The sequence below is a fragment of the Magnolia sinica genome, chromosome 5 (genome assembly GCF_029962835.1).
Source record: "Magnolia sinica isolate HGM2019 chromosome 5, MsV1, whole genome shotgun sequence".
NCBI lineage: Eukaryota > Viridiplantae > Streptophyta > Magnoliopsida > Magnoliales > Magnoliaceae > Magnolia > Magnolia sinica.
In genome coordinates this window covers 32,775,191-32,837,243 of record NC_080577.1, presented here as the reverse complement: position 1 = coordinate 32,837,243, position 62,053 = coordinate 32,775,191, and the positions used below count along the sequence as shown (strand labels likewise).

Genomic DNA, 62,053 nt, shown 5'->3' with positions numbered 1-62,053 from the left:
GAGTTTGCTCTGCTCTCAATCCGCTTCCTTGTTTAAGAGGGCCAGAGAGAGAGAGAGCTGTTGAGGAGAGATGCTCCATTTATAATTTGATTAAAAAAGAAAAAAGAAAAAGAAGAAGCTAGCATTAGGATGTAAACAGATTACATGTAACTTGAAAATTGCAATTTTTCTATATTTCTCTTTACACTTGTAACCTATCATGCCTTTATAAGTTGTAGAAAGTTTACCGACATTGAAACAATTCTTGTAATGTCTTTATCTATAAACCCTTTACAATTAATTTTTTTTATAACCATCCAAATTATCCCTGACATGAAACTAAAAGAAATACATATCATACAATGTTTCGTATGCATAATGTATTATAGAAACATCCATAAAAATCATAAATTGCCCAAGACTGGCGAGGCAAGGCCTAACCAGATTAATAAACGAGCTTGTGTTTTTCGGTCTAGACTTGGACTCCAATCCTTACATGCCATCTCAAGCCCAACCCAAAGTGGGCCAGTCTAGCCCACTAAAGACCATGTTTAGGAAATTATTGCAGGGCCTCTATCCACAAGAAAAACCAAACGTTATCCAAATCAGTTTTTAGACCATTCTTCAATCTCTTTTGAATGTTTGATTTTATTTATTTATTTTATTTTTTGCTTTCATGGTCTAGTAATAAAAGGTTCATTTTGATTTTTAAGCCTAAAAGGATTTCAAGTGCAAATTATTTGCATGATATTATGTAACGTCTCGAAAAAACCTGTACAAGGACCCGAGTACCACCTTAGACAGAAATCACCTAGGACCAAAACCTTTAGAAATTAAGTTAATATTAGCAAGTGCTAAACTAGAGTACTTATGAAATTATCACTAATCACTTTAAATATGATCTGCAAGACCTAAACCATGCAGAATCATTAACGCTACATTACTCTGAAATTTAGAATCCATCCCTAAACTCGGTTGCTCTCGGGAGCACACTGAAACTCCGTATCGGACTTGGACCGCACGTCGAAAGTCCGATAACCGCAAAACTATATATCTATGACCGCATTACTGGACTTGACAACCACCTCAGAAATCAAGTCTTAATTATGTCTATAAATGCACAACTTGAGCCCGGAACAAAGTGTGTGAGAAACGTGAATGTCTTTAGAAATAAAATATGAATTTAAGTAAACTGAGTCGTATCGCTTGTGCGCCAAATATAAGGATTCAGACCGTGAGAATATGACCCAAATACACCCTCGGATCAGGAAAAATTTCCCATATATGGCAATGTACTTGTGGTCGTGATCGAGTGACGGTGACCGTTGAACTGAAACTGGTCCGCCACAGTTGATCTGTAAACCCGATCGGAGCGAAAACTCAGCCTGACCTAGATCCATGGTCAGGGAGCTTAAGTCCGACCGCACGTAGAAAAGGGGCCACCAAAAGTGCTCCGTTGAGTTGAAACAGACGTCTTTGGATATAACCTAAGTATACCTTGGCCCTAGGGCCATTTCCATCAGACCTGGGCCTATATAAGGGCCTTAAACCCTCTCTCTTATATTCCATACAAATTTTAAACCCTAAGAAAGAGAGGAGAGGAAAAGGAAAGGAAAAAGAGAGAAAGAGAGAGAGAGAGAGTTGGAGATTCATCCTGGGATTTGATCCCGTTGCTCCACGCACTTAGCCACCCTATCTGTATCACTATACGGGCGATTCCGATTCCGTACTTGGGTAAGGAATCCTAACCCTAACCTGTTTTAGGGTTTCTAACTATTGTAATAGATGAAATAGCTAACCTATTCCCTAATATAGGTTGTTGTGGCACCGTAGACACAGACTCGGTATATATACTGAGTTCGATATGCGTTTACCGGCATAAGGTGCGGACTATAAACATTTAGGTTATGGTTTTCAAGGCTTTCAATGTCAGTAACGATTTATGACTGACTTGATTGCTATCTCATATGCTTAGACACGATGTTTCCCGTATATTACACATAGATGTAAACTATGTTGATTTTAATGCATTCTAAGTGTTTGTTGAAATGACTGAATGAATATGGATTCATGATTTATGCTTGTCATGATTTATGTGTGAGGATATATAATGGTTGTACTTGTGGCAACTTCTATGTGGAAGGATTTACTACGAGGTACGTTTTAACTAATTTATTACATGTACGTAATATGTGTAGTCTAAGTGTTTGATAAAATGCCTGAGTGAGAAAATGTTTAATGTAATGTGCTTAATGAGGGTGATGAGATAGGATTCTCAATCCCCTTATTTAGGGTTACAGTTTCCTTCATGTAGTCTATTTTACTACTGTGTGATTTGTGAATTAGATGCTTATGTATGTTAACATGTATTCTATGTGTTCGTTGAGATGCTGATATGGGATCTATATTTAATTGTGTTGTTACATGCTGTCTTGGCTATTACATTTGAATGCTATGATCTGGAGTGTGTTTGGGGCTACGTAGTAGTCCAGGCAATTGGTAATGATTTACGACCGGTGGCTGAACTGTTTTAGCCACGACAGATGTGTTTGACGAATTCGAGTCGTACATCACTTGACGACAGTGGCTAGGCCACACGGAATGCTAATGCACTCCATGTCAATTAAGTGTATGTGTGCTCGTACTAGTCGAGCTCGTCAAGTAACCCGATTGACCCGATGTATGTTCACCATGTATGGATGCTACTGCTTGAATCTAAGGTACCAAACTCACCAGTGAAAACCCCTTTAACCTTGGTACCTCGATCCGCTAAGACTCATGAGCCGGGCATGATGGTATGGGATACCGTGGTCGAGCTGTCGGCCTACGCTGGGGTGACGAGCCTCCTCGTAGTGACCAGTGAGCAACCCAGACTTGTGAACCGAATACGGTGGTATGGGACACTGTATTCGAGCTGTCGGCTTACGTCTAGGTGATGAGCCATTCGTAATGACCTCGAGCATACTCTAAGACTGCGCAGAGGTGACGAGTCTTTCCGTAGCAATTAGAGTATAAACTAGTCCTGCACTGATAAGGTGATGAGCCATTTGCAGTGACCTAGAACTGCAACATCGTATGAGAATTGCTAGGACTGACAACCCTAGAATGGATCATTGTTTGGAAATTGATATAAGGGAGGTACCTTAGCTTCCCAATCCTGCTATATGAAAAGGACTAATAAGAACTTGGTAATCACGCTCATGCATCGCATTACGTATGCGTTTGGCATAGCAGGTCAAGCACTGAGGAAGTGTTTCATGTGCGATCGTGAAATGAAGTCGCTGAGGGAGTAGGCGAGGGCATGCATCATTATTTCATATCATTCTAGCATTAATCGGAGTATTTAGGGATGTCTGATTGTGCTGCTTTATCACTACTGCTTGATTGGTTTGATAACATGTTAACCTTTGCTTTATTGTTCCACTGAGTTGATCACTCACTCCCACGTTACGGGACAGTGTTGTACACACCAACCAGACCCTGTTGTAGGTTCAGATGATGGCGTAGCCTGCGAGGCGGAGCCGGACTTTGAGGATGATAAAGAGGCATTCTCATATATGCAGTATTCAGGCGGGTTCTCGTATACCGTTCTGAATCGGCGAGGCTGGTGCAAGAAAATGTAGAAACAGGCATAGGATTCTTAGTTTCGCCAATTGGCGAAATTCATAAAAACGATCGCTGAGATCAGGTCTGTACACATCTGTGATCGCTTGAGACGACCCCTGATCACCCCTAGGCTGTCAATCGACGGGTTTAGACCACGATTTACCCCATCCTAGCCTTCAACAATTGATAAATACGAATGTACATCAGAAAGTACTCGAAATGACCCGAAACGACTCAAGAGGGAGTCCGGGGCCAAAGGGGATACTTCCAGGGGGACCCAGGATGGGACCCACACATTTTTAGGGTCCAGGGGGTAGGAGGACCTCGCCCCACCAGCGAGCCATCACCGGTTTGTCCAAAGGTCGGCGAGGGCCTCGCCGGTTCCACGAGGCCTCTAGGGCGTTATGTGGCCCACTAATGTATGTTGGGCTGGTTTAAACCCCTCCCAATGCTTCCCCTCTTCATAACCTACCCCACCAAGCTCTCCTTTTTCTTCAAAAATTCTTGTTCTCTCTCAAAACTCCCCTTCATTAACCCATTTTCCCATTTTCCTTCAATACAAACACCCCTCCATCATTTTCCATCAAAACCCTCTCCTACCTCTCTCTTTTCCTTCGATTTGAGTGCACAAATCTCTCATTTGTGTCTCACATACCTCCAAGTTCAACAACCCATCCTATTCCCCATATATCATTCCACTCCAATGACTTTATTCGATCTTGTGACGGCCTTTTTCTCGATTTCCACCATTGTCTATCATGGGAAAGAAAAGGGCTCCTATGGATGAAGCCGGGCCTAGTCGCCCTACTCGTGCAAGGAGACCGAGAGGCGCCACTACAAGTACAAGCATCGATCATGAGATAAGGACGAAGCGGGATCTCGATCCCCAGGCTCCCCTCGAAAGGGCCCTACTGGCAGATCTGTCTCATGAGAGATTTCATGGTCGCAGGGTCCTTTTTGAAGCTCATATGGATGAGAGGCTCTTTGGCCAATATCTGGTGATAGACAGCCTGGTCGAAGTCCGGTGGGGTCCTGTATTCGAGGGTGAGTACCACGCAAATGTAGGCACAGTCCGAGCCTTCTACACCCACATTCGAGAGCCTATGCTGGAGCCCTTGCAGTTCAAGATCCCAGTGGGTAGAAATCGGGAGGCCACAATTGATGCTGGCTTGATAGCCCGACTCATGAGAATGTCGCTTGGCAAGGCCCATGCAAGCGAGAAGAATTTGAGGAGTGCATGTGAAAGGGATCTCCGCACACAATTCCTTTATGGACAACTAGTCCACCGGAATCCAAACAACAGCCTCCCAGCAACCAATATGACTGACGACTTCTGCCTGCTCCACCACATCTTCACGTACAACGTGTATCCCAAGTGGAGCAACCGCAGCGAGTGCACCCGTCTGATGGTAGATTTCCTGTACCAAGTGGGGCAGGAAGAGAAGTTGTGCGTGCCTACGCATGTTCTGCGACAGATAGTTCTTACCGCACGCTCCTCTAGAGCGTCTGATTCACTCCCATTCGGCTGACTTATATACAAGATTGCACGTGAGTTTGGTTATAGACTCGGGGCGAAAATGCCGGTGCAGACCCATTACATCAACGAAACTACTCTCAATCAGATAGAAATTGGGCCACGGCAGCAGCAAGCTCGACTTGATGAGAGTGAGGACGAGACGGCTAGTGAGGGGTATGGAAGCGAGGAGGAAAGCAGAGAAGAGATAGAGGAAGAATAGGAAGAAGAAGTGGAGGCTCAGGACACGGATGAGAGCTCTCCTCCTACGGCAACGGAGCATGACACTGATCGGGCTGGTAGGGAAGCCCGTTTAGTTCAACTTGAGGAGGGCCAAGCTGCCCTGCGACATGAGATCATTGATACCCGGGCCCTCGTGAAGCACAAGTTTAAGAAGGTGACTCGCACTTTGAAAGCTATCCTGTGCTGCCTACAGGATAAGGGCGTCACTCCTCTGTCGCCAAACTCGGATGTCTAGTCATCCATGTCGTTGCCCTGTTGTTTGTTTTGTTGCTGTTTAGGGATGTCTGTGTTTCAATGTTTATGGGCCTAGTAGTATTATAGGTAGAAAGTGTGTTTGTGGTTGTTAGTTTATTTTAATGTTTGCAGCTTTGCTTGTAATAACTCATATGCATTTCCTGTCATGATTCATGTAATGTCGTATCTCATGTAATTGTGACAATTTTAGTACGTGAAATACATGAAGTTTCTTTACACTGTGTGAATGCTGTGGGGTTGAGTTAATGGGCATAATGAATCTGACCTGGGTTGCACCCTATGTTGTATATAGGGAATGTCACCTAAGGCCGCATGGAGTACGGCACGTCTCACTATTGGCGAGTCATTTGATGAGGCACCTCCCCTAAGCGATAGCCATACGGACCCTAGTTCGGGCCCGTCTCCGTCTGACACCATGCCGGATCCTCAGCCGGCCACTGGCCCCACCAATGGGCCTACACCTGTTATATCACCTGTTCCAGAGCAGAACCGTGCGTCCTCTTCGATGCCATCTGGACCTCAGTAAATTCTCCCTATTGATAGGTTGGGGCAGATGATATTGTTGATACAGCAGCAGCAGGCACAACAGCAGCAACAACAATTTTTGACCACCATGGCAGGGATTTTTGCCCACGGCATGGGTGTAGCTCCACCTGCATCACCTGTGCCCCCTAGTGGGAATGTGGGTGCAAGCGGCCTTTTTGAGCAATTTCAGCGCTTGCGGCCCTCTACCTTTGTGGGTACTCATAGACCCGAGGAGGCCGAGTATTAGCTTGACCATGTCTCTAAGATGCTAAAGCCGCTGCACTGCACAAAGCCTGAGCAGGTGGAGTTGGTCACCTTCATGTTTGAGAAGGAGGTCAGCTTATGGTGGGACAGCGTCCTCCGTACTGTTGCAGTCGGACACATATGGACGTGGGCAGCCTTTGAGACTCGCTTCCATGAGAAATACTATCCCATCATCTATGGCCACGAGAAGGAGAGTGAGTTCCTTCGCCTCCGACAGGGAGGGATGTCAGTGGCAGAGTATGAGAACAGATTTATGGAGTTAGGAAGGTATGCCCTATTGATTCTGGCGGATGAGTTGATGCGGATGCGGTGATTTTTTGAGGGTCTGCGACCCGAGATTCTCTCGAAGATGCGCTGCGCTAGCGTACCTAGCTATACTGAGCTAGTGAGCATGTATATGCAGGCTTAGCAGGACGGGGACAGGCAGTCCCATATGCGAGGACCTATGGCTCCTAGGCCGTGACCAGATCTTTCGAGTAGACCGTTCCTCGGTAAGAGGCCACGCGCATACTCACCGCCGAGGCTGATGGCTTCACCTGCCCCAGTGAGGCGACCTGATGTGTGGTGTGCTTACTGCAAGAGGCCTGGCTACACGAAGGTGAACTGCTTCACCAGGATGAGAGATAACGACTTCTCACCACCCCAGATGATCAACCACCAGCTTCCCTAGGTTATATCAGCACCACCTCTACGGTTGGCACCAGCTCATCCATCATTTCGGCCACCCGTACCTCGATCTAGGCCGCCTCAACGACCTATAGTACCTCAGCCCAACCGTTTTCAACAGACGTGCACTCACTTACAGCTGAGGCATCAGAGGCAACACCTACACCACCTATGGCTTTTGATGTTACGGCACATATTCAAGGTACTCCAGTCTTTTTATTAGTGGACACTGGGTCCACTGTCTCTATCATATCGTACGCAGCAGTTAAGTGGTTGGGGTTAGAAACTAGTCATATGGTTGGGGTGAGAATCCTTACCGCCACGGGGACTTTCTCGGACGCTACCAAGACCTATAAGGGGTGTTCGATAGATGTAGGGAGCGGGACAGTGCTCCTCGACTTGATTGTCACCCCATTACATCATTATGATGTTATTTTTGGTATGGATTGGCTCACAGAGATGAAGGCAGAGATCGACTGCGATACTAGGGTGGTGACAGCCTGTGGACCAGAGGGCACGACCTTTACATTCCCAGTGCAGGTCAGTTGGCCATATCGCATTGATTGTTATGCTTCTATGCTGGAGGATGCTCATGGTCTAGCGCTTGAGGATACTCCTATGGTCTAAGAGTTCTCAGATGTGTTCCAGAAGATACCTGGACTACCTGCTCAGCGCAAAATCGATTTTACGATTGATTTAATGCCTAGTATGACAAATGTATCTCTTCCGACCTATCGCATGGCTCCGTGTGAGATGAAGGAGCTGAGGAAATAGATCGATGATCTGTTGGATGCAGGCTTTATACGACACAGCGTGTCTCCACGGGGAGCACCCGTGTTGTTCGTAAAGAAGAAGGATGGCTCTCTGCGATTATGTATTGATTATCACAGATTGAACTAAGTGACGGTAAAGAACAAGTATCCCTTGCGCAGGATAGATAACCTGTTTGATCAGTTGAAGGGGGCAAAGTATTTCTCGAAGATTGACTTGCAGTCGGGGTATCACCAGTTGCGTGTCAGGGATGAGGACGTGCAGAAGACGGCCTTCAGGACCAGTTTTGGACACTATGAGTTTCTCATAATATCGTTCGGCCTTACGAACGCACCGGCCGTGTTCATGGACCTGAGGAACAGGGTATTTTGGCCATTTCTATTTCAACTTGTCATCGTGTTTTTTGATGATATCCTGATATACTCTAAAAGTCGGGAAGAGCAAGAGGAACACCTGCGAGCAGTCTTGGATACTCTGAGGAAGAACCAGTTGTTCGCCCAGTACAAGAAGTGCGACTTCTGGAGAGAGGAAGTCAAGTTCTTGGGACATGTGGTGTCCAGGGAAGGGATAACCGTGGACCTTGTCAAGGTAGCCGCAGTTCAGGACTGGGAGCAACCCGGCTCGGTTACTGAGGTGAGGAGTTTTCTTGGGCTGGCAGGTTATTATCGATGATTCATTCGGGACTTCTCCAAGATAGCCAGACCTTTGTCTCAGTTGACTCGGAAGGATCTTGAGTTCGCATGGAATGAAAAGGCAGAGGCAGCTTTTCAGGAGTTGAAGGACAAGTTGACGTCCGCCCCTGTGCTAGTATTGCCAGAGCAAGGGGTCAAGTATACGATATACACGGACACGTCTCACGTCGGTTTGGATGATGTTTTGATGCAGAAGGACAGGGTTATTACCTACTTGTCGCGACAGTTGAGGAAACATGAGGAAAATTACCCTACGCATGACCTGGAGTTAGCTGTCGTCATCTTTGCTTTGAAGATCTGGAGACATTACCTCTATGGAGAAGAGTTCGAGATCTTTTGCGACCACAAGAGCCTCAGATACATATTCACTCAGTGGGACCTGAATACGAGACAGCGGCGATGGATGGAAACCTTGAAGGACTTCAAGTTCGAGGTTTCTTACCATCCTGGTAAGGCCAACCTTGTGGCTGACGCGTTGAGCCGCAAGAAGACCATAGAGTTTGCGGCTCCGCTAATGGTGGCAGAATGGGGTATGGTAGAGTTCGTGCGAGACTTCGAGCAGAAGCTCACCGTGGATGAGCTGTTCGAGAGTGTCGCATACGTTCATGTGCGGCCACTTATTGATGATAGGATCATCGAGGCCCAGAAGGGCGATGGACGATTGTCTGAGCTTCGAGAGTAGGCTAGTGGCAATGAGGACGCCGAGTGGAGAGTTGGTACGGATGGAGGCTTACGTTACCGTGGCCACCTATGCGTCCCAAATCTTCACGACCTGAGGAAGGAAGTTCTCGAGGCTGCGCATAATTCGAAGATAGCGATGCACCCTGGAAGTACGAAGATGTATCATAATATGAAGAGAACGTACTGGTGGGACAATATGAAGGCCCACATAGCAGATTACGTGTCCAGTTGTCTCACATGCCAGCAGGTTAAGGCAGAGCATCGCCGACCTCCTGGACTTCTTCAGCCCATCCCCATAGCTAAATAGAAGTGAGATTTCATCTCTATGGACTTTATCTCGAAATTACCGAAGACGAGGAAGGGTTATGATTTCATATGGGTGACTGTGGACTGGTTGACGAAATTGGCTCATTTCCTCCCTATCAGAGTTTCGAACTCTGCAGACGAGTTGGCCAGGTTATACATCAAGGAGATTGTGCGTTTGCATGGAGTTCTATTGGAGATCATGTCGGACCGAGACACGCAATTCACATCTATCTTTTGGACTCGTATACAGGAAGCAATGGGTGTGAAGTTGAAGTTCGGTACCGCGTTCCACCCACAGACTGACGGGCAGATGGAACGGGTAAACCAGGTGTTGGAGGATATGCTGCGAGCCTGTGTGCTGGATTTCAAGGACAGTTGGGATGACTGTTTTCCTTATGCAGAGTTCGCCTATAACAACAGTTTCTAGGTGAGTATTGGCATGGCTCCTTACGAGGTATTGTATGGGCGTCCGTGTAGGGCACCACATTGCTGGGTAGAGGTTGGTGAGAAGAGCCTGATTGGCCCAGAGTTAGTTCAGGCGACTTTAGAGAAAGTCGACATTATCAGGCGTCGACTTTTGGCAGCCAGAGTAGACAGAAGAGCTACGGTGATACAACATGGCGACCGTCAGAGTTTGAGGTTAGGGACCATGTATTTTTGAAGGTTTTCCCAATGAAGGGAGTCCTCCGGTTTGGAAAGAAGGGGAAGCTCACGCCTAGATTCATTGGCCCATTCCAAATACTTGATAGAGTGGGGGCGGTAGCATACTGTCTTGCTTTGCCCACACCACTCGTAGGCATGCACGACGTATTTCATGTATCCATGCTTAAGAAATACGTTCCGGATCCTTCCCACATTATCAGATGGGAGTAGGTACAGTTGACCGAGGACGCTATATATATACTGCGACCGATGCGTATCCTAGACAGAAAGGAACAGGTGCTGCATAGCAAGGTTATCCCACTTGTGAAAGTGCTGTGGACGCACCATACCGTAGAAGAGGTTACTTCGGAAATAGAAGCCGAGGTTCGAAAGAACTACCCTCAGATTCTCGAGGAGTATGAAAAGGTACTAATTTTGAGGATGAAATTTTTCTTTAAGGGGAGTAAATTGTAACGTCTCGAAAAAAATTCGTACAAGGACCCAAGTACCACCTCAGACAAAAATCACCCAGGACCGAAACCTTTAGAAATTAGGTTAATATTAGCAAGTATTAAACTAGAGTACTTATGAAATTAACACTAATCACTTTAAATATGATCTGTAAGACCCAAACTGTGCAGAATCATTGACGCTACATTACGCTGAAATCTAGAATCCATCTTTAAACCCAGTTGCTCTCGGGAGCACACCGAAACTCCATATCGGACCTGGACCACACGTCGAAAGTCCGATAACCGCAAAACTATACAGCTATGACCATATTACTGGACTTGACAACCCCCTCAGAAATCAAGTCTTAATTGTGTCTAGAAATGCATAACTTGAGCCCGGAACAAAGTGTGTAAGAAATATAAATGTCTTTAGAAATAAAATTCGAATTTAAGTAAACTGAGTCGTGTCACTTGCGGGCCAAAAATATAAGGATTCAGACCGTCAGAATCTGACCCAAATACACCATCAGATCAAGGAAAATTTTCCATACATGGTAATGTACTTGTGGCGGTGATCGAGTGACGGTAACCGTTGAACTGAAACTGGTCCACCACGGTCGATCTGTAAACTCGATCAGAGCAAAAACTCAGCCTGACTTAGATCCATGGTCAAGGAGCTTAAGTCCGACCGCACGTGGAAAAAGGGCCACCAGAACTACTCTGTTGGGCTGAAACTGACACCCTTTGGATATAACCTAAGTATACCTTAGCCCTGGGGCCATTTCCATTAGACTTGGGCCTATATAAGGGCCTTAAACCCTCTCTCTTATATTCCATATGAATTTTAAATCCTAAGAAAGAGAGGAGAGGAAAAGGAAAGGAAAGAGAGAGAAAGAGAGAGAGTTGGAGATTCATCCTGGGATTTAATCTCGTTGCTCCACGCACTTAGCCACCCTATCTGTATCACTATACGGGTGATTTCGATTCCGTACTTGGATAAGGAATCCTAACCCTAACCTGTTTTAGAGTTTTTAACTATTATAATAGATGAAATAGCTAACTTATTCCCTGATATAGGTTGTTGTGGCGCGATAGACACAGACTCAGTATACAAACTGAGTTCGATACGCGTTTACCGGCGTAAGGTGCGGACTATAAACGTTTAGGTTATGGTTTTCAAGGCTTTCAATGTCAGTAACGATTTATTACTGACTTGATTGCTATCTCATATGCTTAGACACGATGTTTCCCGTATATTACACATAGATGTAAACTATGTTGATTTTAATGCATTCTAAGTGTTTATTTAAATGACTAAATGAATATAGATTCATGATTTATGCTTGCCATGATTTTATGTGTAAGGATATATAATGGTTGTACGTGTGACAACTCCTATGTGGAAGGATTTGCTACGAGGTGCGTTTTAACTAATTTATTACATATATGTAATATGTGTAGTCTAAGTGTTTGATAAAATGCCTGAGTGAGAAAATGTTTAATGTAATGTGCTTAATGAGGGTGTTGAGATAGGATTCTCAATCCCCTTATTTAGGGTTACAGTTTCCTTCATGTAGTCTATTTTACTACCGTGTGATTTGTGAATTAGATGCTCATTATGTTAACATGTATTCTATGTGGTCGTTGAGATGCTGATATGAGATCTATATTTAATTGTGTTGTTACATGCTGTCTTGGCTATTACATTTGAATGTTATGATCTGGAGTGTGTTTGGGGCTACGTAGTAGTCCAGGTAATTGGTAATGATTTACGACCGGTGGCTAAACTGTTTTAGCCACGACAGATATGTTTGACGAATTCGAGTCGTACATCACTTGACGATAGTGGCTAGGCCACGCGGAATGCTTATGCACTCCATGTCAATTAAGTGTACGTGCGCTCGTACTAGTCGAGCTCGTCAAGTAACCTGATTGACCCGATGTATGTTCACCATGTATGGACGCTGCTGCTTGAATCTAAGGTACTAAACTCACCAGTGAAGACCCCTTTAATCTTGGTACCTCAATCCGCTAAGACTCATGAGCCGGGCATGGTGGTATGGGACACTGTGATCTAGCTATTGGCCTACGCTGGGGTGACGAGCCTCACCGTAGTGACCAGTGAGTAACCCAGACTCGTGAACCGAATACGATGGTATGAGACATTGTATTCGAGCTGTCGGCCTACGTCTAGGTGACGAGCCATTCATAGTGACCTCAAGCATACTCTAAGACTACGCAGAGGCGACGAGTCTTTCCATGGCAATTAGAATATAAACTAGGCCTGCACTGATAAGGTGACGAGCCCTTTGCAGTGACCTAGAACTGCAACATCGTATGAGAATTGCTAGGACTGACGACCTTAGAATGGATCATTGTTTGGAAATTGATATAAGGGAGGTACCTTAGCTTCTCAATCCTGTTGTATGAAAAGGACTAATAAGAACTTAGTAATCACGCTCATGCATCGCATTACGTGTACGTTTGGCGTAGCAGGTCAAGCACTAAGGAAATGTTTCATGTGCGATCGTGAGATGAGGTCACTGAGGGAGCACAGGCGAGGGCATGCATCATTATTTCATATCATTCTTGCATTATTCAGAGTATTTAGGGATGTCTGATTGTGCTGCTTTATCATTACTGCTTGATTGGTTTGATAACATGTTCACCTTTGCTTTATTGTTCCACTGAGTTGATCACTCACTCCCACGTTACGGGACGGTGTTGTACACACCAACCAGACCCTGTTGTAGGTTCAGATGATGGCATAGCCTGCGAGGCGGAGCCGGACTTTGAGGATGATGAAGAGGCATTCTCATATATGCAGTATTCAGGCGGGTTCTCATAGACCGTTCTGAATCGACGGGGCTTCAGGGTTCATGCTTGTAGAGGACTACTACTCTTTTGACATTTTGTATTTTGAATCAATACTTGTAACTATTTAACCTGACAATGTGTTCATACTTTGGGGACCTACAATGATTTATATTTTATACTCTGATTACAGTCTTCCGCTTACGTAAATTTAACTGTCTCTGGAGTATGATCTGCTGATTTAGCTTAATCTCATTCATGTTTTATGCACTAACATGGACAACATCAAATCATCATTATGTATGTTACATAAGTGATGCATTGGAACTCGGGAGTTGGGTACCTGCTCGACCCCCGATTTTCAGGGCGTGACACATTATGTTAGGCTTGTATGTGGTAAAGTGTCTATAGGTAAATAGACTATGTTTGGCTAATCTATAAGGTGTTTACAATATATGGAGTTAAGCATTTACATAATATAGGACTAGATAACAAATCTTCTCAGAATTTGCAAATAACATAATACAAGGCTAGATGGATTGGATGTTTAACACCTATAATAGTGGGCATAGGGAAGATTTTAATGGTGAAAGTACCATTCCAAATGATCCCTCTCTTATGACTCATCTATGATCAATTAAGCTATTTTTTTAGGGCCCCACATAACATGAGCATGTATTAACTATTTTGTTTATATATAATGTCTCTCAATTGTAAAGCCTTTAATTACAAACAAACTTTTTTACAAAAGAAGGAGAAGAAGAAGAAGAAGGATGAGTTCACTTAGAAGGCAAATTTTGTCATCCAAACACCTGGCCGTAAAGTGTTTACTTGTAAATTCTTCTTAACTAAGGGTGAGTTCACCTAGAAGGTAATAATGTTTGCCATCCAAACACCTACATGTATAATGCCTACCCGTAAATCCTTTGCAACCAAGGATTTTATAGGCATTTGAACCTTTATAACCAAGGATTTTATAGGCATTCAAAATACTCCTATTTAGAATGCGGGATTAAATGGTATGAAATTACATTAGATGGAATTAACACCATTATTATATATATGAAAATACCATGGTATTTTGACAGTACATTTGGGATTAAACTCTTTCATTAAGAAAATTATTGTGTTAAGTGAAATCGATGTTTGGTAGACCATGGAATTGTAATCAATGGATCAGATTTCACAACTGATGCGGGTACATATGCAAATTGATTGTCATGTGTAAAGGGCACATATGGATGGATAACATTAATAAAACACATGCATCAACATGAGGCTCTGAAAAGGGCAAGCTCCAAGTTCTAGTGGCGGAGTGAATAGGATTATGCCAAATAAAAAATAAAATACGTAAAATAAACTCATATAGCAGAAATCTAAAGCAACCTCAAATGCACAAGTATTGAGAGGTTGATATAAATGTTGTTCTAAGGACAACCTTATACCAAAAACCAATGGCTTATGATAGGATAACTTGATTTCTAGAACGTTTGTGAGTATCAAAAACTCAAACTGATATAGAGGCAAAAGAAATAAACTTAGCTATTACAACATTCACCACAAAAGCATAAAATAGATTACAACATTCACACACATAATCAAATACAGTCATTCATCACAACTCCAAAAATTATAGTGGTTCGTGTGTACAACAACTGTTTGAAAACAGCCACACAACTACTCCACTCCTAATATCTACACCCATGGGATATTGGCTTTCACTAAGCAAGAAGGTTTTCAAAGGCTCACCTTAAAACCTTTACAATTGTGTTTTCAATGGGCTTACACGATCAAAAACCTCATGCTGAGATTTTCTTGGCTGATCTCAGTCAAAACCACAAATAGAGATTTTTCTGGCTGAATCTCACAAACCAAAAATATAAAAAATTGAAATAATACTTATCTGAAGAATGTTCTTCGATGTAGCCAGTAGAACTGCTTCTTTGTAAATGATAATGTTCAATGTTCAATCTCATAGAAGAAGGGGTTTTAGGTCTAGATGAATTTTAAATTAAATCTAACCTTAAAGTACTTGGATTCAATTTCTTGGATCTCACAAAGGGTTAAATCAAAAATCCATTTCTAAATCAAATAAAATGGAATCAAGGAATCAAGAAATTAAATAACCAAAAAGCTATTAAAATAAATTTTAAATTCCTCACAATAGCATCACAATACTGAGGATTTATTTCTTAGAGTGGTGGCTTGAATTGGCTTGGAAAGAATGAAAAATTCTAAGAAATGTCCACTATTTATAGGCTGCAAATTGGTTCACTCGACTGGTCCTGGGTTCGGCTCGACCAGTCTTGGCATAACCAACTTTCAAAATTTCTGGCGCGATTAGATAAAACAGACCCTCGACTAGTCGAGTGGCCAGCTTGATTGGTCGAGTACATAAAAATCACGTTGCTGGAATTCGAGTCGAGCCACACTCGACTGGTCGAATTAGTCTCTACGACCGGTTGAGCAGGGTACTCGACTAGTCAAAGACCTACTAGAAAATTCTAAAATTTTGAATTTAAATCTAGACTGTTCGAGAAAAACCCTAGACTAGTCGAGCCAATGCCTGGACTAGTCGAACCAAGATAAGTACTAGTCGAAATAAAGCCTAAATTAAATACAATGACCCAAATTAAACATGCATTGTTAATGACCTAATCCTAAGGTCTTTCTAGGGTCATGTATACCGTAAATGTGAGTATTGAAATTGAACCATCGGTCGCTTCGGTAGATAGGACACTGAAAACACATGAAGCTTGACCTTGAATTCTTGAACTTGTCTCGAACTTGTGTCTTGAGACTAGAGCAAATGTACTTGAGCTTGTTCTTGTGACTTGAGCTTGAAGTAGTGTACTTAAGCTTGAATTTGAGACTTGATCTTGATTTTTAACATAAGCTTGAACTTTAAGCTTGAATATTGAAGTAATGATGCACTTGAGCTTGAGTATCTCAACTTGATGATCTTCAACTTGTTGTTGTAGTTGAACATGCGTACTTGTAACATATATAACGTCGACGTAGATAACACCACGCTTATCTTCGAATGAAGGTGAACTTTCCATCTATTAAAATAAGTCAACCATATTGAAGTATTTTGGCACAACAAAATCTAACAACTCAGGGTGCTAGATTTACAACTTAGCACTTGCAGGCTCACAGATGTAGTGAATTTTAAAATCCATCAGAAATTCCACTGTATCTCTCACTGGGACTCGACAATTTGATGCTTGGATTGATCTAATCTTACTCATTTTTCCAAACGTTAGATGAAATTTGCATTACACCAGATGCAATTCCATACCACCATAATACCACTTAATCCCACATTCCAAACAGGCCTAAAGGGCATATAAACTTTGTTCCTATTGAATATGGGCTAATTATAAAGCTCACTTGTGGGCAATCACTAGTGGGTGGTTCCACACGTTATTTTTTCTGCTATTTTTCTTTTGAGTTTGAACTTTGAATTAAAAATATGGGTTTGAACTTCAAATATTAGATGATGGAGAGATACGAGGAGGTAGATAAGAAGAATAAAAGTATTATTCATATTATTCATTTATCTTAATCATTATATGATTCAAGCCATTGATTGTAATTCGGGGTCATCTTAATCGTAGAAGGTGTATTCATACATTTTTGCTCCTATGATGCCATCTTAAGATTTTGTGAGGGTCCAAAAGATATGTTGATCGTCTAATGTAAGACGTACCGCGGATGCACTCATAGCATGGTTGGACCAAAAGAAGCACAAACGAAAGTGGAAGTAATCTGTCAAAACTGGATCCAATCCTACATAAAGCATGATATAACTAGGTCCCAAGCATATCTAGTTTGAATAAATTCATTATGGATATGGAAAGATTTTCGTTAGAAGTTTTAACCATAAAAGAGTCATATCTTTGATAAAAACATTGTCATGAAATGCAAAACTTATCGATATTTATGTAACAATGGTTCTAAGGTCAACTAAAGTTGTACATGAGTCGAACCGAGTCGAGCTTAGCCTAGTTTGGATCGACTCGGCTAGCAAGCTACCTCAGCTCGAACTCGGTTCGATCCTGGATCCTGGCTAGGTAGCTCAGCTCGGCCCGGTCAGCAACTTGGGCCAATTTGAGCTAAGTTCGAGCGTGAGCTTTCGAGATGAGTTTGAGTTTTTCACTTTGATTCGAGTTCGTGCTTTTCAACGGAGTTCGAGTTCGATATATTGAGTTTGAGTCATGTTTGAATTCAATTTCTAATTTGAGTTTAAAGTTAAACATAACATAACACTAAAATATATAAAATGCATAAAATACAATTATAATCCATTATAATTACATTATTCACAAATTATAACTAATAACCTCCACATGAGGAGTGCATTCTTATTCCTAACATATAATTATAAGCTCATGCATCATCATTCGATTCATTCAAACTACTATCTAATTGTTCATATACATCACCTTTTCTGAATCAGAAGGTGAAGAGAGGTTTCCTTCGTGCTTTTTATAATTTGATCTAGATTTTTCAAACTTTCTTTATATGAAGATTTGCACGTAGTACCCAACGCCTCATAAAATTTACTGAGATGAGTGAGAAATTTGAATTTGTTACTCTTATTCTTTTTGTTACTCGTACTCGATCCTACTTTAGCATCATATTGTCATAGAGGACATAGTTGATGTTTAGAAGCCTTTTTCATACTAAGGTTTAAGGTAAGTTGGAGTTGATATTCTTCCAAAGCTTTTAATCTAGCTTCCTCCTTTGTTTCTTCCATATAAGTTATCCATATACCAGAAGGTTTGGATGGAGTTGAATGTTTCTCATTTGCATCTATAAGGGTTTAAAAAAGAATTTGAACATCCTTTTGGGCATTAGGCCATGGTTTTGCATCACCATTTTGACATGTCAAGTGTAATCGAAGCTGATTAGTTTTGTTAACAAATTTTGCCCCATACAAACCACACACAATCTTTGTTCTTCCAGACCTTGGTGATTCGACTAGGGAACCTTAGTCTAAAATGTTGGTCGATGGGTTAAATGATGACATATCTATACTCATTTAAAAAAAAAAATCATATATTGAGAACTTATAAAAATAAATAGAAATTAGAAATGAATAACTTGAAATAAAAGCAAAATATAAACAATATGATAAACAAAAGCAAATAATAATGAATAAAAGTTATATTGCACCACTTTCAATTTAAGTAACATTACATCACATTTAAGTTTCAAAAAAAAAAACTATAACCACATTCATGTAGTTATTATTATATGTATAGTCTCATCTTGACTTTCGATCTCTTCTTCTTCCTCATAATGAATATTATCTCATTTTCATATTAGACATAACTAATCTTGTGTACAAATTAATGCTTCAACTATTTTTTATGAAAGTAAGCTTCGATGCTTGCTCACAATTCTACTTCCCGTGCTAAAAGCGGATTATGATGCCACCATTGAAATTGGTATTGATAATATACCATATGCCATCACAGATATTGTAGGATATTTTGATTCACTGACTCTCATCTTCCGCAATTTTAAAACATCAAAGTTCAAACACTTTATGATTGACTCTTTCAGATATAATTCTATCTCTGATTCCTTTGTTTAAACTTTTGTTTCTTCTTGTGCTAAGAAAGACATGCATTCATTGAGCACATCGTTATTACTTATAAAAACATTTGTATCTCTAACTTCTTTAACACTTATTGTGGGTAAAGTAGTAGCATACAAATTGTACAAATATTCGAGTGCTTGATGAACTTTAGAGGTCTTTGTTACTTCTTTTTCAATAGACTAAATATTCATAAAAATAAAATTGACTAAACTCATACTACAAGGAGAATCAAGTACAAATGCTAAGGTCGTCAATCAATGGCATTCGTCCCGGTACTCTTCAAACTTTATTTACATACCAATTGTCATATGTAATAGAAAATATGGACCCATACTGGCATTTTTTGCAGGGCATCCTTAATCTTTCAAAGAGATAAAAGAATCAGATTCGCAGTTGGATACTTATTTCCATACAAAATCTTCGTGCAGTCATAAAAAAAACTTTGAGATATTTGCAAACTTATTTTACTTTGCTTCAATCATCTTTACTCGGCAACTAATAATATATTATGTCACGCGCCGCATATTCAGAAAATACAAACTCCAATTCCATTGACATATCTAACATTTCATAAGTTGAGTTCCAACATGTACGTACATTTATCTTCAACATTTTTTTAAACGACACATTCAAACGTTGGATGATGTCAGTTCATATACTCAATCTTGAAAGTAACTCCCTTATTATTTCACATTTTCTCATATGTTTTCTGTAGTGTGGTCAATTATTTTCAACCATTATTGTACAACAGGTTTAGAATGTGGGCACTGGTAGCCTTGAACTGGTTATGTAGATATGAAATTACAATGTCATTTGTTGAAGCATTATCTGAAGTTATTGCAAAAAAAAATTCTTCTCAATATCGTAATCTTATAAACAACTGTAAATGCAATCTGAAATAAGCAAACCAGTATGAGGATGAAGAAGGTGGTGGAAGTTTGAAATTATCTTACAGAGTTTTAAATATTTATTTGCATAGTGTGCAGTTAATGAAATATGTTGGGAAAAAATATGACAAGTCCGGAGACCCGGTTATGAAATGGACCAACTCTACTGACACTGCCAAAAAGTCTGAGGCAACGGGTTGGACCGAGACAAGACGAAACCTAAAGGAGAGACTTAGATCGGATTTATGGGAAATGAATCCCAACCGAGACTTAAAGAGTCAAGAGCCATAGGCGAAATATATAAGACGCATAAAGTTGACTCGGCTAATGAGACAGCAACGTCTAAAGGGGTCAATTAAGACCCGAATGCTAGAAGTCACCTGACCGACTATAAAATTGACCCATATTAGGTCGGTTATAGTGTCGGCTATCGGATTGAGGAAGGACATTGGTCACAGGTTGACTCTGTTCCATCCGAAAGAAGGTAAAAAGCTCCATCTTTGTAACCAGCCGAGACTCGTTTGCTACCAGAGTCGGTTAAGGCAGAGCCGAGCAGGGAAGAGACGGTATAATCCTAAATACCATTCTGAAAATCCAGTATATAGATCGCTGATCCCAAGAATTTTGGGATCAGATAAAATCCGTAACCAAATCAAATCTCCTAAGAATTAAGAAGAGAATCCCTGCACGTCGGGACCTCCCACTCCTATAAAAGATGGACGTCTCCAGGATTAAAGGTACGCAGAAAATATCTCAAAAAGACTTTCTTCCTTGTTCATCAACTAACTTAAGCATCGGAGGTTCCCTGGCTTTAGCCAGGATCCCCTTTACATCTCCCTTGTGCAGGTGGTGACGAAGAAGGAGGTGTCTCAGGTTTTTTGCATCAACAAATTGGTGCCGTCTGTGGGAATCTGTACAAAAGTCATTTTCCATGCTCTACTCAGAAACTGTGAATGCGTTATAATGGAGATAACTAGAAGAACGGTCTAAGAAGAGCCAAATGAGGCCATTGTCACTGGACCGCAGGGTGCGAGCGTAGCCCAAGGAACTCAGAATCAACCCGACAACCGCCGAGATTCCGCTGCTCGTCCAACGGCCTCTGTTGCGATAAGAAATACCCTGCGGAACCGAGGCAATGGGCGATTGGATAAAGAGGTCCAGGAACTCAGATCCAACATAAACGTCATGAAACAAATATTGGAGCAGATACATCGGTAGCAAGTTCAGCCCTATGGTCAGAAAACGAATGTCCCACAACAAGTAGCCGACCCTGAACCTATTGTTCCGCGATCAGTCCCTCAGCGAAGTCAGCCCCATGGTCCGTCCGAGCCAACACCTGCTCATTCCACGACTGTCGTGCTACCCCTCACTAATCTCCAACAAGAGATAGATTGATGGAGGCGCAGCCGGCCTCCAGTTGAAGGGATGACAGAAAGCAATGAGCCCTGGAAAGCCGACCTCTAGGACTTCAAGAAAGAAGTACGGGAAGAGATTACGGACATGAAGCAGAGTCGGGATGCACATCAAAATAGGCTTAAAACAAAGGCATCCCCGTTCGTGGAGGAAGTAATGCAAGCTCGGCTACCGGAAAAGTTTCGTCTTCCACAGATTACACATTTCACCGATAAAACTGACCCAACTGAACACATTGAATGCTTTCAAACGTACATGGAGTTGCACGACGCCTCAGATGCCGTGATGTGCTGAGCTTTCTCCCTTACCTTAGCTGATATAGCTCGACTTTGGTTCAAATAGTTGAAACCAAAGTCCATTAGCTTGTTCGTGGAACTTAGTAATGCATTTCTCACCAACTTCATTGGTGGGAAGAAGAAATTGAAGCTGCCTACGCATTTGAACAACATAGTTTAGAAGGAGAGAGTACTATTGAAAGACTACATCAAGCGTTTCAATTTTGAGTCGCTCTAAGTCCGAAAACATTCAGAAGAGACAACACTCAATTCAATTATGCAAGGCGTTAGGGATAAGCCGTTTCTGGCATCCCTGGACAAGAATCCGCCTATGACTCTGGCTGAGTTCATGACTCGGTCGGTTAAGTACATGGACACTGAGGAAATAAGGAATTTTCATGAGGCCGCCCATAATGCAAAAGCTCCGGCCAAAGAGTCAGCCAAAAAGGAAGTTGACTTGGCCGGAGGAAAGAAGCGTAATGACGACCGAATGCGCGATGAACGCAAGTCAGGAAAAAGACCCGACCGAAAGTTTTCAACCTATACCCCACTTAACAAATCCCAAGAGCAGGTGTTGATGGAGATCAAGGGTGAAGGATTCGTTAACTGGCCCAATAGGCTCCGGAGCAATCTCAACCGACGAAGCAAAAACAAGTATTATAACTATCATTGCGATCATGGATACAATACAAGTGATTGCTATCACCTGAAGGAAAAGATAAAAAGGCTCATCCGAGAAGGCTGACTAAGAGAACACGTTGAAAGAACCGAGACAGCAGAAGAGCTCCCGGGTGATAATCGACTCACGGAGGAAATCAGGACTATTGTCGGTGGCCCCCGAGGCGGAGGCGACTCAAACAAGGTTCGAAAAAATCACGCCAGGAGCATCAGCTGACCTGAGTCCGAGCTCTTGATCATAGCTCGGCCTTCGAAAGAGAAGAAAAGAGAAAAGTATTGCATCTCATTTATTGATAATGATGCTCGAGGCATTCACCACCCCCATGATGATGCATTAGTCATCACACTCACCATCATAAACCGAAGGGTGTTCTGCATACTCGTTGACACAAGATTGTCTGCTGACGTGCTATTTACTCAGGCGTTCGACAAAATGGGTATTGAACGGTCCACATTACGGCCGGTCGTACCCCATTGATCGGATTCTTAGGAGGACAGACATTATCAGAAGGAATCATTTCACTGCCACTAACTGGTGGAAACCCTCCACATCAGGCAATAGTGATGATCGATTTTCTGATAGTCGATCAGTCATCCATTTACAATGCGATACTCGGCCGACCCTCTCTGAGTCTCCTCCAAGCTGTGGTATCTACATACCACCTCTCCATGAAATTTTCGACTGAGTCGGGAGTAGGAGTTGTCAAAGGGGATCAGTAAGACGCAAAACATTGCTATGCAACAGCAGTAAAAACCCCAGCCGAGGAATCCATAATTGAGTCACTGGATCCTCGGGTCGAAACTCACGAATGAGGACAACCAGTGGAAGACCTTATCTCGATACCTTTAGTCGAGACATGTGAATCTAAAACATGCAAATTGGCTCGTCTTTGCAATCAGCCTGAAAGACAATCTGATAGCCTTGCTCCGACGATACGCTGATGTGTTTGCATGGAGTTATGAGGACATGCCAGGAATCAACTCATCAATAATCACTCACCGACTTAACATTGATCCGACTTATCGGCCGATCTGACATAAGCGACGTCCATTCGGCCCTGAAAGGTACGTTATCATTGAAGAAGAGGTCAGCAAGCTCCTCAAGGCCAAATTCATAGAAGAGATATACTATCCAGATTGGGTAGCTAACGTCGTACTTGTGAAGAAAGCCAAAGGGAAGTGACGAGTCTATATTGACTATACCAACCTAAATAAAGCCTGCCCAAAGGACAGCTTTCCTCTTCCGAGGATTGATCAGTAAGTTGACAGCACTGCGGGGCACAAACTTTTTAGTTTTATAGATGCTTATTGTGGGTATAATCAAATTATAATGCATCAATCTGATAAATCTAAGACCACCTTTGTCACTGACAAAGGTCTTTATTGTTACCGAGTGATGTCGTTTGGTTTGAAAAATGCTAGAGTGACTTATCAAAGGTTAGTGAGCAAAATATTTGCTTGGCAAATTGGTCGAACCATGGAAGTGTACATTGATGACATACCTGTCAAAAGTATACATGCGGCCGACCATTTAGCCGACCTAGAAGAAATGTTCATGATCTTGTGCAAGTTTTAAATGAAGTTGAATCCGAGCAAGTGTGTCTTTGGCGTGAGCTTGGAAAAGTTCCTCGGATTTCTGGTTAGCTAATGAGGGATCGAGGCAAATCCAGAAAAGATCAAGGCATTGCTCGACATGGAGTCTCCGAAAATAATCAAAGACATACAAAGGTTGACCGGACGAGTAGCCACACTCAACCGCTTTCCTTCTCGAGCTATCGACAAATGTCTCCCATTCTTCAAACAGTTGAGGGGACGACAAATGGTAGATTGGACGGAAGAGTGTCAAGCAGCGTTCCAATAATTGAAAGCTTGCCTCGGATCTCCACCTCTCTTGTCGAAACCTGAACTAGGGAAAGCTCTCCTATTGTATCTCGTAGTGTCCGAGGCAGCGATTAGCTCGACTCTGATATGAGAGCACAAAGGAAAGCAACTGCCAGTCTATTACGTCAGCAAAGCACTATTACCGGTAGAGACAAGATATTCACTCTTGGAAAAAGTGGCCTTGGTCTTTGTGGTCTCCTCGCGACGACTTTGGCCATACTTTTAAGCTCATACCATTGTCGTTATGACTGACCTTCCATTGCACCAGATCCTTCAGAAACCAGAATCATCCAGCCGACTTACGAAGTGGGCGATCGAACTCAGTGAATTCAACATTCAATACAAGTAGAGAGTAGCAATCAAAGGGTAAGCCATAACCGACTTTATTGCTGAAGTAACACCACAAGCCAATCCAATGCTTGAACATGCTACCGAGCCTATTGAGGAATCGATGGCTGCTTCTCCCGAGTCAACACTCGACCCACTCCCCTGAAAGTTGTATGTTGACGACTCCTCCAACTCTAAGGCAAGTGGGGCAGGAGTCATCCTGAAAACTCCCGATCAAACCTACATGCAGTATGCCTTAAGACTTGGATTTCAAGCCTCGAATAATACAACAGAATATGAAGCTTTATTGCTTGGCCTCCGACTTGTGGCCAGTTTAGGCGTTACGCATCTTAACGTCTTCAGCGATTCACAGTTAGTTGTTAATCAAGTTACCAGCGTGTATCAAACACGGAAAAAACAACTGAAAGCATACATGGAGAAAGCCAAAGAATTGATCAGCGGCTTTCATCTTTGCATCGTCACTCAGATCCCTCGGACAGAAAATGCCAAAGCCGATCTATTAGCAAAACTTGCCTCTGCTGACGAAGACGACATACCCAGGTCCGTTCCAATCGAGTACGTCGCTAAGCCGAGTATCAATGAACCAGTTAGCTCGACCGTACTCGCAATTGATTCAGAACCGACTTGACACGACCTGATCGTCCAATATCTCGACAATGTAGAGTTGCCCGAAGATCGTGCCGAGGCTCGACGACTGAAGATCCGAGCTTCTCGCTATACCATACTTAAAGGGACGTTATATAAAAAGGGTTATTATGCTCCGATGCTATGATGCTTAAACTTCAACGAAGTTGACTACACATTACGAGAGATCCACGATGGTATTTGTGGAAATCACTCAGGGGGACGGTCGGTTGCGTATAAAGTCTTGCATCAATGATACTACTGGCCGACTATCCAGCACAACAATCGTAAGCTCATCCAAAGATGCCACAAATGCAAGCGATTTGCATCCATTCTGAGACTGCCTCCTGAGGAACTAACTCTTATGACCGGTCCTTGGCCCTTCGCGCAGTGGGGAATCGACATTATTGGACCATTCCCTAAGGGAAAAGGTTAGACCAAGTTCGTTATCGTAGCAGTGGACTACTTCACAAAATGGGCCGAGACAGAACCATTAGCGAAGATAACCAAATAGAAGATCACGGACTTTGTATGAAAAAACATTGTTTGTCAGTTTGAGATACCCCAGACCATTATTTCTGACAACGAGAAGCAGTTCGACAATAAGAGCTATCGAGAGATGTATGATAATCTTGAGATCAGAAATGTTATTCATCGCCCCATCATCCTCAAACGAATGGACAGGTTGAGGCGGTCAATAAGATAGGCGGTCAATAAGATCATCAAACAACATCTCTGAACCAAGCTCAACCGAGCCAAAGGAGCATGGGCTGAAGAACTCCCAAAAATATTATGGGCAAATCGAACCACGGCTCGAACAGATACAAGAAAAACTCCTTTCTCCCTTGCTTATGGCTTGGAAGCTGTCACTCCAATTGAGATCGGGTTGCCTTCAGCCCGAGTCAGTTCGTTTAATAAAAAAATAATGAAGAACTCTTAGCCATCGGACTCGATCTTGTAGACAAACAAAGGGAAAGAGCTCGACTACGAATGATAACTCGATAGCAACAAGTAGCTCGGTTCTACAGTGCCCGAGTCAAGGTCAGACATTTTTGAGTAGGGGATATGGTCCTCCAAAAAACGTTCCTCAATACCAAGGAAGTTGGCACGGACATACTGAGACCAAATTGGGAAGGACCCTATGTCGTCTTAGGCACCATCCGACCAGGAAGATACCGGTTGGAAGACCTAACCGGGCGATTGCTGCCTCATCCGTGGAATGCCGAGCATCTAAAAATTTACTACCCTTAGCTCGGATTAGTTAAACGCTGGGGAAGACTCAAAGATGACAAGCATGTAAACTAAATCAAAATGAATAAAAGAAAACCAAGTATATTCATTTATTAGTATGTTTGTGACATTGAGTTACATCTTGCTTCGACATTACATTGATAGAGAAAAAAGGTTAAAAGCAAAAGAAAGATCGGCCAGAACGTGCGAGTTTCTTCCTCGGCTGTAGATACTCTCAAGCTTACCCTGAAACTTGATCTGCTTAAAGAGCTGGTGTGAGTGCCAAAAATTAAGCTCCAAGGTTCATCAGGAGCTAACCCAGGAGGTGGTGCAGACTCAGCTACTACCACCGCTTAGAGCAACTTCTGGAGCTGCCTCGGGTTCGACCTCGATACCAGTCGCAGTATCAGCAGACCCGGCAACTTTAGCCTCCGGACCTTCGGACCTAGAAGCACCTTCCTCAAATCCCGAGATATCAAGGTCGGGAAAAGATTGCTTCATCAGTTGGATACAAGCTGTGTACCCAACCTGATACAAGCGATCCCTCTCATCCGAAAACTCTTGGGACTCAAGAAAGGCTTTTATAGCCTTGTCCCCAGCCTCTTTCTTGGCCACCTCAAAGACGCCTTTTGTCTCAGCCTTAAGCCGAGCCAACCTTCAACAGTGAGGCCACCTTAGCACACTCAACTTTGGCATCCTCAGCCGCCTTCCAAGCAAGCCCCAGCTCACCAGTCTGTCGGTCAACTCGAGCCGTAGTGATTTTGAGTTGTGCTTCCGCCTTCGCTGCCCATTTTTGAGCTGCTTCGACATCCGCCACTCCTCTCTGGGCCTCGGTCAGATCTATGCTGGCCCTCAGCAGGCAAGGGGTGAACTATATAAGAAAACGACAAAGTCAAATCAAGACAGAAAGAGGTAACAAGCTGAGAGAGAAGTTCGAGCATCCATCTCCCAGAGGCTTCGAAGAGGGAAGCGAATTCTTTCTCGCTTCCATTAGAAATAGCCCAAGGGACCATGTAGACACGACCTGCCAAAAGATCGATGTCTCCTATTGGGCCATCTCCCCCCTGAGGTCTCCCCTCTCTGCTCCTCTCTTAGTTCCAAGACCCGCTCTGCAACGGGTCCTGGCTTAGGAGCCACCTGGGACTCGGTAGGAAATGCATCCACATCTTCTGCCCTCTCTTCAGGGTGAGAGAGTACGACAACGGTCGGGATGACCGGGGCAGGGGCGACCGGGGCGGATGACTCCTTAGCCTTTGGAGCCGTCTTCGCCTTCTTTAAAGGCTGAGGCTCCGACAGAAGCTCCGACCTCAAAGGAGCCTTCATCTTGGATGCTGGTTTCAGAAGGGGCCGAGCTTCAGCCATCTTTGTATCAGACAATGCAGAGTTAAATAAAATTCAGGAAGAACATGTCAGAACAACCAGAGAGTACTTGTCACAAACGAGTCTAAGCCTGAGAGAAGAAGACGCTCTGGCTAAAGAAGAGTCTTCCAAGACCAATCCTCCGGACTTAGCGCTTTTAGATCCTTGATTTGAGCTAGAGCCTCAGCTTCTAGCCTTGGCCTTTTCTTGGCGATATCTGCAAAACACGTTCAGTCAGACTCGAACGTATCATAGTAAGAAAAGACAGAGAAAGGAAATGCCAAGTCACTTGCTTCAGAGAACGGTCGAGGAACGTGAGGTTCGAATAGCCCAGGCTCGGCAGCCTCCCAGCGACCGCACACTCAGAACCACCTCTCTCTTTCTCCAGTGCTTATTAGAGGTAGGAGGGTTGGTTATTAAAGGACCGCCCTTGTTCCGCCAAGCACACAAGAAGTACCAGCCGGGCTGATTAGGGTTTGGTCGTACTCGGTACATATAAAGAACTCGTCAATAGTCAGTATGGGCTGTTTTGTCTCAGCCCACAACACTGAACATGCGAACAAGTTCCTCCACCCATTCGGAACTATCTGCCCGAGAGTGATTGAGAGTCGGGAAAGAAAATCTCGAGCAATAGGTTGAAGGGGCAGACGCAAGCCACATTACATAGCAACTTGAAAAATGGCGACCATCCCAGCAGGAGGATGGTCAGGTAATTCAATCGGGAGGGGGAGACAGAATAACTGAGTCCGGGACATGATACCCAACTCTAATTCTGTCCAGTTCCACCTCAGTTAAAACTGAGGGAATCAGACCCTTCTGTTCATCCTCAGCCTCCCCTTCCCCAGTCACCGGTTCGACAGCCTCCATCGGTTTTCGAGTGGAGGTCGATTCAACGGTCCTCACAAATCTCCGCATAGGAACCGACTTAGTGGCTTACTCAAACTCTTCATCCTCTTCTTCCAGTTCATCCCTAGGAAAATAAGGGGCAGGTCTTCCTGGGACAGTCACCAGAGACGCCTCTCCTTGAGAAGGACCTACTGAAGCAGGACTCTCCACTAAAGTCCCTGACACTCTCTTAGAGAACTGGAAAGCTTCATTGGCGCCAATCTCCATCTCTGTCAGTAATGAGAGCGATTCTGAGACATTTCAGAGATGTTTCGTTTCGTCCTCATCACCGAAAATTCCCTCCCGCGGACTTGAAGAATGTATTACCATTAAGATCAACAAGGAAAGGGAGGGAGAAAAAACTCACCGGAGAGGCAAAAAGCACACAGACGGGGAAAAAAAAGGAAGAGGAAGATGAAAACAGTGGGGAAAATAACGACAGCAAAGAAGGAAAATTGGAGGAAGAAGGAGCGAGTGCGCGGAAATGGGGAAGGGGCGTCCTGCTCTCCCTTTTATAGCCCTGCCACATGGCAGAGGCATTTAAGGAGGAGTCGAATCGACGCCTGTTTTAACTCCCTCGCTCGACATGTGGCGCATGCCGATTGATGCGAGTAACGCCTTTGCCACGCGTCCGACGCTCATAAGCGGAGAAAATGCTCTGATGGTTGTCCGCTCGTGCGACCTTGAGCAACGAACTGACGTGCGTTAAGGATAACACAAGAAGCATTAAATGCTCCATCATAACCTCGGTCTCCAGTGCACACCGACTTAGAAACTCATTACTCCTTAGTGTCGATATAGCTAACACAAGGAGTAAGGGGGCTTATTATTGGAAAAAAATATGACAAGTCCGGAGACCCGATTATGGAATGGACTAACTTTACTGACACTGCCAGAAAGTCCGAGGCAACGGGTTGGACTGAGACAAGACGAAGCCTAAAGGAGAGACTTAGCTCAGATTTGTGGAAAATGAATCCCGACCAAGACTTAAAGAATCAAGAGCCATAGGCGAAATATATAAGACGCATAAAGTTGACTCGGCTAACGAGGCATCAACGTCTAAAGGGGCTAATTAAGACCCGAATGCTAGAAGTGACCTGACCGACTATAAAACCGACCCATATTAGGCCGGTTATAGTGTCAGCTATCGGATTGAGGAAGGACATCGGTCATAGGTTGACTCTGTTCCGTCCGACAGAAGGTAAAAAGCTCCTTCCTTGTAGCCAGCCGAGACTCGTTTGCTACTAGAGTCGGTTAAGGCAGAGCCGAGTAAGGAAGAGACGGTGTAATCCTAAATACCATTCCAAAAATCCAATATACAGATCGCTGATCCCAAGAATCTCGGGATCGGATAAAATCTGTAACCAAATCAAATCTCCTAAGAATGAGGAAGAGAATCCCTGCACGTCGGGACCTCCCACTCCTATAAAAGATGGATGTCTCCAGGATTAAAGGTACGCAGAAAATATCTCAAAAAGACATTCTTCCTTGTTCATCAACTGACTTAAGCATTGGAGGTTCCCCGGATTTAGCCAGGGTCCCCTTTACATCTCCCCTGTGTAGGTGCTGATGAAGAAGGAAGTTTCTCAGGTTTTTTGCATCAACAAAATGTATCAATTTCTTTGATTGGATGTTGTCCATAAATCAGATGTCAAACTTATTCTGAAGAGTAAAACTTCTTTCAGTTTCATTTTTCCATTTGTGTACATTTTCTTGCACTCTCCTTGCACAGTGATGCATGATACCTTCTCAACTTGAAGGTTAATGAATTGATAGAAAGACATGGACATTTTATAATTTTTGGTTCATAATATATTTAAATTTATATATATATATATATATATATATATATAGAGAGAGAGAGAGAGAGAGAGAGAGAGAGAGAGAGAGAGAGAGAGAGCCTGATTAGTGGCCGACCTCTCGGTCGGACGTTAGAGACTGGAGAGAGAGGAGAGGAGAGATGGCGGTGGTCGGGTGGGGATGGTCGGACGTTGGAGAACATAGAGTGAGGAGAGGAGAAAGGGTAGTGGTTAGATGTGGCTGAACGGACACTGGAGACCAGAGATATAGGAGAGGAGAGAGGGCAATGGTCACCGTTAGGTGGGGTTGGACGCTTGAGACTCGAATAGATTTAATTTAAATTTTTTTAAAAAACCTTTTTAGACGACCGAGTATTTATATATTCGGTTATTTGCTTTCGATCTGAGTCGGGTTCGAGTCTAAGACGGAGTCAAGTCAAGCTGAGTCCAGCTCAATCTAGCTCGGACTTGACTCAAAATTTTTCAAGCATGAAAAAACAACTCAACTCGCTCGAACCCAATTTCGATCCGAGTTGAGTTGAGCTTTTATGAGTCAAGCCAATCAAGTTATCCAAGCTAACTCGGTTCATGCGCAGCTCCAGGGTCAACTGACCTGCAAAGCAAGCGACACACCTCCATTTTTTGTAGAAAAATGCATGTATTTTTTTTTTAAATTGTAATTTTAGAAAAACTTATTATTTATAGTAATTTTTATTTTTTCATATCCCTTATTTTTAGAGTTACAAGATTTCATCATTTTTAGAATTGATTTGTAGTAATATTAGGAATGCTTCGGTAAGAATTATGCAAATGTTTAGCTGTTTAGAAGATCTCTATCATTTTAAATAATTTCGAATTAATGTCTAAGTTTTCTTTATTATTGGTGTAACTGAGAAATTATAGGCATTATTCAATAAAATTTATTCAAATTCTCCCCCTTTTGCTGCCGACTCAAGCACTCTCCCGTGGATTTACTGTTGTAATTAGCTGAAGTGATCTTCTTCTGCCTTGTTACATGCACTTCCCTGCGTCACCGTCGGACCCCACGAGCCCACATCCCGGGCGCCTTTCTATGTGGTGATCAAATCGGATCTGTACATACAGGTCACGTGAGAATTGAATGTGCAAGCTTCTAATTCCTCGATGGCATCGTGCATCACAAAAAACAGCACAACACTACAGAGTCTGGTTCGGTCCGGACGCAAATAAATTTACAAAACGATCCTCATCTTCCAACTAATTACGGAAAAAACCAACAGGTAACAAGTCCTTTTTCTTAAAAACCGGAGAATTTTACCATGAGATTTCAATCACGTCGTCAATCCTCGTGAATCTTGAGGTGCAGATCATTGCAATCCGTACGCACACGCAACCCACAGTTTACAAATGAATAGCACGTATCTCAAATAAAACCATCCAAGTCGTTTGAACATCTGTACACGTAATATACTAAAAAAATTCATTGCAGCAATAACGACAACCATCCGATCGAGCCTCATAAAACTGGCGGTCTGAATTCAAATAAAAAATTTCCATTAATCGGAGATAAAATTTAATCTTATAAATCTAATTTTATATTTATACATGATATAAAGTTATTCTACAACTAATGAACGGTTTAGATTGAGTGTTACACATGCTACATGTGCAGTTACTATGTCCACGTGTATGGATCACCATAATCTACCGGGTAGCAAAATACAGCTCATGAATCCCTCCTCCAGCCAGAAAAATGAGGAAAGCATAAACCTGCGCCAGTTGAAAAACCAGTCGCAGCGGAAAAGGAAGAAGGAAGAAAATAGAAGCGCCATGCCCTATCCCAATCTAAACCTGCGAACCACGGCGCACGTTATCCAGCAATCGTCCGTCACCTTTCTTTCCAGCTTCTCGACCTTCCTCATCCTCTCTCTCCTCCTCTTCTCCTTCAAAACCACGGTCGAGGACGCCACCCTCTCTCTCACATCCTTCCTCGACCGCGATCCATCCCTTCAAACCCTTTTCTCCCGTCTCTCCTCCCCCCACCGCTCCCCTCTTTCCGCCCGCCCGCCGGATTCCGTCAGATCTCCAGCCGCTGGCACCGCCCCTCGCCCTCGCCGCCGCCCCTTCCTCCGCCTCACCCGTGTCGGAACCCTAGACGACGACTTCTCCTCCTCCTCCGACTACACCGACTCCCTCCGTCTCCGACGTCGTCCCGCCAATGGCACTGTCATATATTTGAGCCATTTTACGGGCGATGGAGCTAGGGCTTTCAGGATCGCCACATCTGGATTCTTTCTCATCGCTGATGAGAGGGGCGAGAAGACATCGGTTCGGGTTGAGGCGGACGAAGATGAGGATCGGCCATTGGATCTTCGGCTGTTCGGCCACGGCCTCGATCTTGATCGCCGGGATGCTGCGGCCCTCTTCTTTCTGGTGAGCTTCCTCTCAGCTGCCTACGGCTGGGTGATTCTAGCGTTTCTTTTCTCCTACTGCTGTGTCCTCGGAGTTGTTTTCTACGCCGTTGTGAATTCTCACTTAGGTAGGCGCAGTTCGATTCTTGAAACACTCCGGATGGGATTGAAGCTCGGAGTCCGACGGCTTGCGGGGTTTGTCTTGCTGCGGTGGGCTGTGCGGGATGCCCTGACCCAGTTCCTTGGCCTATGGTTCTTTTCCGATGTCGACGACCAGTTCTCTTTCTTCAAACTTTTTGTGAGATTGAAACTGATGCCATTCTCGGTCGCCTCGCCCTGGGTCCGTGGTGGAGCAGTTTCTGAGGTTGACATCTCAGGGTTTGTATCTGCTTGGGTCCTGCTTGACACGTTCGTGGACTTTGTGTTCGCGGTGGACTGCTGGGTTGCGATAATGGACACTCGCAGGAGTGGGCAGGAGATTGTCAGGGAAGGGTGTTATCTGATGTCAACGATGTTGAATCAGGCAGTCCGCATCAAATGCCTGGAATTTATCTTTTCTGGGTCAGTTGCAAGGTGGGTTCTTGTTCGTATTGGTGGGAGGCTGTTCGCATCTTTTGTTCTGTCTATGGCTGAGGTGTATTTTATGGTGGTGTGGTTGATATTCTACTTCGCTGTGAGGTGTAAGGATGCTAATTTGGAAGGGAGGAGGTTTGGGCAGAGAGATTTGGAGGATTATATCAATGGCCTCAGATGAGTACAGCAGTATTGTCTGGTGGGAACTGTAAAGTATCAGGTAACGTTTTTGAATCATTGGATTTTTTTTTCCCCTGCATTTGTTGCAATCAAAGTGCCATTTTTGTGTAATCTCCTTTATGTTGTTGTATCATGTTGTTTTATCAGCGAGGGAGATGCATGAACTTGTGTATATTTTCTGTAAGGATACATTGCGTGTAGAGTAGGTTTTTATCATGATTCTAAGATAGTCCTACAGTGTATTTGATATCTTTGGTGCTAAGGATGTGATCAGTCCAAAACAGTCATGACTGGTGAAATTGAAAGTTAGATTACGGTCTTTGCATGTCTGTTGTGTATCTTGTTCCATGAGCTAATTGGCAACTGTGCCATTCAAAGTTTCTTGTTTTTTTTTTTTAAATTTTAAATTTTAAATTTTTATTTTATTTTATTATTATTTTATTTATAAATTCTTTTCATAGAGGAAAGCATCTGTAGACTGTTTTATTATGTTTGCTGATGTTATTGTTTATCAGAGGAAGATACATGAATGTGTGTCTACAGCAGTATAATCAATCCTATGTGTGTATGAGATCAGACCCAGATTTTCCTCCTAGGCTCTGAAATCCCTAGCTGATCATCTAGTGTTTTATGTGATTGGCTGGTGGCATAGATATTGCTTAGGGTCTAGGAGATCTCTGCGACTAGATGTGGAAATCACTACCAATTTTTCCCTCTAGATAAAGGGTAGGAGAGTGCTCTCATTTGTCATTCCCTTCTTCTTCTTCTTCTTCTTTTTCGCATAGGTAACTATTTCATTCAAAGCAAGCAAAAAATGCATTGTGAGCAAAAATGTGATCAATCCAAACAGTCATGTGGTGCAACTTGGTTATCAAGTCATTGATCTTGACACTCGACTTGCAAACAAATTGACAAGAATACACCACAAGAATATTTGAGTAGAGAGGGAGAAATAACTTATTGATATCAAACAAACTTCTTCTTACACTACTTATGAAAACTCACACTTCGAAAATTTTGAAATGCTTACCTCCTACACCACCCCTCTTTTATGCACCCTAAATGAATCTTTAATGAGGATCCCCCAAACCTAAGAGCTTGATTTCAAATCAATCATAGTTGATATCAAATCAATCTAATGATTCTAATCTGCCTAATATGGTAAAAGCCTAATAATGGTAAAAACAAATCTAGGAAATAATTGTCAAAATTTTCAATAACATCTTTAAATCATCTTCATATCATCCATCACATGATTCACATCCTCAATTACATCTTTAAATCAAACATCATATCATCCATCACATCCTCCCTTATCTCCTACAAATAGTAAATTGTAGCTCATGATATTTAGGCCCCAAATCTATAAATAAGGAGTCCAAAATCAGCATGTGATGGCTCCTATGGTGGGTGGTGGGCCTGCAACATTCCCCTCGAGTAGGGAAAGAACTCCACTCCTGTGAGTTAGATGCTTAATACAAGCAATATATGTTTGGTCCAATCTTTTCAATTTGTCACCAATGATCCATGTGCATTTAGAACATGACTTGTTCTTTTGTTTCACCAAGTGTTGCTTGTATTAGTCCCGTCAAAGTGTCAGTAGTCTTCATGCGCAATACTTGTTTAGCTTCTTTCTTTTGTTTTTCGGGAGCTGTTTATCCATGTTGATAATGACTTCATCTAGTATGCTAGACACCTAACCATGGTACTCACACAAATCCACCACGTCAAAGGTCGGCGAGATATCTATGTCATCTAACAACTTGATCTCGTAGGCATTGTTGCCCAACTTCCTCTTGACTCGGCATCAACTAACCTTCTTAGACTTGAGCTTGTTGAAAGTTCTCCTAGAGAGCCTTTCTTTGTGCGGATATAAACCATAAGTCACTCACCTTCTTTATATGTCTTCTCCACTGATGTTCATTTATAGTTTCTTGATACCTGATATTGCTCTCTTCGAATATCGAATAAGGGTAAGATTTATGAGTCGATTGTATCCTTTTATGAGAATCTTCTTTCGGGCGTCTCTTGGAATAGGCAAGGTCTTGACAACTTGGACGTTAACAAAATATTCGTTGAAGAGTCTTCTACTCCTAAGGCTCCTTTCTCAGAAGAGGAGGTTGAATGTGCCATTGATTCCTTAGGTGGTGGTAAAGCTCCCAGTCCTGATGGATTGCCTATGGCGTTTTCCCAAATTTTCTAGCATACCATAAAAAAAGATGTTATGGGCTTTATGGTCGAATTTTATGAGTGAAGTCTACTATCGAAAGATTTGGGGGCTTTGTTTATTATTATTATTCTGAAGTTGGAAGGAGCAGAACGATTGAAAGATTTCCATCCTATAAGTCTAATAGGAGGCCCGTACAAGATCTTACCCTAGGTCCTAGCTATGCGATTTAGGGGAGTCCTTTCCAATGTCATTGCCGATAATCAGGAGGCCTTTGTTTCTGGGAGACAAATTCTCGACACTCCTTTAATCGCGCACGAATGCATTGATTCCCAGCACAGACAAAAGATTAGTGGGGTGGTATGTAAACTAGACGTCGAAAAGGCATATGATCACATCGTCTGAAAGTTCCTAGACTACATGTTAGATAGGTTGGGGTGTGGTCAAAGTGGAAAGGTTGGATGAGGGCGTATGTGCAATCTGCTCACTTTTCTATTTTGGTCAATGGGGCGCCTTAAGTTTTCTTTAAGGCCTCGAGGAGTCGGCAAGGAGATCCCCTCTCGCCTTACCTCTTTAGTATGCTGACGAGTGACAACACCTAACTATTTTGTGATACAGATACAAAGTCGGTGGACAATTTACGTAAGATTTTGGTTTGTTTTGAAGCTATTTTGGGGCTCAAGATTAATGTGGATATGCTTGGGATTTATGTTCCAGATGATGATATATGTCTGTTGGTGAATGTATTTGGTTGTAAATCACGCTCTTTTCCATCCTTGTACTTGGGTCTCTCTCTTTGCATAGGTAAGCTAACCAAGCATCTTTGGGATATGGTTATTGAAAGAATTTAAAGGAAGTTAATTAGTTGGAAGTGTCGGACCCTATCTTTTAGCAGTCGGCTAACCCTCATCAAAGCATTTTTCTCCAACATGCCAATATACTTCATGTCTCTCTTCAAATGCCCGAAGTCGGTGCTAGATAGAATCGAAAAAATGAGAAGAGACTTCCTTTGGAAAGGGGCTAACGAGGGACACTAGTTCCACCTCTTAAAATGGGGGGAGGTCTACAAGTCTATTTCGGAAGGGAGATCAGTGCTTAAGGAACTGGGTATTATTAATACTGCGGTTCTTGGTAAGTGGCTTTGGTAATTGGGAACCACATCAAAAGGGCTTTAGAAAGATGTTATTGTTAGCAAGTATGGCATGCAAGAGGGAGGTCGGATGATCAAATCCCCCTCCCTATATCGGGCCTCTACAGTTTGGAAGGGTATAGAGCAGCTCTTTCACCAGGGAGTAGCTTTCAATCTTGGTGATGGGAAGTGCATATGTTTTTGGTTGACGTGTAGTGTGGTGATAAGCCGCTCTAAGTTATGTTCCCTAGAATTGCGGTGATAACAACGGACCGTTTCGCCCTTGTTCAGCGTTGCTATTCTCTGTGGCAAGTCGGTTGTGTGGAGTTCTATCCGAAGGAAGAGATTGCGGAGTTAGCACACCTTTTGGAACTCCTCAAGTATCCCCTTTGACTCAGGAAGAAGACAATGACCTGGTCCACTCATTGCTTTGGTAGATTCTCCGTGCACTCTTTCTTCTTGGTTCTGACAGTGGGCTCTCATAGTCCCCCGCCTATTCACCCTTTTCACCACTGGTTTTACGGGGCTCCCCTTCGTGTGGCAGTGTTCGTGTGGCCAGTGGCTAGAAAGAGTGTTGACAGTTGATAACCTACAACGTAGTCTCTCATTCTTTGGAACATATGCCTCGTGTGCATGGAGAGCATAATCGACCGCTTTTTATTCAGTCCTTTTGTGCGGGAGGTATGTGGGTATTCCCGTAGGTCGACTAATACGCCTTAGGTGATGTCGGAATCTGTGGTGCCCCTTCTATTGGATTGGCATGGGAGGGGTGGGTGGAAAGATGCTAAAGTGATGTGGAAGCTTCTTAATGGCTATCCTTTGGGCTATTTGGAAAGAACAGAATGGGTGCATGTTTTTGAATGTCGGTATCGGTCGGTGTATCAGTTTGGCGAAAAAAAATGATACGATACGATGTCGTATATCGGTATTGAGGCCGTATCGATCACTTTTTTTTTAAAAAAAAAAGCAAAAAAAAAGGAAAAACATTAGAAAAATAGAAAAAAATAAGATATGCAAGAATCTATATATGTATTTTGACCATGTATTCAATGGCGTATCAGACCATTCTTTAATGAGAATGTTGTCTGTCGATTTGACTGTTGAAGGTCCACTAAATAGGCCCTAATTAAACACAAATCAAGCATGATTTGGTGAGTAATGACCCATTAAATTGAAATACAACAGAAGGTTTACCCTTCTTTCCGATTTTTCTCATAATGGTCTACTTCACTTCAATTTGTTGAATCCTATTATAATAATTTGTTTTATCCCAAAATAGGTCTAGATCTAGCCTAAAATGAGTTTTTAAGCTTCTCCCATGGTTTAGATGAAAAAAAGAAGAGGAGATGCGAGTGGAATTTTGAAAAATAAATAAATCAAAATTAGGCTTTTATGGGCATATTTGCTTGTATCGGCCGATATGGGCTGATATAAACTGATACAGGTCAATTTTTTCATGTCGGGCCAATACGACTCTATATCACGTATCATCTCGTGCCAATATGGATACAATACAACCGTATTGGCCGATATGATACCGATATTCATATCCAAGGATGGGCGGTACTTCAGGAATGAGCTCGCTCCGGTTGAGAGGGTGGTGGGCATCATTAAGGGATTTGTTCTCAAATGAGCTTCAATTGTAATAGTAGCTAAGGCAACTATTCCCTTGCTTGTATTTATGACTTAGTGTTTGTATTATTTCTTGCCTTTGGCGAGCGCCTTAATAAAATTTTTGTTAGCTCTAAAAAAATTTGCTCTCTTCAATCTTCTTCTTTATTTGAGATTGCAAATCTTAGATGCGTTTGGTGAAAGCATCAACATTTTCACTCAATCTTGTACCAGTAATGGGACTAACTCAATTACATGATGTGGACTACTCCCATTTGCAATCTCAAATGGGGATTTTTCGGTGGTATGATTTATGGAGCTGTTTTAAGCAAACTCAACTTGGGATAGAGCCAAGTCCCACTAAGACACATTGTCGCCTTCGACACTCCTCAAGAGGGTCACCATTGCTCTTGTTGACTATCTTGGTTTGGTCGTATGTTTGAAGATGATATGTGCTAAAGAATTGAAGCTTAGTCCTCAACCACTTCCATAAAGTGCGCTAGAAGTTCCCCACAAACTTTGAATCACGGTCTGAAGTTATTGTTTTTGGTACCTCATGAAATCGCACAATTTCTATAAAGAATATGTTGGTGATATGCATAATGCCATCGTCCTTTCACATGGAATGAAGTGGTCCATCTTTGAAGAATGGTCCACCATAACAAAAATTGAACCTGCTCCCCTTTGAGTTTTAAGAAGACCTAGAATGAAGTCCATAGAAATGTCCACTCATGGTGCAACTGGAATGGGAAGTGGTATATATGGTCAGAACCCCCAAAATATAACACTATCTTTTCAAGTTAACTAGTAGTGACTCTTTTTGAAGGACATTAAATATTTGCCGTAAATGATCAAGGTGAGCAGATGAATGGAGACTAAAAACAAGAATATCATTGAAATAAATAACTAAGAACTTTCCCATGAAGGGGCAAGTACCTCTGTCATCAACCTCATGAAAGTGTTCAATGCATTTGAAAGGCCGAATGGCATGATGAGCCACTCATACAACTCGTCTTGAGCAAGGTGCTCTATAACGGTAATGGTGGCCGTAACAGCCACCACCGTTACCTTTACGATATAGTAACAGCCCTTACGGTCTATTTTTTTTACTGAAAAAAATCCTGAAAAACTTGTATTTGCCTTGTAATGTTGATTAAAAAGTATGGAAAACCTGTATCTGCCCCATAATAGACAATTATGGGGCTATTATGGCCTTTATAGGGGACATGACATGCCGTTAACGGAAATTACGGGTCATTTTTTTCCATAATGGCTGTTATGGCCATTAGAGTTGCCACTGTTACCTTTACGTAACGGCCTTTATGGCACACCATGGTCTTGAGTCTTAAATGCAATCTTTCACTCATCCCCGGGCCGAATACGTATTTGATAATATCTACTCCTCAAGTCGGACCTTTGGAAATAGCTTTGCTTCATGCAACATGTCTATCATATCGTCCATGTGAGGAATAGGAAATTGATAATTAATAGTAATCCGGTTGATTGCATGATTGTCCAACATCCTCCAAGACTAGGGTTGTACATGAACTGAGTTAGCTTGGTTAGCTTGCTCTACTCGACTCGAAAAAGCTCGATTCAACTCGGTTCGAAACTGAGTTCGAGCTTGTCCGAGCTCGACTTGACTCGGATCGAACCCCAACTCGAATCGAACTCGGATCGAACCAGTTCGGTGACTCGATTACTTTGATATTGATGTTGCTCACCAAGCGTTTGATGAAATGACTCAATGAAGTGTCAGCTAGTGGCAAGGAAGGTATGCATATGAAACAAATACCCTTTTTTCTTGATTTTGCCCACAAGGTGTTTTTGATGAAATACCTGTAAAACCGCTGCTGCTATTTTACATACAATGAGAATTTGAAGGTGCAGTCCATGTGTTTGTGAAAATCCTGCACAGGCGAACTCGGCTCGAATTGGCCCGAGATGTTGACCGAACCGAGCCGAGCTGGCCAGTCAGGCTCGAGGACCGAGCCGAGCCGAGTTCGAGTTGGGGTCAGCTAGTGGCCGAGCTGAGTCGAGTTGTGCCAAGCTTGATTCAGTTCGACTGTGTACACCTCTATCCAAGACCCCTCTTTCTTAGGGATTAATAATGTAAGAACAAAACATGGCGACATGTTTTTTTGAAGTAAACCCTTTTGTAGCAACTCAGTAACTTGTCTGTGAAAGCTCGACCTGTTCAGTTGGACTCATTCAGTAGCATGCAAGATTCAACGGACTCGAAATGAATCAATGTAGTGCTGAATGTTCCTCATAGGAGGAAGTCCAACTGAGAGTTTTTTGGGCACTAAGTAGTCTTCATATTTATGAAGGAGCTTCTGTATAAGAGGTGGAACATCTGACCGTTTTGTATCTTTTTTAGCAACCAAGACATAGATGATGTCAGTTTGATTTCTTTCCTTGTCAAACTTTTTTTCATCGAGTAATTTTTGACTCTCGTCTCTATTAGATTTGGGCACTGGAAGATGTTTCATTAGGTGCAATGTGATATTAACACCATCCTTAATGAAGAAATATGTGTTAAACTGAGTCAAATGCACCGTATCTCGGTCTTATAACCACAGTCTAGTCTCCCTAATAAGATGTGACATGCATTCTTAGGGACCACATCACACCACAACTCATCCTTGTATTTAGATCCAATAGAGAAGGAAACTAATCACTTTGAGTTTTCTCAATTTTTTGTACTAACATCTAGCATGGGCATGGATGAATATGTTCTTTGAGTTTTAATTTCACCTCCATTTCTTGTGAGACAATGTTCTCACTGCTTCCCTCGTTTACCAAAATCTTACATATCATCCCATCAAAAGTGAAAGTGGTGCGAAAGATATTGTATTTCAACCATCGCCCCTCATCAATCAATCACCCAAGGTGTCAATAGTATAGTTTGTTGAATAATCAATGACTTGGCCTTATCACCATGCTACATCTTCCCAATATGCACTCCATCCTTGTATGCATGTTCTTCATATTCCTTGTCATCCTCATCTTTCATTTACATGCGGTTGGAGGTGTCTTCAACATAGTCTGCGTGGCCAAATTTATTTTAATTGTGGACTGATGTCCAGGACGGTGAAAAAAAGGATGTCTTGGTTGCCCACACTTAAGGCATGTGAAATGAGTGTTGTTTTGCCCTGTCTCAGGCGTATTAGCCCCCTGTCTATAACCACCTCCCCTTGGTTTGGCATTTGGCTTCAAATGTTGGATGTTGGCCCATCTTCCCTCGACCCATGGGAGGTCCTGTGGTTGCCTTATGTGGGAAGTTAGAATGCTACCCCATCGTGGATGACGGTCCTCATAGGCCATGGAATCGTCTCCTAAGTCCCCAATTAATTATCTCTTACGCTTTCAATGCAAGTGTGTATGCAGCAGACATCTTAATGCATCTTTGAAAGCTCGTTCATTTTTGATGTCTGGGTTATGACCAAAATATGTTGAAATCTTTTGGTCTTCATACTCACATAACCTTGCCTGTGATGTCAATGTCTGGAACTCCTTGCTGTATTCATTTGTTGATTCATTCCCTTGACGTAGATTGTGGCATCTTTGATAGAGGTCACGAGCATACGATGCGGGTAGGAATTTCCTTTTTAACTTCTTTTTCATCCTCTCCTAAGAATTTACCTTTTCCTTAACCTTGACGGATTCACTGGCCTTGGAGATCATCCCATTATGCTAATGCATGACTAGAAAACTTCATAGCTACTAACTTAACCTTCCGATTGTTCACGGTTTTCTTGTCCTTGAATACCTTTTCCACCTTGTTTAGCTAATTGATGAAGTTGTCAACATGCAACCGTCCATGGAATTCTTGAATATCTACCTTAATTTCGGGCTTTCTGTTGCATTCCAACAATCGTAGGATTTAATCATGAATAGAGGTGTACCCGAGTCGAACCAAGTTGAGCTTGGCACAGCTTGACTTGGCTCGGCCACTAGCTGACCCCAGCTCGAACTCGGCTTGGCTCGGTCCTCGAGCTTGATGGCCAGCTCGGCTCAGTTCGGTCAGCAGCTTAGAGGGATTTTTCATGCCTATTTGATGCATATGAAAAATCCCAATGCCTTAAAAGTGGATTTGTGTGGATCAGAGAAGTTTTGAGGGAGCTTTGTTTTTTTTTTTTGGTGGGTTGTTATATATATATATATTGAGTTTTTATAATTGATTTCCCAATGTACAGGTACATTTGTGCGGTGTGTTATGTTTAAATCAATTTTGTAAGGTGTTGTGACTAGTGCATCGTGTTAAAAGGGTTTTTGATAGTTTTGTTGGAAAAGGTTGAATAGTCATTTAGTTAAAATGGAAGGTATATCTTCATGTTCAAGTGATTTTTCGAGCCCTTTTATTAGCATCGAACGGAACTAGTGTGTCTAGTGTGGGTAGTAATCCAGGTTGACGTATTACCACCACCAAGTTTGATGATGAAAATTATCTGGAGTGGTCCAAGTTTGCACTTATTGGTGGGTAGAAGAAACTTAGTTATTTAGATGGTAAGGTTGTGGAACCTCCTTCATTGCATGATCCTACTCATTTGTATCGTGAAGCAGATAATAGGATAGTAATATCCTGGTTGCTTCTCCCTATGAAACCTTAAATAAGCAAAAGATTCATGTATTGACTCAGTAGAGGAAATTTGGGATTCCATTGTAGCCTCATATTTGAAGAAATGAATGCGGTAGAGTATTTCAGTTGATGAGGTAAATTGCAAATTTTTGACAAGGGGAGAAATCTTTAGGGGACCATTATACAACACGTAAGAGGAATGTGGCTGGAGTTGAGCCACCAGAGGCTGATACAACCATGTTGTGATAAGGAACGTTGAGTTCATATTGAGGAGCAGCAAATATTTGATCTTTTTATAGGGCTAAATCCCGAGTCTAAGAATATTTGTAATTTTTGCAAGGAGCACCTTCCTTCACTTTGGATTGTCTTCTCATTGCTTTAGCGAGAAGAAAATTTTCAAAAGGTTATGTTGCATATAGAAACTCGTACTCTTGAATGATTTTCTTGGCAAGCTCATATAGTGGGGAGCATAAGGTTAAAGGAGGTGGTGATTACTTTCAAGGGTAGATAGATTGTGGTGGTGTTGGCGCATATAACTGGGTGCGGGTATTGTGGTTACATGGCCTTGATTCATCTCCAATTGAATGAGTCTCCCACAACAGTGGGAAAAGACCTGGTCGTGCGGGAGACCAATTGAATTGAGACGGCTTCTCTGGCTTGCAATGGAAAAACCTTAACGGCTAGAATCCCATAAGCATATAAAGAAGTGCACGCAACAAACATGAATGGTGTGCAACAGAAGAAGTGATATAAACCATTAAAGGGTAGTGTTTGAGTGTGATTAGTATACTAGCATGAGTGATCAAAGCGTGTGTAGTCGGCGATCCAATGCCCCATGACAGATCAAGCCTCAATTGATTGTTGATTTTCCCACTAGCTTTCTTTAATCGACGATCTCCACCGATCATCATCGGTATCAGAGCCATAGGGCGATTTGTCCAGATAATTAATTCCTATGTCAAGGTCAAAATTTCTTTTTTCCCCTTTTTATTTTTATTTTTAATTTTTAATTTTTTAAACAATTACAATTTCTTTTTCTTTTCTTAAAAAAAAGAAAAATCAAATAGGAGGGTAGATGTAATTGACTCGTGACACATTGTTGCACAAACAAGCTCAATCAACTTGACTCACCAAACCAGAGAGAGAGAGAGAGAGAGAGAGAGAGAGAGAGAGAGAGAGAGAGCACAAGTTATTCAACTTGAGTGAACTTGACTCATTGAGTCCAGTCAAGTTAACTCACCTTTTTGAGGCCAATCGAATTGGCTCACCGAGTTCAGTTGTGATAACTCAATTCAAGTCGCCTCACTAGCTAAAAAAAGTGATAAATAAATAAATATATTTGTATTTTTGTTTTGAAAGGAGTAATAATTTTTTCTTTTAAAGACACAGGGTGTCCCCACCTCTTTTTTTTTTTTTTTTTTGAAAGGAGTATTAATTTGATCGAAATTAAAACAAAATCCCCAAATTCTCACCAATACAAATCTAAAACCCCAAATCACACATTGATGAGCTATTTGATTCAAGGTTAGACGTTATCTAAAAAATTATAATAATATAAACTCCCTTTGAATTCTTCGAAATTACCTTGATATTTTCAAGTGGGCACTGATAGTTTTGAACCGTTGATTGATTCACCATAAAAAAAACACTCTCCTTCGAATACTTTGATTGACAAAATAATTCTCAATTTATCACCAATTTAATCGAACTAGCCACGCACCAAGTCGCCGATATGATTGGCCTTTAATAAAAAAAGGGGAAGAAAGGGGGGCGGCCTCGAATTGCATTAACAGCTGTTGATCATAAACCCCACCAGAGATGGATCAAAATTAATAAAAAAGGGGGAGTGAGGGGAAAAGAGAAGAGTGGCGGACTCTCTTTCTCTCTCTCTAAGCTTTTACATTTGAAGAAAGCTGGTGTGAAGATCAACGGTCGATTGAGGCTTGATCTGCCGTGGAGTGTTGGATCGCTAGCTGCACACGTTTTGATCCCTTGGGCTTGTGGGGCTCCACTTGTATTAATATCTGTTGATCATAAATCCCACTAGAGATCGAGTAAAATAAATAAAAGAAGGGGGAGAAGGGGGAAAAGAGGAAAGAGCAACAAACTCGCTCCTTTTTTATAAATTAAAAAAAAAAGAAAAGGTTTTATGTTTGAAGAAAGTTGGTGTGAAGATCAATGGTCGATTGAGGCTTGATTTTCCATGTGGCGTTGAATCGCTAGCTGCACACGTTACGCTACCCTTTTATGGTTTATACCACCTCCTTTGTTGTACACCCTTCACGTTAGCTATGTGCACTTATTTATATACTTATGTGATTCTAGTTGTTGAGGTTTATCCATTGTGAATTGGAGAAGTTGCCTCAATTCAATTGTTTTCCTGCACGACTGGGTCTTTCCTAGTTGTTGCAGGAGACTCGTTCAAATGGAGATAAATCAGGGCCATGTGGCCACAACACCCACACCTAGTTACATGTGCCAACAGGTGGATGATCATGGTGGGGGCTATGGTTGCTTTGTTTGTGGCCATGGAAACTTGTCAAATGATGAGAATGGCAAGTTATATTGCACTAATTGCGCCGAACCCATCTCTCTACACAACATGGGTAAATGAAATGTTTAACCTATAGGAAATATTAAGGATTTTGTCAAACATGAATGCAAGCTTTTGCGGTTCGCCTTGGCCATTGCAAGCCCACAAAATAATATTGGAGTCCCTTAGAGTGGACGAATATGAGAAGGGTGGGACCAGGTTTGCTGCCAACATGTTTAGTTCAACCAGTTCATGGGGTCCTTGCTCTTTTTTTTTTTTTAACACACACACACACCACAACACACTCACGCCTTAGTGGGATTTCTCCACCTATGGGTGCTCGAACCCTTGACCAGGGTTGAAAATAGGGTCCTTGCTCTTGCTCCAGTGGTAGATTCTTAGGAGTTTCAAAACCTGGTCAAGGGTTCGAGCACCCATAGGTGGTGAAATCCCACTAAGGCGTGAGTGCGCGCGCGTGTGTTTAAAAAAAAAAAAAAAGTTCAACCAGTTCATAAAAAATTATTTGGCATCCCCCTTAATGGTGCGAAACGTGGGCAAACAAGCAGGAGAATCCAGTAGTCTGAAGAGTTGATGAGTTCCTGATCCTATCTTTGTGGGAGGAAATGTTCCCAGAAGCAAACCTGAGAGCTCTACTATGAAGCATGTTTGATCATGACCTGATTTGTTTGTGGAATAGGATTGAATCCTGGGGAGTGAAGCCTTATAGATACGAGATCCTGTGGGTGGACCATCCTCAATTTCTTCCTGTACTCAAAGATTGTTGGGTGTTGTTTACTATGCAAGGTAAGGCTTTTCTGTGAAAAGCGGAGCGGAGATTGCTAAAAAGGTAAATTAAAACATTGGAGCAAGATGGTATTTGGAAACCTAGGTGAGAAGAAGTCGGAGTTGCAATGTGACTTGTCTGATTTGGAAAAAGAAAAGTGGAAGAAGGCTGGCCACCCCCTAAGAATGTGGTCAGGAAGGACTAGATCTTGGAAGAGTTGGCAGAAATTCTTCAAAGGGAGGAAATTCATTGGAAGCAACTCTCCTGTGAAAAATGTGTGAATAAAGGGGAAGGCAATATGACCTTTGTCCACAAATTTGCAAATCGAGGAGGGTGAATTGTCTTTTGGCTTTGAAGAGGGGCGACGATTTTCTTTTGTCCTTGAGTGGGGACAGTGAATCAGTGATTGCTTTGTTTGTCATTCAAGAACTCGGTGCAGAAGAATCCCAGAGTAGGCCAAAGCTCAGAGATCTGCAGTTTTAGTCAATTTCGTCATGGCAAGCAGTCCAGTTGGAACAGCTTTTTGAAGAGGAGATTAAAGCGGCAATATTTGAGGCCCAAGGTGGCCAGACGCCTGGCTCAGACGTGTTTCCGTTTTATTTTATCAAGTGTCCTGAGACAGAGAGGATCTGCTAGCTGTCTTCCGTGATTTCTATGAAAATGCAGTCAGTGGTAAATAGGTAGGGGCGTCTTTCATAGCCCTGATTTTGAAGGAGTGTTAGCATTCTATGTGGCAGCATGTACACGATAATAGAAAACGTGTTGGCGAATAGACTACAATAAGTATAGTAGAATATCATTTTGGAGGCCCAAAATGCATTTGCTGCGGTAGATCTGTGATGGATGGTAATTTCATTGCTAATGAGCTGGTTGATGAATACATGAAAAGAGGATGTAAGGGCTTTCTTTTTAAAATTGGTTTAGAGAAGCCTACGATAACATAAACTGGAATTTCCTCTTTTTCCTTCTTCAAATGGGGTTTGATCTGAGATGGGTACAGTGGATGAAGGCGGGTCTCATCCCCATGGTTTTCTATATTGATGAATGGAGCGGCAAAGACATTTTTTTTTTCAAAAGCAGCAGGGTTCTAAGGCAAGGAGACCCTCATTCTCCAATTCTATTCTCAGTTGTGGGAGAGGTCCTTTCAAGGCTCATTCACAGAGCCAGAGATTTGTGGCTGGTAAAAGGAATGATGGTTGGTATCAGTGAGGTCAGAGCTACCCACCTTCAATATGCAGATGATCCGATGTTGTTCGGAGATGGCTCCAAGCAAGAAGCCGGGATGTACAGAGACTTCCTTCTCTGTTTTGAGGTAGCGTAATCTCTGTTGCTGGGATCAGTATGGACAGGGAATGCGTAGTTGGTATTGTGAATGAAATTGGATGTAGGGTGGTAGATGACAATATCGATCACCTAGGCATTTTGATCTGCCTTAAGAAAAGTAGAAATTGCTTGTGGAACAAGGTGACAGAGAGATTCCAAAAGAAGCTTGCCTCATGGAAAGGTGCTGCCATCTCATTGGGGTAACCCTTTGTGAAAGCAGTTTTTTTTTTTGAAAGATTGTGAAAGCAGTTTTCTCAGATCTGCCTACCTGTATGTTGTCTCTCTTCAGGCATCTGGGGAAGATAATCTCCAGATTAGAAGCTATGCAAAAAAGATTTTTGTGGAATAATAACAATGAGTGCCATAAACTTGTTGATTATAATCAACCTATGTAATAGACTATTGGATAGCTCTTGATTGTAATCAACATATGTAATAGTCTATTACATTGCGCCTGTGGGAGTTTTGTAATCTGATTGCCGGTCCCCAGACTGGATAAAGGAGGGTTGCGTCAGGTTGGCAGCCAGTGTCAAAGTTATGCCATAACTTTCATCATGAATCTGAGCAATTTAACACTCTAAAAGGGCAAGGTGAAGGCCCAAAAGGATGTGGATGGAGGTAGTAAGAAAAGACTCAATGACCTATGGTTTAGCTGAAGGTTTGTCCCTTGATGGAGTGGAATGGTGGAGCAAGATTCATGCAGCCGAACCCAATTAATTGGGATAAGGCTCATATCAATATGATGATGAATAACAGTGAGTGCCATAAATTCCATCTCGTTGCATGGGAGGATGTTTGTAAACCACTGGATGCTGGAGGGTTGGGAATCCATGATATCAGAACTGCTAATGTTGTGATGCTTGGTAAATGGTCATGGTGGTTGGGTGATGGAGATTCTTCTCTTCTCTAGAAGGTCCTAACAACCAAATATGGGTCCTTGGAGAATGGGTGGGACTAAAGGAGGCCTCCAGAAGATTTGGGTCATCTATTTGGAGGGCAATCATGTGGGTGAAGCCGTTTTGTCATTCTCTCCTGAGATTCAGTGTGGGAGATGGATTCTCAAATAGCTTTTGGAATGACTGTGGTGCAGGGATCGTCTTTTGCTGCCGTTTCTGGTAGCAGTGAAAGTGTGGAATCAGGTGTTGCAAAACTTCAATTTTATCCCGGGTTGTGCCATGATCGATTTGCTGATCTTGTCGGTGGCTGGACCTCATCTATGTGGGGTGCCACAGAAAAGATCCTTTGGAAAATGGCGTGCCTAGCAACCCTTTGGGTTATCTAGCTAGAAAGAAATAAGAGAATTTTTAGAAGCCGCAAATCCCAGGTGCATCATATGGTGGGTAAATTTTCAGATCATTTCAGGATTGGAGTAAAGCCAATGCTCTGTTCAGCAAATCTCTCAGATTTTATTCTCAGTAGATCTCACGATTTCGTTTTTGCAAGTTTTTAAGGGAAACAATGGACTTTTTCTTTCTTGAAAAACGATGGATTTTATGCCAGTTATATTTTGAATGGTTACTTCATTGGGGAAAGTGTAGGAAAATGGTGGAAATTTTCAGTGTAACTTCATGGATGGAGGAAAAAGGCAACTAGGGGGAGACATTAATTGTCCCTATTCTTTCAACCCGTGTATAGGACCCCCATCAGCAATTTTAACACAATTAGGAGACTTAGGTAAGGCAGGATAAGAGATGAACTGAGAGTTAGTACTAGGCTTGTGATTTAACCCTCTAGAATCAATGGTCCTGCATGGACTTGTAGAGGATGGGGACACAGGATGTTTAGAAGCATATACATCACTTGATGGACTAGGGGTAGTTTGACATGATGATAATGTACCTTCATGAGCATCCAGATGACGACTGAGGGCAACAATTTCTTCAGCTGGATATTTGCTAACACCACTTGAAGGGATCAAATTACCACGACCAAAATCATTATGAACCCAGCTCTACCCACCTGATCGCACACCTCAATATGACTGACCTTGAAAACAGCCATCGCCTTCTTTACCTTGAGCACTTTGCTTTCCACTATATGAACTATGTTTCTCCATGGTATGCAAGTAATCTACGGATAGGAGAAAGTATCACAATAATTTGAATAAAACTGAGTATCTGTTCACACTGGATATTCTTTCAAAACATGTGTCGTACCACACTCCACAAGACCGACACTTGACACACATACCTGCGATAATACTTAAAAGCAGGGATGAAGAGCACCAAGAACACCTTCAACTCACCATAATAGCTCAGGCAATAAACAATTCTGAAAAACACGCCCCAAAAGTTTTACAATTGCAAAATTCCCCTTGTGCAATCCAATTGGAAGGAGTTCATATAAGTGAAATGCAAAACAGGCCCCAAATTTATCCAAACAGGCATCGTTCATCATCACTTACCATATATCTCCAACTAGAGTATCAATGCAAAACAGTCCCCAAAACTTAGCCATTTATGCCTGTACAATAAAACACTTCAACCATTTTCATCACAAATATTTCAAAATCAACAGAATTGCAGGATTCTTGATTATGGTGTTAGCTAACTTTCAATGAGGCAAGGGGCCATTTGATGAAATTTATTTTCAGCACTTATTGCTGAAATTTGATACTGTCCATGGTTTTCACTTATTCCAGATCGTTTGGAAAATCCAACTTAATGCCTAAATTATTTTTCGATGAAAATTTGGGTCTTTTTTCAGCTCCCCTCCCTTCTCTTAATTTTGAAGGCTGAATAATGAAAGTGGTGGTTGGTGCATTAAAATTTCTTTTCACTTTTGACTAAAATATCCCTAAAATTATTTCAAAATTACAATTCAGCACTTCAATTAGTTTTCATTGCTTATTTTTCAGTTTATCAAATGGCACTTGAGTGGAAAAATCTCCTCAGAAATCTGAAAAAGAAGCAACACATTCAGACAAGCGCAACTTGAATCCCCCCCACCCTAAATTTTTCCTTTTCTGACAAAGCACTACTTAAAACTCACTTAGAAAATAGAAAATCATCTAATATACCTCTAAAATAATCCTCTTTCAGATTCCATACTTCCTTGTCTTCAGGGAGCCATCTGTCGTTTCACTGCTGGCGTCACTTGTATGGCAAATGACGTTAGCAGTGGGCTCCACCAGTGTAGACTTCAATGAGCTCAAGAAAATGTCACTCTGTACCAAGTGGAAAAGGAAGATAAGAAAGATTGGAAGATGGCAAGATGAGAAGAAGAGAAAAGGGAAAAGAAAGGAGAGAGAGAGAGAGAAGGCAAAATAGTGGTTAGTCCTGTGAGAACTAACCTGTTATTATTAATAACAAAAGGACTATAGTAGTCTGCAAAATTATATAAACACATCCACACACAATACGCATCTCTCTACATGTACGTTGGTGCCACCTTGATTGCCTACCTGACAGGGGTGTGCTTGTGTGTGTACGCATGTGCGGGCGGGCGTGTGGGTAGGTGTGTATGCATTTGTGTGCACGCACGCGCGTGTGACCTTTCCTCCTTTGCGTGCTCGCCGTTTGAAGTGTGCATGCATTTGTTAGACTGGGGACTTATTAGCTGGTGGGATTGTTGGCATGTGAATGTTGTCACATGAGCCTTTGCGATGGTCAGTTCTAGAGCCTGGATAAAAGAGGTAGGCCGTTGTTCGGTGATCATAGAACTTTTACCAATCTACCATTTAAAAGCTGATCTGAATTGCTTGGAGAAAGGCTAAGATGATTCCAGTGATGATAAATTGGAAATATCTGCTAATAATGTATATTCCTCTCATGCTTACTTTTGTTAGCCGGAATATCAGTGACATGTATTCGTGGAATGTAGCATTGAAGGCAAGTTGGGCGTTGAGCAAGATTCTACGGCGTTGAGCAAGTTCTACGGCGTTGCGGACTGCGGTCGGCAACCGTAGCAAGTAGTACGGCGTTGCGGTCTGTATGGAGGCAGACGTGGTAGAGAGGGATATGGAGGAGGGGGAAATGTCTCATCGGGAAGACGAGCCTTTTCAATGGCAGACCATAGAAAGAAAAGGTCGGAAAGGCAGGGAAGTGGTCGGGAGGGTGAAAAACAGAGCTTCATACCCAACTTTGTTTGTTAAAGGCTACCCAGATGGGTGGCTCCCGCACAACTTCGAGAGATTTTTCGGGTGGGCGGGGGTTGTAATGGATGTCGTTCTACCCAGAGACAGGATCTCGGGCTGTCACAGAGGTTTTGCCCTTGTAAGAATGAGCTCTGAGGCGGAGTTGGGTAGGGCAGTCCAGATGTTGCATGGCCAAAGCTTCGGTGGCAAACCGATTCTTGTTCAAAGGGCTAGATTCGGCCCAGAAATGAAGGATCCCAAGAAATCCTTGATTGCGCGAAAGGCATTAAACAGTAAACCAGGGAATGTGACGGGGCCTGGCAGGACTACTTCGACTGCCCACTATCGCAGCGGGACTTCGTTCAAGGACGCTCTGCTTAAATCCGAGGGATATTCGTCTCAGCCCGTTCATCTCCGACCGCAAACCAATCTCTCCACTTCTCAGGAGAAACGTCTAGATATTGGTTTCGAGGTCACAACCACTCCTGATCAGCGGGCCATCTGTATTAGCAATGATTGTCTGGAGCGTTCAGAAAGGGAGTTGCAGGATACGGTCGTGGTGACTACCTGGGATGGTGCCTCGATTTCTCAGGTCCGCCAGTGGATCAAGGACTGTTGTGGCTTAAGTCCGGCAAACTATTCTATTAAGCCTATCGGTTATTATGATTTGTGGATTAAGGTTTCTCCGGATGTAAACCCGAAGCTTATCACTATGGCTGGAGCTCTCCACTCCGATGCTCTGATACTGAAGGTTCAAAAATGGAGCGACTATTCCATGTTTGGGATGGAAGAATTCTGGGTTCTCATTTGGGGGGTCCCGCTCGAGCTATGGTATGATGACTTTTTTATTAAAGCAGCCAACAGGCTTGGTACTCTTATCCAAGTTGATAAGAAGACAACAATGGGGCAAGAGATAGTGGTGATCCGAGCTCAAATCAGACGAAAAAAGGGCGATCTGTTGCCATCTCAACTGCAGGTTTCGGTCGAAGGAAGAATGGTGGTATTGCTGATTATTACAGAGATGTCGGAGGAGCTCCACCCTAGGTGGGGAGAATTCTGGAAGTTGAAGGAGAGTTTCTCCTCCACCTTTGGCGGGCTCGACTTCCATGAAATCTCTTGTTCAATACTCCTCTAGAGCACGGAACAATTCTCTCCCTCCTGGCGTGCTTCGAGAGTTTTCTGGGATGCGTGAGCAGCACGGATGTCAGACGCGTATCCCTCCCGAGGACGCTACTCGGGTTGCGCGTGCAATATCTCCGCCGAGTGAGAGTCGTGCGTCCTCGCTCCCTTGTGAGAGCCATTCGATTGCAACAGGTGGTGCTTGCTCTGTCCAGCGAGACACGTACGCGCTTGCTTCACACGAATTTCCTTGCGAGTCTCGTGACTCCACTGCTTTACGTGTGCCGCCCACGCGAGAGGAGATGTCTAGTCTCAGAACTGTCAACCTCTCTCCTGCGAAGTCGACGCGTGTCTATGTGAGGGGCTCGAGACACTCGCGATTGTCCTTTTCATCTCCTGAGATTACGACACGTCACAAGGGGCCGACCGAAGTTCCCAATGCTTCGCATGCTTACCTGAAGTGGACACCTGGCAATGCAGCAGTTGATATCGTCCACTTTTTCGACACTCATTGCAGGATTAACGGCTCAGATCTAGCCCTGGCGATAGATTCGGGAAAGGATGGTCACTCTCGGCAGATCACTCTCAATCTCAACCTTTCCCCTCAAGCCGACCTGAATTTCGATCGATGCCTCGTTCTGGTCCAAACCCCTCCAACTTTATATCCAACCCTCTGCGCCTTCAAAAGTTGAGGATCCCCAATGCATAGAAGGAAAGTGAAGGAGAAATATCAGATGGTAGAGGTTCCTGATGCTGAATTTGAATATTCTTCATGGGATTCGGACGGGCCCGCATCGCCAACCTCTGGGATGTCGTCTTCTCTTGCTGTCAGGGATGCTCTATCTGACCAGGACCTATCCTCTTTCTTCCAGGATGGGATTGGAGAAGATATTCTCGATGCGGAACCTCTTCAAATATGCGCTGGTTCTTCGCCAGATAAGGATGGCACTTCAAAGGAGAAGTTGGATGAGCATGGGGCTAGAGCGAAACTCGTTGATAAAATCCATCAAAAAGAATGGGTGAGAAAGGCTGTTAGTCACGTGGGAAGGGCTCTAGGGCTCTCTTTCGGGGACTGCCCGGAAGATTTTGCTGCTTTGTTCCATTGTGTGGAAACTCGTGGGAGGCCAATCTCTGAGTCCAGAACCCCTACTAGACGTCTATCTAAATCCTGCAGTAACAGGGAGGTTCGTAGGCTTGCTGAGAGTCCTCTCTCAGCTGAAAATATCGAGTTGAGGGCGTCCAACCAGGTATCTCGGGGCAGCGTGGTGATCCCATGAAGATCTTCTCTTGGAATATGCGGGGAGTGGGCTCAATTTAGAAACGAAGACTCATCAAGGACTTGTGTGGGAGGAAAAACCCTGATGTGATTTGCTTCCAGGAAACCAAAATTCAGAATTTTAACGTCCGGCTCTTAAGATCGCTCTGGAATGCGGCTGATGCTTCCTGGGTCACCTTGGATGCGATTGGATCTGCGGGCGGCATTCTTGTAGCGTGGAAATCTGCCCATTGGTCGCTGGTTGAAAGTTGGTCTGGGACTTACTCGGTGTCGATAATCCTCCAAGATAAAGCATCCCTGTTTTGCTGCCTAATCTCGTCAGTTTATGGCCCTACATAGGATTCTTGTCGTCAGGCTTTTTTGGAAGAATTAGGAAGATCCAGGCAGAGATTTGTGGGCCCTTGTTGTTTTGTGGGAGATTTCAACGTGGTCAGATATGTGGAAGAAAAATCTATCGGTCGCAGGACATCCCCCTCGATGCGTGCTTTCTCCTCTTGGATCAATGACCAAGAGTTGCTGGACCTTCCCCTTCTTAGGGCCAGATTCACGTGGACTAACGGTAGAGCAGACCCGATTTTTTCCAGGTTGGACCGTATCCCGATCTCTCCGGAATGGTTGGATCAGTTTCCGTTAGTGTCCCAGACTGCCCTCCCGAGAACAACTTCGGATCACTGCCCGATCCTTCTCGCATCTGACAACCAAAATTGGGGACCCAAACCATTCAAGTTTGAGTTATCGTGGACCAAAATTGATGGATTCTCGCAAATGATCGCTGACTGGTGAGATAGTTTTTCAGCGGCAGGCTTTGCTGGGTATAGGCTTGGCCGCAAGCTGAGCATGTTGAGAGAGAAGCTCAAGATTTGGAAGAAGTCTGATTTACGAAATAGGGATCTGCTATCGGATGCCTTACTGAATGATTTACAAGCGCTTGATGCTGAAGCTAAAGCAGGTTCAAAACCCCCCGATTTTCCGTCCAGACGCATATAGATTATTTAGGCCTTATCAGCCCGTGCTCTTCAAGATGAAATGAATTGGAAACAAAAGTCCCGGTCTAGATGGATTAAGGAGGGTGACAGCAACATGAAATATTTCCATGCTATTGCCAGTATGAATGCCAGAAGAAACAAAATTAGTAGTATTGTGGTTGATGGCATCCGGATTGAAGACGGAGCAAATTGCTGAAGAAGTGATCCGCTATTTTAAAGCGCAATTCCAAGGTGAGAGGTGGGGCAGACCTACTTTGGACAATCTGTATATGCCGAGTTTATCTCTTACTGACTCTAACCACCTGGAAGCCCCCTTCAGTGAGGAGGAAGTGTGGAAAGCAGTGGCGGTGCTTGCTCGGGACAAGGCTTTGGGCTCGGATGGTTTCCCGATTTATTTTTTTCAAGTTTTCTGGAATATACTCAAGGGAGATTTGATGGAGTTTGTTAGGGAGTTTCATGAAAGAGGCAGATTGTCGAAGGGTTTGGGGGCTTCTTTCATCGCGCTCATTCCGAAAGCTTCAGGGGCCGCTGCTCTCAAGGACTATAGACCCATCAGTCTTCTTGGGAGCCCTTATAAAATCCTGGCTAAAGTGCTTGCTTCTCGGCTGAATATGGTTATTGGTAAGATCATTTCGGGCAATCAGAGTGCGTTCATTCCAGGTAGGCAGATTGTGGACTGCGCCCTCATTGCTAATGAATGTTTGGACTCTGCTCACAAAGCCGGCTCCAAAGTCCTAATGTGCAAGCTGGACATCGAAAAGGCTTACGACCACGTCGATTGAGATTTTCTGCAGTACATGCTTAGAAGGATGGGTTTCGGTGCAAAATGGAGACAGTGGATGGGGGAATGTATCAGTTCTCCTCACTTTTCCATTCTTCTTAACGGATCCCCCAACGGTTTCTTCAAAGGCTCGCGTGGCTTGCGGCAGGGTGATCCTTTATCCCCTCCTTTATTCCTTATCATTGGAGAGGCCCTTTCCAGAATGTTGAACAAAGGAGAAGAGGAAGGCCTCATTAGTGGTATCAGAATAAAAGGCATGTCAAAGACGATTTCCCACATCCAATACGCGGACGATACTCTTATTTTCTGCTTGGCAGATTCTGCGCTGGTGGAGAACTTACACTCTATCATTCGCTGTTTCGAGGTGGTGTCGGGTCTGAAAGTTAATTTGGCCAAAACAAAATTATGTGGTATAAATCTAGAGCCCAAGGAGGTCTCAGATTATGCTCAAAAGATGGGCTGCACTGCGGCCTCCCTCTTTGTACATCCCCCCCCCCCCCCAAAAAAAAATCAACGTGGGACACGGTGATCAATCGTATCGAATCCTATTTGGCTAAATGGAAGTGTCGTTTTCTTTCGCGAGGCGGTCGGCTCACTCTCATAAAGGCGGCGTTGTCTAACTTGCCTGTGCACCTCATGTCCCTCTTCAGATGTCCTTCTACTATTTTGAAGTCGATCGATAAGCTGCGGCGGGATTTCTTCTGGAACGGCAAGTCTGACAAAAATAAATATCATCTTGTGAAGTGGAAGCAGGTGTGCTGTAGTTTTAAAAATGAGGGCGTAGGCATTAGGGACCTTAAGGCGATGAATGAAGCTCTTTTGGGAAAATGGACTTGGAGACTTGGGACTGAGAATGACAGCCTGTGGAATCAGCTGATCAAACATAAATATGGTAGTTCCTTTGGGGGCTGGTGGTCTAAGCCCTCTTCTACCTACAGAGCCTCAGCAATTTGGAGGGGTATTTTGTCCATGAGCAAGCAGGTGCTTCAATGAGTTGTTTTCGATCCAGGGAAGGGAGATTGTGTTCGGTTTTGGGAAGACACCTGGCTGGGAGATGCTCCCCTCAAACACCAGTATCCTTCCATTTTCCAGCTAGCCCTGTCTAATGATATCACCATCAACAGATGCGCTATAACATCTGGTGAAGAGACAGTGTGGAATGTGACTTGCAAAAGACACTTACAGGACTGGGAGGCCTCAGACTATGTTGATCTTCTTCGAAAGCTTCTGAGTATTAAGCTGGATCCTTCAGCTGCTGATCGTATCAAATGGAGATGGGATAAATCGGGTACGTTCTCTGTCAAGTCCCTGTATCAGAAGCTTTCCTCCTCTCCTCCCACGCTTCCTCCTCCGTCTAACCTCATCTGGAGATGTGGGGCCCCCCCAAAATTTCTGGTCTTCAGCTGGCTTGTGGGGCACAAAAAAATTCTGACGATTGACAATTTGAAAAAAAGAGGATTGCCAATGGTCAACATCTGCTTATGCTGTATGAAGGACGAGGAAACTATCGATCACCTCCTTCTCCACTGTCCGTTCATTGCGTCTGTTTGGGCAGATTTTTTGCATTGCTTCAGGATTAACTGGTGTAATCCGGGTTCAGTTGATCTTCTCCTCCATGCCTGGTATGGGGTCAGCCTGGGCAAGCACCTTAAGCGGCTATGGAGGATGTCGATTCTTGCTATTTGGTGGGCCGTTTGGACAGAAAGAAACAGCAGATGCTTTCATAATATCTCTCATCTGGCGCACAATATTACCGCCTCTGCTAAACGTTTGCTTGTTGAGTGGGCAGCGTCTCACGATAGCTTTAGAAATTTTGATTTTTTCCTTTTTTCAGTGCTGTAAGGTCCATCTTCTCCGCGGACCGTCTCTTTTGCTGGGTTTTGCTTTGTTCTTTGTTTTTCTGTTGCTTTCTTTGTTTTTTCCTGTTCTGTTGTCTTCCTTTCTAATGAATTTTAGTGATCTTTCAAAAAAAAAAAATGTATATTCCTCTCGAAATCAAGTTCTGGAAAACTATCTGCATCCATAAGGAACACAGGTAGGTGATAGGTAAGCTGTTACAGGAGTTTAGGAGACTAATAAAAGGGAGAACGATTGATCTTGGGTTGGTATAGTACCTGTATCATGTCTGTTGGCACCAGCAAAATTCAGCTTGTGGATAGAGAGTGCCAAGAAGTCATGGTTTTCACTTATGACAATATCATGAACTGAATGGTGGGCCTTTTAATTGGCTACTGAAAATGGTTGAAAACATGCAGCAAAAGAGAGTGCTGGTTGAGTTGTTCTGACTTCTGAGTTATGGAAATTGGGTTTCATGATGGGAGGAATTTGTGGCAAGAAAAAGAGGGAGAGAATGATCTTTCCTCCACTCGCTTCATTTATGCTAAATTATCAAGTTTGACTTTATCTCTAGGATGGAGAAATTTTGATTCTATTGTGCTTGGTTTCTGGTGCCTACTTGTTAAAATCTTTAAAATAGAAAAAAGTAAAGTAAAAACCAACACAACAATGTGGATCTTTCTGTAATGATGTTGGGCAGGTGGTTGATTTGGGTTTTGTAGGAAATCAAGTGGGAGGTATGCAATTCGGGTTTTACCATTGGAAAATTGTTCCTACAATGTCATTTGGAATTTCATCCTCATCATGTATAAGGTTTTGATGAATTCACCAATATCTGTCTTCTATTGTTCACAGAGAGGGAAATCATTTGGTGTAGGGTTTTGCAAAATTCCAAGGGTCCATTTGGGTCCACTGCTCCACTCCCCCCCCACTAAAAAAAGAAGAAGAGAGTTCATCTCATATATATATATATATATATATATATATATATATATATATATATATATATATATATATGCAACCAACCATGGGATATCTGATATATAATTGATTTTAACTAGAATGAGAGGAACTCATTTTTAAGTGGCAACCAAACATATGCCCTAATGGAATAATTTATATGATGCTGAAATTCTAACGTTGCTTCTCGTGCATTGGTGGCATACTGGTGTTGGAAATGGAAATGCTAGGAAAGTATGATTACACCATTGTCTGTTTCTTTTGCAACAATCCATATGGATAAATGGAAGCAAAAACTAGACAGGTAGTGTTCTCTTTATTATTATTTCACCTATTAGACATCACAGCAAGAAACATATAGATAGTGTACTAGTACCAAGAGAAGTAGGAGGGGCAAAAAAAAAAAAAGAAGAAAAAAAAAACATAGGTTCTTTTGTCATCTCTATCCTCACATGTCCAACAATTAGTTAACTGCATTAGGCAGCAAGGGAAAGCAGCAACGGATTCTGGATAGGGACCAGGGAAGTGTCCAACAAAATGCATTATAGAGTGGGTCGTTAATGTTCATGGGCATAAGGATGTGGACCTTTTGTTTCTTGGTTTTTAGCTTTTTCTTCTGTTGCTTCTTTTCTTTTCCTTTGGTTTCGCTGCTATCTCAGCAGCTGCCCCTTTTGTTTCCCCCTTTTTATTAATGCATTCCAGTTATCTTTGAAAAAAAAAAAGTGTCCAACAAAATGTTAGCAAGTATGGATGACTAGAAGCAGGAGTGGAACATGGCTACCAGCTTTCTATTCCTGCAACTGCACAGCAATTTTAAACAGTTGTGTTCTTGTATTCCCCTGGATGAGGTGTTTATCGCTGGTAATGACCAAGACAAGTACTTAGTGGATGGCTTGATTTCATTCCCCATTTCTCTGTGGACCCCACTGCAAAGAAACTTCATTAGCTAATCTCTCTTATGGTTGGGCGAACTTCTATTTGGGGTGCCACCACTTGTGCTTTATTAAACCCCCCAGAATTCCTAGTTTTACTACTTGTATTCTCCTTTTTTGTTGCTGCTCTCATTTCACCTCATCCGGCTGCTGGTTAGTGAAACCATGAAACCCAAAGCTCTCATCATTGATGTGTCCATCTCAACCATAATTCACATACTTATGCTTTCCAAACCAGCCTTCTATTAGTGGAGATGAACTTTCTATGGTAGTGAAACCTGTGGTAATGGTCACTTCTCAACAACGTATATGCTTTTGAATCTTCTGGCTTCGATGTTATTTACTAGTAGTTCAGGCAGCTAAAGTGGGAACAAACTGTGAGGCAGCATTTGGATGGTGAAGTGAATTGAATTGCGAACATCCAGTTTAGTCAATAGGAAGTGGCAAAACCCATTATGCTTCCAATTATTCATAATAAGACCAACCTGTAAGCAATTCAACTGCAATTTGGGATCATGACACTAGATATGAATTTAAAGGAAGTAGCTTACAACTTGGATATGGCCACTTTATGAGTGTGATACTCGTAGGTGCATTTATAAGCTATTTGATGACTAGATATTTCACGGAGCTCATTACTCAATCTTGGATTTGCCAAAATCCTAGGATTTGTTTTGAATCAGATGGTTGGGGAATCCCTAGATTGCCCAATCTCAGGAATGATGAGTGGTTCAATCAATGGGCTGGATCTGAAAATTGACCCATTGGATTGGAGCCAGATTGGCCTGTTGGGCTTCTGGGTCCAGCCCATTTGAGGTCGGGCTTGGCTGGCATATCAGGCTGTAGGGATGGGGACCTGGGCCTAAAATTGAAGTCCATTCATCAGTCAGTCCAGGCGTGGGCTATGTTTAAAGGCCTATTGGCCCAGACCAAGCCTGGTCTGGCCTGTTTAGTTCCAAAATGCAACTTGCTTCATCTGGATGTTGAAAGGCTCATCTCCAGTGTAGGTCACCATTATCTCTACTGAAATTGTATTTACACACATGATTAATCTCCGATTTGTTAAGATAGTGGAGATTTGTTGAAATGGATGCACGAACACGGCTCTTAACAGAGTTTACACTTGTGGAATTGCAGGGTCCTGCTCATCAGCAAGCCTGTAGTCTGTTGGTTGCTCAATACCCCATGCAAGTGGGGCCATATTTGGTGATCTAGATGTTCATCTGATAAGTCTCACCGTAGATGGGGCCCTCTGCTTCAGTGCCTTCCTCATCTTCCTTGCCACCATTTTGGATACCACCTTTCCAAAACAAAAACCCACCTTTCAGTTACCAAACTGCATTGATTGTAGGAAACATAACTGCCGTAACCATGCATCAATCTCTTGGTCATCCTCTTCTTTATTACCTGTTTCTGCTTTCTTCTCCTTCTCATCAAGGCAATTGTAATCCTCTAATATCTCCCAGAGTAGATCCATCTGTCTGCTGCTGTCAATTGAAATAGAACTCTCATTGCATTATATACTTATCTACCAACCCTCTATCATCATCATCGTCAGCTCCATACCATTCTCGTTGCATTCTCGTGACTGAGTTATCTCCTACCCTGTAAGTCAATGCCTGAGGCACCGTGTATGTTATTAGTGACCGTTCCTGTTGTTTCAAGTCTTGACTCGAAGCGTCTAGGACTTGGAGCCATGGTGTTTTCTTTGATGCTCTCATACACCCTTTGGTCATGTCCATCGGTGAGCTTGGCAGAACCGAACCTCTTACATTGTAAGTTGGCATTCCAGACACCATGTCCGCTGTTTCAAGCTCTCGATCTTCGAATGGGATTTCTCCTAAATTGTAGATTGATGCTGCCGACCCTGTCAATGACTGGAGCTCTGAGGCTATTGACCTGAAGGGCTCTAAGAGCTGAAGCTTGTTGGCGTTGTCGTCGGGTTCCATGTGCGTCATCCGGATAAGAACCCACATCTGGTTGTGGAGGGTGGAGGTGGTTGAGACTGGAGAGGGTGAAGAGAGTGAGGAGAGGTAGACAGGAGATGCAGAAGGAAGAGAATGTGACCAATGTAAAGAGGGTGAGTATATATGAAAAGAGCAAATGAAGAGTAAGAAATGAGAGAGCAAGAGAGTTATGGCAGTGTTTCTTCTTTTCCCAGATGGCTACCTAATGTCTACTTAAAATGGTGGAGTCATCTGCTGTGCACATTCAGTAGTTTTACAGCGATCCAGAATGTCCAAAGCACAAGTGGACCACACCACAGGAAACAGTGGTGATTGAACACCCACCATTAAAAACCTCTTTGTGGTCACACTACTTTTGTATCAAGCTGATATATGAGTTTTCCCTTCATCCAGGTCTTTGTGAGCTTATCTACAGGTTGGATGACAAATAAACATTTAAGGTGGGTGTCA

General features: G+C 42.8%; 1 protein-coding gene across 2 annotated transcripts; it reads left to right on the top strand.

The window, feature by feature from the left end:
• Positions 1–32,100: 32,100 nt before the first annotated feature.
• On the top strand, positions 32,101–61,778 carry LOC131245914 (uncharacterized). Of its 2 annotated transcripts, none has more exons than XM_058245689.1 (2): positions 32,101–33,582; positions 60,774–61,778. In XM_058245689.1, exon 1 carries the CDS (start codon positions 32,107–32,109, stop codon positions 33,541–33,543), a length of 1,437 nt encoding a protein of 478 aa, XP_058101672.1. In that variant the 5' UTR covers positions 32,101–32,106; the 3' UTR covers positions 33,544–33,582; positions 60,774–61,778. The 2 variants fall into 2 exon arrangements, with proteins under 2 accessions (XP_058101672.1, XP_058101673.1); XM_058245690.1 differs by lacking the exon at positions 60,774–61,778 and adding an exon at positions 45,444–45,617.
• Positions 61,779–62,053: the final 275 nt, after the last annotated feature.

What these genes read in the sequence shown, in the direction of transcription:
- LOC131245914 (XM_058245689.1), top strand. Translation starts at nt 32,107, where the DNA reads ATGAATCCCTCCTCCAGCCAGAAAAATGAGGAAAGCATAAACCTGCGC.